The 64,629-nt window shown below is 48.2% G+C and overlaps 2 protein-coding genes and 1 long non-coding RNA gene across 4 annotated transcripts; 2 read left to right on the forward strand and 1 right to left on the reverse strand.

Annotated features, from left to right (window-relative positions):
* The first annotated feature begins 3,517 nt into the window (after window positions 1-3,517).
* Window positions 3,518-7,358, forward strand: igfbp1a (insulin-like growth factor binding protein 1a). Its single transcript, XM_064333867.1, has 4 exons — window positions 3,518-4,040; window positions 4,365-4,531; window positions 5,389-5,517; window positions 6,043-7,358. Exons 1-4 carry the CDS (start codon window positions 3,578-3,580, stop codon window positions 6,166-6,168), a joined length of 885 nt encoding a protein of 294 aa, XP_064189937.1. The 5' UTR covers window positions 3,518-3,577; the 3' UTR covers window positions 6,169-7,358.
* Window positions 7,359-12,310: 4,952 nt separating this feature from the next.
* On the reverse strand, window positions 12,311-28,257 carry igfbp3 (insulin-like growth factor binding protein 3). The gene is made up of 4 exons (XM_064333868.1): window positions 27,789-28,257; window positions 23,700-23,932; window positions 21,088-21,207; window positions 12,311-12,479 (listed from the first exon to the last, which is right to left on the reverse strand). Exons 1-4 carry the CDS (start codon window positions 28,153-28,155, stop codon window positions 12,354-12,356), a joined length of 846 nt encoding a protein of 281 aa, XP_064189938.1. The 5' UTR covers window positions 28,156-28,257; the 3' UTR covers window positions 12,311-12,353.
* Window positions 28,258-38,571: 10,314 nt separating this feature from the next.
* LOC135253967 (uncharacterized) lies at window positions 38,572-48,307 on the forward strand. Of its 2 annotated transcripts, XR_010329724.1 has the most exons (4): window positions 38,572-39,275; window positions 39,588-39,651; window positions 47,292-47,385; window positions 47,602-48,307. It is a non-coding gene; the product is annotated as an uncharacterized LOC135253967 (long non-coding RNA). The 2 variants fall into 2 exon arrangements; XR_010329725.1 differs by lacking the exons at window positions 47,292-47,385; window positions 47,602-48,307 and adding an exon at window positions 40,084-42,623.
* Window positions 48,308-64,629: the final 16,322 nt, after the last annotated feature.

Raw genomic sequence — 64,629 nt, forward strand, 5'->3', positions numbered from 1 at the left:
TTGTGTGAGTGAGTAAGTGTGTGTGTGTGCATTTGTGTGTGTGTGTGTGTGTGTGAGTGTGTGTGTGTGTGCGTGAGTGTGTGTGTGTGTGTGTGTGTGTGTGTATTTGTGTGAGCGAGTAAGTGTGTGTGTGTATGTATGTGTGACTGTGTGTGAGTGAGTGTGTGTGTGTCTGCGTGTGTGCATTTGTGAGTAAGTGTGTGCATATGTGTGTGTGTATTTGAGCGAGTGAGTAAGTGTGTGTGCATTTGTGAGTAAGTGTGTGTATGTGTGTGTGTATTTGTGTAAGCGAGTAGGTGTGTGTGTGTGCATGTGTATGAGTGATATTGAGACAGAGATATTTTTACCTCATCCCCAATTGCACAACTCCCACCTGTCAAATTTTCAAACGATGGATAGTGTTGTTGCAGGCCACATACATTAAGCTCTTCTCATTGGCTGGTTGTTGATGTGCCCCGCCCCCCACTATGACAGTTGATATGATGACAGTGACGTGGGCCAGACAGTAGAATCAGAGCCAGTCCAGACGAGATGGATTACATCATCTCTATTTTTCCTCCCCGGTGAGCTCACCTGTCACCTGTACAGCATGTGGCTCAGGAGGCAGAGAGGAATCAGCAAAAAAAAAAAAACCCCCAAAACCCGGTCAACGAGGGAGCAAATATAAGGTGACCTTAAATGGGCATGTTGCCCTTGACCCTGTACAGCCGCAGGAGTCCATGACCCAGCCCACACTGTGAGGCCAGAGTTACAATGGGGGTCTTCTTCGGTCGTAAACAGGAGGACGTGGGTTCGACTTTTGATCCAGGCATGTGATCGTAGACCAAATGAGAAAAAAATGTAGGCCCTTTACCCTCACCGTGCCTCTCCGACACCCCCGCATAAACTCCCCCGCCCCCCGCCCCCCGTCCGCCCCCCAAGTGCTTCTTCTATTACAGCATGAACCGTAAATTTAAACAACTGTCCAAAACAACTTCCTTTTTCCCCTTTGATCTTTCTCAACTTTCAGTCCATCTGCAGACAATGATACGATGTCAGCGGCAACTTATGGGACACAGTCTGGAACCTTTTTTAAAATTCATTTAACTCCCTTTCCCCCTTAGGGGGACTTAAAATGATTAAAATTAGACACCAGTATCTAATTTAAATGTCCATTGGGGTTATAAAAACTTTTTTTTTTTTTAAATAAACAAAATCGCTGACTCTACCCCATACATTTAAGGGCAGGGGGAAAAAAATTTTTATCTACGGCGTGTCTTAAAAACGAACATTATGACCTGACATGCCCTTAAAAACCATCCGGGGCGAACGCTCCAATTAAGATCTAATATCCCCCCGTTCCTCGCTGACGGGAGGAACTCGTTAAACCGGGGGCAAATCGAGCGCACGTCGTCAGGGAGCGTCATCACGGAGCGCCGAACCAGGACGTCTGCAGAGGCGTCGGCGGGGGGGATCTTTTCGGAGAGCGCCTCGTTATCCGTCAGTCCCCCTGCAGCAGCTTAGCGCCTTCGTGCTAATCCTGGAGGAGGTTTCTGCGCGTCGAGTCACCTCAGGTCAGGGCAGGGGAGCAACTGTCGTCGCGGGTCTTCCTCAAAAACGCGTAACTGCGCTTCGCATGTGAACACGCACCGGTACATGTGAATGTGACGGGATTAGGGGTCTTTCAATCAGCATACCGTGACCGTGGGTTTTTTTCCTTTCTTTGCCTTTGCTATTAAAAACCTCTAATCTTGCTCTCACTTTAATCCTATTATGATTTCTTGTCACTTTTCATCTGTAGCGTAGGATGGGGGGGGGGGAATGCATGTCTGCTGGTGAATGCTTTGAACTTAATAGACCTGCGACAGACTACGCCTGTCAAACTTCATCATAATCCGGTCCTTCAATCAAACGCGTAAGCGTCGGTGAACTGATGGTGTTCGATTACGCCGCTGCCTTGGATGTCCCGGCAGATGCCATTCCTACCTCCTCCCGCCCAGATATGCAACGCTGGGGGCTAAATAAAAAAAAACTAGCGCTCGGAAAGCTCTATGGAAAAAAAAAAGTGTTTTTGGCTTGCCTCCATAGTGGAACACTTTTTTTTAGTTCTGCATGGAACACCCTTTGATCAGTGTTAAAAGTTTGAAAAGCTCCCAGATTTAACCTTTTTTTTTTTTTTTTGCCTGGCAAAGAACCCTTGGACTAGAGAGGGTTCCTCTATGGAGACAGAGAGGTGCTTTTAGGAGAACCTTTTCATTCTGAGAGTGTACGAAAACTGAGGTAAATGCACCTCGAACCGACCGGGTCAGAACCGCAGGGTCAAGCTGATGGACGCAATCTGCTCCTCTCAGCCTTTCTTGTCTCCGGGGTGAGAGAGAGAGAGAGGGGAGCACGCCTCGGGAAGCACACCCGAGCAGGCACAGGGACAGGACGGGACAGGCCGGGACGGGACAGGGCGGGACAGGCCGGGACGGGACGGGACAGGGCAGGGCAGGACCGGACGAGCCAGTGAGCGAGAACGTGCCCGTCTTCATGCCAGCGTTGACTTCTGGGTAACGCTGAGAACCCCAATGACAGCTGACACAGGAAATGAGTAATTAAGGGGGGGGGGGGGGGGGGCGTGGGGGGGGGGGTCACCCAGAACTGAATCTGGCACTGTTCTGCTGAGAAAGGTCAGGCACAGCCTGAGAGGGAAACTGCAACATGACTCAGTGGAATGTGTGCTGACCCCCCCTCTTAATGCAGCTGGCACAGGATCTGCATCAACCACCATCAGCCCAAAAAATAATAATAATAATAATAATAATAAGCTTTGAAAAGCTTGAACAACGGCAGGCACAGTGGAGTGTTGCAGTAGATAACTGAGGACAGTGGAGAACGTAATTTGGCAACGTAAATGGTTGCATGTGTTTGGAAAGTTTGCGGGGAAGAAGGGAGTTGCTATGAATAGCAGCCATTGTTCTTATCAATCGACTGAGCGGATAATCTGTGCACTCAGCAAGGCATCACAAAACAAATAAAATACATTTACTAACCGAGCGACGCATCATTAAGATTTTATTCAATCTTAATCCTTTAGAAATTCAAGTTTTGTATTTACTGGGAAAAAAAGTGAATGATAAATGATGGAACATGCAACAACAACAAAAAAAAACAGTAGAGTGTAGAAGAGCAGAACATCCTGGTTTGAGTCCAAGAGAAAAGAAAATGACTACAGGATGACCAGAGGCCACCCCCAAGAAACACACACACATACACAAGAGAGAGAGAGAGAGAGAGACCCCTTCCCCGCCCCTCACCCCGCCCCCTCACCCCCAGCCCCTCGCCCCCTTTTTTATTTTTTTGGGAAACAGTGTTGTCGTCACTTACCAATGTTGTGTTTTCCCACAAAGCAAAGTGCCGGTACTGTCTGTTCCAACGTAAACACTGACGTCGTTTACATGCTCGTTCAAATAAGCCCCTGACCGGATCTACGCAAACCAATCAGAAGACATCGAATCATGACACCTTCTTTTAAGAAATCATTTATATTACCAATGCGTCAAACATTAACATACATTGGAGGTCAAGCCACGGTATAAATACCGCTGCGCGCTGAATGAAGTTAGTCATCCTCCAACAAGAGAAACTTAGCGAGATACCAAGAAACAACTTCTCACTTGATTTTTTAAACAGCTATTCGTTTGTGATGAGTGGATTATTTATGAATTACTTCTGGGTGGCGGCAGCCTTCTCTGTCCTTCTGACGCCGGCACTGAGTTCGCCCTTGCTGGCACAGGAGCCAATCCGCTGCGCCCCGTGCACGCCGGAGAGGCAGTTGGAATGCCCGGCGGTCGCGCCGGAATGTGAGGAGGTTCTCCGGGAGCCGGGCTGCGGGTGCTGCCTTGCTTGCGCTCTGAAGAAGGGCGACTTTTGCGGAATCTACACGGCGCACTGTGGCTCCGGCTTGCGCTGCACGCCAAGACCCGGGGACACCCGACCCCTCCATTCACTCACGCGGGGGCAAGCCGTCTGCGTGGAGATCTCCGAAGCTCAGCGAAGCCAAGCAACTGCAAGTGCAGGTAGGCGTACGAACCGTCAAACCACCGTCAAAAAATGAACGAAAAGGAAACGTTTACATTAAATCGTAATAGTACTATTTTAAATGGTTAGTTTTAAAAATGTCGTTTGGTGATTCGCGTTTGATTGCATTCAAGAAATCGGTTATTAACTTCATGCATTTAGATACGTTGTATAAAAGCCGGCATTTATTCTGCATGGATTGAAACTATTTTTTAAAATATTTTTTTAACTGGAGCTACACTGGCGAATTACCTGATATAAATATCAAGTAGACTTCGTTGACTCCGCTCATTTTTAACATTCTTTCTCCCTCGCCCATGCAGATCAGAGTGAGTTAGAAGCAGAAACCAGAAACGGCGCCGCCACACCTGACCAAGTACCAATCTACCTCTCCGGAAATAACAAGCCCTTTGATCCGAAGGCTGTTGCGGATGCTCAGGAAAGCATGAAAGCCAAGTTCAACGCCATCCGAAAGAAACTCGTGGAACCGGTAAGCGCTCAAAAAAAAGACACTCAATGTCATCGCTCCGCTGCCTTTATAACGTTAAAGCAACTGTATTCCCACCTCGCCAGGGAAGGGTAAAGACGGTGCTACAAAAAAAAAAAAAGATTGAAGAGAAAAGCAGGAAAGCTGCTAATATTTGAGTGTGAGATTAAGCGCAAACCACAGGGGGGAGCCCCCGTGCTTCCAAATATAAACGAACTCGATCGGAATTGAGGAAAGCCGCATTCGACAAATCTATTTGTTCTGCTCCAGACCGCCATTTAGCGCGAACGCGTGCTGCCTTTTGGTCCCCTTCATTATTAATGATCAACCATTGAAGGTGATTTTTTGTTTTATAGTCAACGCGTGTTATGAAAAAGAAATGGACGGCATAGATTGAATATTTCCCAAAGAAACTGCACCGTATCTTGCTATGACAACCGTAAGGGTCTGTATGTTGGTCCAATGCAGGCCATTATTCGAAGTGGTTGCGTTACGCACTGTACAAATAATCCAGATCTGTCATGCTACTTGTACTTTTATTTATTTTATTTTCATAGATTGCGTTGTTGCGTTCTCGTGTAGTGTTAATCAGTTTAACCATCAGGTCCAAGTTGAACTATGCGGTTGTTCCCGTACTTGGACGGTACTTCTCTCTAGGTTCGTCATACTTGTTCCTGGTTATGGTTATACACTTTGTTGTACGTCGCTCTGGATAAGAGCGTCTGCCAAATGCCTGTAATGTAATGTAATGTAATGCCATGCCAGTGGTGGTTTTTCATCGTGGCCCATTTGCTGGAATGTGAAATCAGTCAGGTAAATCAGGTGCTAACTCCTTCTGTGCGGGACCTGTTTGTCCACAGGGCCCCTGTCACATCGAGCTGCAGCGAGCCCTGGAGAAGATAGCCAAATCGCAGCAGAAGCCGGGCGACAAGCTGACCAAATTCTACCTGCCCAACTGCGACAAGCACGGCTTCTACAAGGCCAAGCAGGTGAGTCGCCCCGGCGACCGTAACTCGACTCGGCAGTGCCGTCACCGCGAAAGAATCTCACCTGCGCTCACCTGCGCTCACCTGCGCTCGCCCTAATCACCAAGCGTAACCTCCCCCATCCGCATCCCCACCCTATCCCTATCCCCACCCACACCACCACCCCATCCCCATCCCCATCCCCACCCCCATTCCCACCCGTCTAATCCAGATCTGTGTAACTCTAGCTGTGCTTACACATTTGAGTGCACCCTGCTTGCCCCGCCCTGATGTCCCCCCCCCCCCCCCCCGTGGGGTGACTGTGTTTGGGTTGGGGGGGGGGGGTGAGGGGGCGTATTTTAAATGGATAATAAATCCTGCTGGGGGGAACGGAATGGACACTATGAAGAGGGTAGTGGCAGTGTGTGGAGTGGCTACAGCATTCTCAACAGTCTCTCTCTCTCTATCTCTCCCCTCCTCTCTCTCTCTACCCCCCTTTCTCTCTCTCTCTCTCTCTCTCTCCATCCCTCTACCCCTCTCTCTCTGCAGTGCGAGTCTTCACTGGATGGCCAGAGGGGCCGGTGTTGGTGCGTGTCTTCCTGGAATGGGAAGAGGATCCTCGGGTCCAGCGATCTCACGGGGGATTCGGAGTGCCAACAAGAACTCACACACTGACATCACTCATCCATCCTACAACACACACACACACACACACACACACGCTCACCTGCAGGCACCGACACGCACAGGCACACTCTCCTTCGCGTGCACCGATGGATCTTCTTTTGATACCTTTCTTATTTATTTAATGTTCATCTTTGATTCAGGTACACTGTCTTTTGATTGTTAACACTGTGGTTCCCAGAAATTAAATAAGAAAACTATTTTTCTGAAAGGAAACAAAATAATCAAAATGTATTTACATGAACTATATGGCCATATTTATTTTAAACGTAATGTAAACATTCTAGTATTTAATATTTGTAATTATTTTAAGGATATTTATATATACATGTTTGCTTTATTACTTTTTTGTATGGATGTATATAGGAGAAGTGTTTATTTCTGGGTTCTGACTACGTAACTCCGTGAGTGGGCATACCTCATGCTGTCCTATCTCAAGGTCTTTTCAGTTTTATTCTTGAATGAATGATTACAGAGCCAAGCAACTGCAAGGCAACAAACTCGGGTTTCGATGGAGTGGAGTGTCTTTGTTATGCTGTACTGATGTGCTGAAAGAACTGAGAATTTCTCAGTACTGTATGAATACACCATTGAAAAAAAAAATATATATATACACATATATAATTTTTAATTATAATAATTTTTTTTTTTTTTTGCGAACGAACTTGCCATCGTCCGATCGAACCTGTGGCGCAGACTAGCTGATCCTAGGCCTGGACGTTAACTCTCGAGCGGGTATTGACTTTTACCTACCTCTGTTTTACGTTGTATTTTATACTTTTTTTTTTTCTTCCTTGCAGGCCATTTTAAAAACTCTTTTTTTTCCCCCCTAGCTGTATGAAGAAAAAGCACTCGATCGGTTTGCTAGCGTTAGCATGTCACTTTGACGTTCAGAAGTAGCTTGATTCTGGTTGCTATTGAAACGTCTGTGCAAAGTGAGCGCGCGCGCCCCCCCCACCTGACCCCACCCCCGCACTGTATTACACAGATTTCTCCTTGTTACTGAATGCTTCACAGAGTGCTGCTATTTTGTTGTTGTTGTTGTTGTTGTTGTATTCCAAAAGCAACTATCCAATCACCTGTATGTATACTTTTGTAATTACAACATTCTGTAAATATATATATACTGTAGATATATATATATGCATATATATATATATTTAATAAATCTGTAAACCTCAGTACAGTTGTGTGTTCTTTCTCTTTGCCTTCTCTGAAAAAGCGAATGTGTTCGTGTTTTTCTGTGTGTGTGTGTGTGTGTGTGTGCGCGTGCGTACGCGTGTGTGTCTGTGTGTGTGTGGGTGTGTATGTGTGTGCGTGCGTGCGTGCGTGTGTGTAGTTCTATGGGCTGGGGAGAGGCACACAGATAGACGAGGAAGTGTTCTCAGAGAAATCTCTAATGAGCCGCACACCTGCAGGGAGCACACCTGGCTTTTTTGGGGCACCTGGCTCTGCTCTCCACACCCTCTGCCCGCCCGCCTGGCCCCATTCAGGCTTCACAGAGCCACCTGGTGGCAGTGTAATATAATTGGGAAGGAGCTGGTCTCGTAACCTGAAGGTCACGGGTTTGATTCCCAGGTAGGACACTGCCGTTGTACCCTTGAGCAGGCACTGCCAGCAGCCATACCACCACGCACTCTGCTCCTGCCGACTGGCTGAAGCTAAGCAAGTGTGGGCTTGGTTTGTACTTGGACGGGAGACCACCAGGGAATACTGAGTTGCTGCTGGAAGTGGTGTTGGTGGGCCAGCAGGTGGCAATCTTCCCTCTGGTCAAATAAACCCCAATGCCCCAGTGCAGTGATGGGGACACTGTGCTGTAGGAGATGCCGTCTTTCGGATGAGACGTTAAACCGAGGTCCTGACTCACTGTGGTCATTAAAGATCCCATGACACTATTCGCAAAGAGTAGGGGTTTCCCCGGTGTCCTGGCTAAAATCCCAGATCTGGCTTGTGCAAAAACTTGCCACCTAATCATCCCCTGATTTAATTTGCTAAAAATGTTCTCTCCCTCCAGTGGAGCTGCTCAGTGGTCAACAATAGAGGATTGTGGTTGTACTGGGCAACTCCCAGGTGTGAATGTGTATGAGTGTGAAGCAGGGCATTCTTGCAAAAGAGGATCCGTGCTCAGCTAACCTACCCTGGGTAAATAAAGGTTAAATAAAAATAAATGGATAAAAAAAACTTAACCTGCATTGCTCCAGTGTAAATCCAGCTGTGTAAATGGATGCAATGTTAATGCTATGTAAAAAAAAAAATATATTTTTTTAAAGTTGTGTAAGTCTTGTGTAAGTGTGATGTAATGCACAACTTGCCACCAATAAGTCACTTATTTCTAGTATGCGGTTTCTGACTACACTATACGTTTTTTTTGTTGAGGAAACGCAAGTTTCATTTGAAAACCCGATGAATGTAAATCTACACCTCAGTTTCAACCCCGACCCTAACTTCTGGATGTGGATTAAATTTTTGAACAATATTGATTTTTGGAATTCCTTTTTATTAAAATGGGGAAAAAAACTAGATCACTGTATTCTCCGCTGTATTCATGATGTTTCATCCATGCTGTAGAGATGTCATAGGTCATAGGTCAGAGGTCAGAAAAATCCGAAAAGTCTATTAAAGAGTCCCTGAGCTGGGATACAATTGTTAAATTATTATTATTATTATTATTATTTATTTTTTTTTTTTACAAAAGTGGGTTTATAATCAAGAATAAAGAATACTTCAACTTCAATAGTAAATTAAAATAGTGTTTATTCTTTATTTTTTTTTAAAAAAGAACATTAAATACAAATTATACTTTAACAGAATCATTTCCTTTCTCAAAGAAAAGAACAGCTGTGATTTCTAGTTTAGTAACATGAAAGCTTCAAGAATCAAAATTCTTTAAAATGATACCTTTAAAAAAAAAATACACACACAGACACACACGCACGCAGACACGCACACGCACACACACACAATTACCCGTGAAAAGAGATATCTTTACCAGACCAGCAGAAAAGTGACTTAATTAATTACATTGTTCAGATGCACTGCTACACATAGACGTGACTTAAACGCTGCACAACAGGAGGCGGGGTTACAGAGAAACGAGAAACAAATCTACAGGTGTTCTGTGAAACGAGTGCAGGTCATGCCACAAATCTACACGACTGTCCGCAAGTGAACCTTTGTTCTGCCGTACTGCTGAAAAATAAATGAAGTATTAAATATCTATTAGTGATTATATTCCCAAAATTTGCTGCTGTTGTCGTTTTATTTTTCTTTCTTTCTTTCTTTCTTTCTTTATTTCATTTTGTTTGAATTTGTTCCGTTGTGCAATTAATAAGTCACGGTACCGTTCTTAAGAAAATGAATAGTTTGGATCAGCTTATATGTCTTCTGAGATAAATATATGTTTAAGTACTGTATATATGTCCATCCAGACACACAGCTGGCCAAGGAAAAAAAAAAAAAATACAAATAAAAATAAAATACAGGAGGGCCACCAGTTCGACAGATATGTCATCATCTTCCCCAACAGTCAAGTCAACGAAACTAGACAGAAATGGCAATAGCACCAGCATTTTTAGAGCAAGCGTGCAGCCAATTATATGCTACCAAGCTACTGGGAAAGCTTTCCAGATCAGTACCCTCCACTTTTCAAGTCATTACACAGGATGTGGCAGAAGAGGTCTCAACCAGAAACCACTACTGACGATAATGAATGTCCTTTCCAAAAAAAAATTATAATAATGATTAATATCACTGTTGTTTGTTTTTTTTTGTTTTTGTTTTGTTGTTGTAACATTTTAACTTTTGCATTTTTGTGAATCCACATCATCTTTAGTATCCCCGTGGAGCGTGTTTGCGTGAAGCCACACAGGCGTGTGTGTGTGTGTGTGTGTGTGTGTGTGTGTGTGATGAAAGGCTCAGCCTCAGCTGCATCGCTGCAGGTCGTGGGGGTGGGGTGGGGGCATGGAGGGGGGTGGGTGGCGGCTCTGAGGCTACAACAGGGGGCCGACAGGAGAGAAGCCGGTTTGGAGGAGAGACAACCAAGCTGCTACTCGGCAGGTCGAGACCACCCACAGACACTGACTCACTAGCGCTCTCTCTCTCTCTCAGACACACACACACACACGCACACACACACGCAGCAGGCACACACTCACATGTGCACAGCGACTGTATGCATACGGTATGCATGTACAGACACACAGACACACACACACACACACACACTTCCTGTGGCTGTAGATATCTGAGCACTGTAGATGTGTAAAGGTATAAAAGGCAAAAAAGAGCGCATTTAAAATAAGGCACTGATATTAATGGCCCTTAAGCTTTTGAGCTTACACTTCCATTCCTGCCACACAGGCCGGGATATAAAAACCAGGATATCTCCCCCCCCCTCTTCTTTTATGATAAAGCACCATGACACCGCCTGTGTGCTGTCACCATGACAACTCCTGTGTGCTGTCACCATGACACCGCCTGTGTGCTGTCACCATGACAACTCCTGTGTGCTGTCACCATGACAACTCCTGTGCGCTGTCACCGTGACACCGCCTGTGCGCTGTCACCATGACACCGCCTGTGCGCTGTCACCATGACACCGCCTGTGTGCTGTCACCATGACAACTCCTGTGTGCTGTCACCGTGACACCGCCTGTGCGCTGTCACCATGACAACTCCTGTGTGCTGTTGCTGTGATACTGCCTTTGTGCTGTCACTGGTGAGTCACACCTTTTTTGAGCGGGATTTGTGAAAACCTGTTTAATTAGATGATGGACTGCACACGGTGTGTTTGTGTGTAAGAGTATGGGGAGGGGGGGTTAACAGGCTCTCTACAGCAGCCCCTATCCCCGACCCCCACCCCCCCCCCCACTGAAGCCACTGCTTGCACTGCTGGGCCATGATTCAAAAGCACCATTCTCTGTCTCTTTTTTCACCGCCTAAAAAATAGCATATATATGGTTGAACGTACATGCTCTCTCATTCACACACACACACGAACTCACAGACACACACACACACGCACTAGCTTAACGCACACAGTAACGCACAGATAAAAAAATCCACCTGCTGGTTTGTATGTTTCTATGCGCACTGCGTGGATTTCGATGCTGAGCATTTAGCCCCCCTGGATCAAGTGGGTCGCATGCAGCTCTTATAAAAGCGAGTGGAAAATCCCTCCTTCTGTTTCAGAAGTGAAGTGCCTTCTCTCTCCCTAAAGAATAGTGCAGATCATATATATATTTATATATATGTGTATAAATATATACATATATATATTTATATATATACATATATTTATTCAAATCATCGTCATCTCTCTCTCTCTCTCTCTCTCTCTCTCTCTCTCTCTCTCTCACACACACCTCTCGTTCTGTCTGGGAATTCGAAGCTCCCTGTGCGCGGTACAGAAAGCCGTTAGAATCGAACGGCTTGGCCGAGCGGCGATGTCCGGACTCCGCTGGACTCCGCGGCGCTCTCCTCGCAGGTCACACGGCTCGATCGCCCGGACGACGACTGACTCCGCCCGGTGGTGGGCGTGGCCACGGAGAACCGGCACCTTCAATGTCTTTGTGCACTCAGTCCTGTGCGCACGATCCGCAGAGCTCAAGGCAACACAGTCTCTCTCCCTCCCCCTCTCTCTCTCTTTCTCCCTCCCTCCCTCCTCTCCCCCTCTCTCTCTCTTTCCCTTCCTCCCTCCCACTCTCGCTCCCTCTCCCTCCCCCTCCCTCTCCTCTCCCTCCCTCTCCCCATCTCTCTCTCTCTTTCTCTCTCTCCCTCCCCCTCCCCATCTCTCTCTCTCTTTCTATCTCCCTCCCTCCCTATCTCTCCCTCCCTCTCTCCATCGCTCTCTCTTTCTCTCCTCTCCTCCTTCTCTTGCTCCCACTCCCTCCCTCCTCTCTTGCACTCTTGCTCTCCCCCTCCCCATCTCTCTCTCCATCCTCCTTCCCTCTCTCTCTCCATCCCTCCTCCCTCCCTCCCTCTCCCTCCCTCTCTCTCTCTCTCTCTCCCTCCCTCCCTCTCCCTCTCCCTCTCTCTCTCTCCATCCCTCCCTCCCTCCCTCCCTCTCCCTCTCTCTCTCTCCATCCCTCCCTCCCTCCCTCCTCCTCTCTCTCTCTCTCTCTCCATCCTCCCTCCTTCCCTCCCTCCCTCTCTCTCTCTCTCTCTCTCGCTCTGCCTCACTTGCTCTCCAGGTTGTAGCACTGGGCCTCGCCCCTCTCCTTGCCGTCGTAGCCGGGCATAGGCTGGCCGTACTTGTCCACGCACCAGCAGTACCCGCGCTTCCTCCCCTTGGACGGGCGACACTGCGGAAGAAGGAAAGGAGGGGGGGGAAGGAAGAAAGGAGAGAAACGGCAGGAGAGGAAGAGAGAGATAGACGAAGAGAACAAGGACAGAGAGAGAGAGAGAGTGAGACAGAGAAAAAGAGTTGAGAGGAAGAGAGGAAATGGACAGAATGAGCAAGGGAAGAAGAGCAAAGAGAGAGACTTTTATGTTAATATGTTAAGTAACAGAAAAAAAAACCCATTCTGTTTTCACACTGCCACACCAAATCCCCCCCCCCCACCCGAAAGCAAACCTGATCCTTTCAGGAAATGTTTCACACTGTTCATTTGCAACGGCAGAAGCTTCTGGAAACTTTCTCTCGCAGCCTCAGAAAAAACGGGCTCTTCGGCTAGCCTCCACACGGGGCACCCGTTTTAGGACTTTACGGAACCCCCCCCCACGCTAAGTGTCAAAAGCGCGAAAGCTCCCGGACTGGACCATTCACCGTTCTGCGGGACGTGACCCAGACGGGGGTTCCTCCGTGGAGACACAGAGGGTGGAGCGGTGGACCTAAGGGTGCTTAAACCCTGGCTGGCAGGCTGGCAGGGTCCCGGACGATGTGTGTGTCGGTCCAAGCGCCAGGCATACCTCCCCGTCACAATAACACCGCGCCCGAAACATGCCAAAGGGGTATGCCCCCCCCCTGGATGTCACCGTGAGGGACAGGGTTAAATTCTAAATGGGGGGGGGGTGCGGGGGGTATTTCCTCCCTCCTGGGAATGCTCCCAAGCAGACGCCAGTCATACCTAAGTGCGGCTAAACATAGCGGGGGGGGTTCGGGACGTTTTGGGGGGGGTGGGGGGGGGCGCAGAGAATCAGGCCGCGCCGTCCCTGATGCGATCTCCAGATGAGCGCACCCGAGCAGCCAAAATAAATCTATCTACCCTGACGTGCTTTAACCCAACCTCCCCCCCCCCAAAATGATCCGATTCGGTTCCGTCCGGAAGGAGGCCGTCGGACCGCAGACCCATAGCTCACGGCATCGCCAAAGGACTGTGGTTTTTGCGTCCCCTTCTCCTCTGCCAGCGAGCGAGAGCGGGACAGGACAGGACAGGACGGGACGGGTGCGGCCGCGGAGCCCGAGAGAGCAGGGCGCCAGCAACCAAAACCCCCAAACTTCTGTTCCCGGGGCCTGGCTCCCACGCCCTGAGGCACACACACACCGTTAAACGTCCCGCATGGAACCTTCTGGAAGAGCCGCGTGCTCCAGGCGTGGATACCAGTCCGTTTGGGTTTCCGATTCTGGGATAGAACGGCCATTGGGGGGCGGGGGGGGACCGGGGGTTTGTTTTGTGTGAGAACAACTCCCTTCACAGAACACAAAAAAAGTATGAATGTATCCAAAAAAGCAAACAAACAGACAAAATAAAATAAAATAAAAAATAAAAAAACCCGGATAAAATATTTGTGCAGCCCCATCCGAAAGAGCACTTATACCAGAGTTCTATTTTTAGAAGCTGGCACACAGTCAAAATCATCTGCTACTGATTATACTCCAAAATTGGAGCTCCAAATTATGGGAACAACAAATGATTTACAGACTGACTGGGGCGAGGGGGGGGATTTTATTAAACCCACCCTCCATGTTATTTTTGTATTCATTTAAAAATCTGACCCCCCCCCCGCCCATTATCGATCCTGGCCATCCAAGAACAGATAAGCACCAAGAAGGCGGTGATGGAAGGGGGTACGGGGTACAGGGGTGGGGGGGGGGGGTGAGGGTGGCACATATGGACACCCCCTGTATAAGGAGTTTGACATCCAGAAACCAGCGTCAGTATTTCGGTTCAAAAGAAGCTTTCAAGAGAGGAAGCCATGGCTAAAATAAATACAGCCTGCCGCAAACCCCCCGCCCCCCCCGACCCATCCCTCCCCCCCACAGGACCGCCATCTCCGCGCTTGTCGTTCGCATCCTTCCTCCATGCCTTCATTCCAACCTGCAGTCGTTCTATCTCCTCCTCTTTAACGCTGACTGCCATCGCCGCGACCGGCTATTTCTGTCTCATCGGACCAGTTCACTTCGCAGAGGAGAGAATAACATTGCGTTCCAGTGAGGCTCTGAGCTGGAAGACTGTCCACTCTGTGCGCGTGCTCGAGTGTGTGTGTGTGTGTGTGTGTGTGTGTGTATGTATGGGTTTGTGCTTGTGTGTGTGTGTGTGTGTGTGTGCGGGTGTGTATCTGTGTGCGTGCATGTGTGCATGTGCATGTGTTTGTGTGTATCTGTGTGTGTGTGCATGTGTGTGTGTGTGTGTGTGTGTGTGTGTGTGTAACTTGGCAGTGTATCATAATGCCTGGGGACACCTGGGCTCAGGGCTCCACAGTGAGAGGTTTGGTAGGTGGGGCGCTGCTGCTACGCCCTCGAGCGAGGCACTTAACTCAAACTGCTTCGGCGAATATCCAGAGATCCCTTTCGTGCATGAAGAACCGTTCGTCTTTCCCTGTCCATCCCTAGCGACGGCGCCCAAACAGCACGTTCCGCAAAACATTCCCCCATCTCGAATCTGCTGTTCTAACTGCCCGGGCTGATCTGTTCCTCCACAGCACCGTGCGCACAAACAGAAAATCCGAAAAGCTTTTCCCACAGGAGGTATCTTAACACGTTCTAATTCAGATAGCGACTGCCGATTAGCCCTGCCACAAAAATCAACACTCCCAACTTGGTGACAGGACTCTCCATTACATTTAGCATAACATTTCTCTGTTATTGTTTTTCTTTCAAATTCCTCGGCAAAAACGTCGTTTTTTAAGTCTTCGTCAGCAGCTTGTCCCCGCTATGTTTATGGACAGCTAATGTTCACAAACCTTCTGGCCCCCAAATGTGCCAAGTCCTGAGAGAAATCTCTCCACTGACGAAAGGTTACTTGGGAAAAAAACAAAAAAGTACAAAATCGTGATTCCTAGGAAGGCATCATCCCTTCATCCCTTCCTCTTTAAAAAGCTTGTTAAACTATGTCAAGGGCCAAGGGGCAATAAACACAAAATCAAGTTTTTTGAGTTTCGAAGCCGAGTATCCCGTCTCCAATTGACACATCGCATTAGTAAAGAAAAACAAAAACCTAATTAAGCTGTGACATACGGAAGCCCTAAGAGGCCATGCAACATTATTATTTTGGGTTCTGTTATCTCGAGATCACGACGTTTGGCTGCCTCAGTATTAAGAAGAAAGCGCGAGAGAAAGCGTGGAACTAAGAGTTTAAGAGGTGAGCCGTACAGGTGAAGGAGCCTTTTCTCCTCAGCCAGACGGAGGATATCGCCCTCCTAAACCATAGCTGGAGGAGAACATGAGGTAATACGAGCTTGCGCATCGGTTAACAAAAATGATTGCAGGTCACGAGAACTCACATTAAACACAGAGGGCTGCGGAGTATAAATATTACTCTGGTAATTCTACACCACAGGAAAATGAGTACATACACATGTACAGTATGTTATATACATATGCACAACACTGACGCAGCTACAACCACCGCGCATCACACCCCACCACACTCGCACACGCACACAGCACACTGCGCGTACACAAACCACACTGCGCTGCATACACACACCCACACACATCGCACGCGCGTGCACACCAACCACGCACTGCATACACACACACACACGCGCACACACACACACACACTCGCACGCGCGTGCATACACACACACACACACACACATGCACACACGCACACACACACATCATGCACACACACACAACACGCCGCCACCACGCACCACACACACCACACACGCCTACACACAACACAGCCACGCACCACGCACCACACACACCATACACACACACACACCAACACACACACACAACTACACACGCACACAAACACCCCACACAACAACCCAGAATAACTGACTGTGCTTCTTTGGCCTGCCGTTTATTATAAACCAATTGTGGGGAAGCGTATGATTTTGAAAAATGCCCTCAGATTTATTTTTGCACGGCTTTTTCAAATGAGCTGAGCAATTACAGGAGTGACCACCCCAACGTTTGTTCTTTCTGGGGGGGCCGGGGAGTGAGGGAGGAGGGAATCATGTGTGTTGGGGGGGGCGGGGGGAGGGGGGGTTTAGGTAGTTAGTCTTCTTGGCCCTTCCTCAGGCCTACACTCTACTCGCCCTGGGCAGCCGGCATAGACTCCACTTGCCAAAAAATCCAGCCCGCCTCCCTCCCCCCCATTTTACAGTTTTATTCTTGCTTTCTTAATAAGGTCACCCTTTCTCCGTTTACTCAGAACTGCCAAACCCCCCCCCTGTGCCGCACAGCACAATGCACAAACATTTGGAAGGAAAAAAACGTCTCGGCAGGCTCGGGCGGGCGGGCGGGGCAGACAGTGAGGAACAGGGCCCTGGGACTGGCAGGGACTGGCACTGCCAACGGCCACCGCGCCGATTCATATAATTACGGCTATAATTAGCCCTCGCTGCGACCTCGACAGGTACGGCCGGCCCGGATCAGGCGCCCGCCCCGCCGCGGTCCTGTTTCACAGCTTATTTTGGGACGAGAGGACGCCCCCGGCCCAATCAGCCCGCTCTCCGGACACCGTTCTCTGTCAGCGCCCTGACCCCAAAAAACTCGCCAAGCTCCACCCTTGTTTTTGGGGGTTTTTTTTTTTTCTTCCTGGTCGGTTTGTTTGCTGTTTGTCATGTAAGCATGAATTAGTAGCTGTTCCTTCTGCGCACAGACAGAACCCTGTGTCCCAGGGTTGTTTTCAGCTGAAATTCTACCGAGCCGCTATGCTTTATGTGTCTGTGCACCTATGCATTTGTGTGTGTGTGTGTGTGTGTGTGTGTGTGTGCATATTAAATATCTACCTCTCTTGCTGTCTATACGCACGTATGTGTGCGTGTGTATCTTTATCTCTCGCTGCCTAAATGCATGTATATGAGCGCGCACGTGCACGAGAATAAAACATTGAAATAAACTGCGGGTTATATTTAGACGTGTAAAAATACGTCTTAAAAATATATTTCAACACCAACGTATAAGAGGCCCCACCTAGGCTTCGGAGCCCCTGGAGCAGCGGGTGCTCGGCACGCTCCTGCGAAGCCTACACTCATGTCCTTAAGCAGGAAAGCCACCCTGAATGACGCGCAGTGATCTAAACAAATGACTTGCGCTCGCTGACTCTCTTTCAAAGCCAGCTGGATGCGGAGGAGTCAGGCGAGGGGGGGTGGGGGGAGAGGGGTAGGAGGAGGGGGGTTAATTATTCGGTGAGCTTGCCAGCAATCAAGCATTCGACTCCGGCCAGAGGTGCCGCCTGGAGCCTTTGGCATACGTTAGCGTTTAGCATACGTTAGCATTTAGCATATGTTAGCATTTAGCGTCCTTTAGCATTTTATCATACGTTAGCATTTAGCAGATATTAGCATTTCGTTTCCTCTCTTCCTCTCGAGACTCAACCCGCAAGCGGCCGCTCGTTCGCTCCCTCAAAGCCATTCTCCAGCGGATGTCTCCCAAAACAGAGCTCGGTTCTGAACCGCCCCATCGTTGAGTCACAGCATTTTTATTTATTTTTTTGCGGCTGCACGTGATGAGACGGTGCGTCTGAGTCAAAAAAAACAAAAAAACCCCTGACTTTCAGAAGTGACCTCGGTATGCCAACTTTGCCACTTTTTATCTCCTTGTCTTGCAGCCCAATAGCTGAATAAAAAATATCCAAAGATAAATATTACTAAAAGTAGTGGCCTAAAATAAAACATTGCACGCTACAGTGTAACAAGCAGCAGAAATCTTTCCGTTAACGGCATACACAGACAGTGGAATGCGTGCCTTGATTTGACACATCGAAGACGCTCAGCGCTCGAGGGCCAATGAGGAGCAGCGGAGTCGCACGCGCGTGGCTCGCCTGCAAGTCCGGGCTTCCCGCGGTGACGTTCTCCCCCCTCGCACCCCCGTCGCAGCGCACCGAGCGTACACATGGGCCCATGAGTTACATCACGTTCTCCGGATCCAGGACGAACTGAAACGACGGGAGGGTTTCATAGCTTTCTTTCTTTTTTTTTTTGGGAGGCTTCGGCGATAGTGTGTGACGGCACCACGCGAACAAACGGACCAATTAAACTGAGTTTTACAGCAAACGGACCAATCAAACTGAGTTTTACAGCAAACGGACCAATCAAGCACTGCTCCGGTGCTGAAAGGTCCACAAGCCATGCAGTCTACTTGCATGCGTCCCATTCCTACATACATCCATCCATCCATTATCTATATCTGCTTATCCTGGGCAGGGTACATCCATTATCTATATCCACTTATCCTGAGCAGGGTCCATCCATTATCTATACCCGCTTATCCTGAGCAGGGTCCATCCATTATCTATACCCGCTTATCCTGGGCAGGGTCCATCCATTATCTATACCTGCTTATCCTGGGCAGGGTCCATCCATTATCTGTATCCGCTTATCCTGAGCAGGGTCCATCCATTATCTATACCCACTTATCCTGGTCAGGGTCCGTCCATTATCTATACCCGCTTATCCTGGGCAGGGTCCATCCATTATCTATACCTGCTTATCCTGGGCAGGGTCCATCCATTATCTATACCTGCTTATCCTGGGCAGGGTCCATTCATTATCTATACCTGCTTATCCTGGGCAGGGTCCATCCATTATCTATACCCGCTTATCCTGAGCAGGGTCCATCCATTATCTATACCCGCTTATCCTGGGCAGGGTCCATCCATTATCTATACCCGCTTATCCTGGGCAGGGTCCATCCATTATCTATACCCGCTTATCCTGAGCAGGGTCCATTCATTATCTATATCCGCTTATCCTGGGCAGGGTCCATCCATTATCTATACCTGCTTATCCTGGGCAGGGTCCATCCATTATCTATACCTGCTTATCCTGGGCAGGGTCCATCCATTATCTATACCTGCTTATCCTGGGCAGGGTCCATTCATTATCTATACCTGCTTATCCTGGGCATGGTCCATCCATTATCTATACCTGCTTATCCTGGGCAGGGTCCATCCATTATCTATTTTTGCTTATCCTGTGCAGGGTCCATCCATTATCTATACCTGCTTATCCTGGGCAGGGTCGCGGGGTGCTGGAGCCTATCCCAGCGTGCATTGGGCGAGAGGCTGGACATATTTTTATTGAAATAATCCAAAAACCACGTTCAAGGGTACAACGGCAGTGACAACGCCCGGGAATGGAACCAACAACCTTAAAATCCCAGTTACCTACCCATTATACTACAATGCCGTCCACGACCGACGCCATCAAACTATCTGTGTGAGAGGTCACATCAGATCCCAGGAAAAAAAAAAAAGACTCCATGCTTTTCACAAAAAAAAAAAAAAAAAAAGCCCCTAAGGGTTTGGTTTTATTTCTTTTTCTTCTTTTACCCGTTTTTCCAGGAATCCTGCGAGCAAGTTGTTTGGCGAGTCACCTTTCTTCTCAGAAGCGCGACAGGAACACCGGCGGCCGCGTCACGGTATTTCTGAGAAGTCTGCTGCCGGCGCTTTATCTGGGGTGAGTCACGCTTTTTTTCTTTTTCGCGCAATTACACAACGGCAGGTTCCAGGGAGGGCGAGAGGAGGGGGGCGGCCTCCGGGGGGCGCCAGTGAGCCACAGGGCGGGGCGGGGCAGGGCGGGGCGGGGCGTTGGCGGTAACGCGTTCAGCACCTCGGACAGCTCTCGTTAGGCGGAGGGCCGCGCCTTTGTTTTCGTGCCCCGCCCCGTCCTGTCACTCTGCGGTCTGTAGACTGATCCTCTCTCCCTCCCTCTCTGCCAGCGGGTCCAATCGAATCGGCCAAACCCCTAACTCAAAGAAGTTAATGTAAGCTGTGTGCGTGTGTGTGTGTGTGTGTGTGTGTGTGTGTGTGTGAGTATGTGTGAGTATGTGTGTGTGTATGTGTGAGTATGTAATTTACATTGTGAGTTACTCTTGCTAAGACAATCTGCTAAATGAATGTAGTGTACAGCACCATAAATATATTTACCATTCCCATTATTCTGCTGCTATTCTTCTGTGATGCGCCATACAGGCTACATATTTAGCACTAGCATTTTGTTAAGAGAACTTCCAGAGCAGTGCCAGCATCACCACCCTCCCAAACCCTGCAGCATGGCGTCTCCTCTCCTGGGGCCTGCAGAGCCGTGCATGCAGTACAGCACTTCTCCTTTCAGACGCCAGCAGCTGCCGGCTTTTCCCAGCATGCATCAGGAGCGGGAAGAGCCGATAATGTGGGCGGAGCCCGGCCACAGTCTCCAAAAACACAAAAACAAACAACCGGGGAGATCGCGGGGGAGTTTCTCTTTTCAAGGCCAGGCAGAGGAATGCTTCCTTTAAATAAAAATAACCGCCCCCCCCACCCGCCCCCTGCCCCCCCCCCCACCACCACCTCCTTCTTCTAATCTGTGGTTCATTTCAGGAGAAGAGGAAAAAATAATAAAAACGTTAGCGCGGGAGACAATAGATGAGACGGACCTCAGAACTGCGACGGCGTCCCCGGCTTCCTCCGAGGCGCCGAGAGATCGAGCGGACTACGCGTCCCGCGCGCTCGCTTGTTCCTCGCGGGGGAGGGGACGGAGGAGGGAGGAGGGGGGGGGGTGAGGGGAAGAAAGGCATTTCCTTACCTGCTTTTTCTTGTAGAAGCCCTTTTTGTCGCAGTTGGGTATGCGGAAACCCCGGGGATTCAGGACGTTCGTGATCTTGAGGCTGTTCAGGATGCTCTCCATCTCTCTCCGGCAGGGGCCCTGCGCAAAGCGGAAACCAGAAGGCCCGATTTTTTATAAAGCGGCGGGCATCGCCATGGGAATCTTGGAGTGGTGGTGGGGCGGGGTGGGGTGAGGGAGGGGGGGGGGGGTAAGGGGTGCAGGGGAGGAAGGGGGTGGCGTGGTTGTGATTTCTCATGCCGCCTAAAGCCGAGGTCGGGAATGTGTGTGAGTGCGAGAGAGGAGGAGGAACGCGAAAGGAAACTTCCACGCACAGCAGGAGAGCAGTGCGGTACCTTCTCTACGCTGCCCCCTGGTGGACAGATGTTGGCACGCACGTTTAAAGGAGACGAGCTTTACAATGCAGGACCATCGCCCGAACTACACCCTAATCCCTCACCCCTATTTCCCCACACACACCCCCCCCCACCCTGCCCCGGCCCACAATTCCCGAATGTTCCTCCCCTCACTAACAACCTCGCTAAAGCGAATTTGTGCCCCGTGGACTTAATAGCACAGTTTTACAGCTCTCTTTCAACCCCCTCTCAAAACTGACAAAAAAAACCAAAATTACCTGTGGTTAAACCCAAACTGATTTATGCTTTACGGCAACATGTAATTATTCTTTTCTTTTTATTGCATGACAACAACAAAAAATGAAATAATTACATTTTCTTAAGAAAAAATAAAAAATAAAAAATAAAAAATCACCCACAGGCACAGTGCTGACTCAGCAAAAAAAAAACCCGTGGTTCTTTTTGGAAACGGAACAGGAACTAACCACCAATGCTACCACTTGGAACTCGGAGATACATTCAGAAAGTCCCGCGCTGCTGCTTTCACGGGCACCCCGGGTGGGGGGAGGGGGGGTTCACGGAGGACTCAGGGGCCACCTCCTCCAGCAGCCACGGTGATCAACAGGAGCCCTCACTGCCGTCTCCACGGAGACGACTCGCGGACGGCGGTGTTGGGGGATCGGGGGCGGGAAGGCCCAACACGGCCAGCACACTCCAGCCGCCCCAGAAAAAGGGGGAGGGGGGCGGGGCATACGGGAGGCAGTTAGTGTTTACACAGGGCGGGGCGCTGATGTGAATTTCATTACCAACACAAGGAGGCTTCCCATAATTCATCAGCAAGGGTTGGGGGCGAGGAGGGGAGGGGAGGGGTTGGGGGGGGTGGGGGCGTGAGCTTAACCGCAAAGTCACATCAAACAGACGGGCCCTGCGGTTAATACATTAGACGAAACATGTGTTTCGCTTCCAGGAAGGCCGACGATAAATACGATTAACCCTTTAGTTACTGGCACTCGGTTAGCGCCGTAAAACACCGACTGCACAGACGCAAGGAGGAAACATTACACTGATATTTGAAGTGCCATGTGCCACAAACACATATACAATACACACACACACACACACACACGCATATACGCGCACACACGCTCTCTCACACACATACACAGTGCACACGTACACACAAACACACACACATACGTTTCACGCATATCTGTTTTATGAATATCATACAAACAGGAGAAAGCAGATATGGGTATAGGGTTATATACACAGATGGGATTGCAGTATAGAAATGTGGCAGGGTGGGGAATTGAGCCCTGGGGGGTGAGGGTGGCGTGTGGGGGGGGTGGGGGCAGCGGGTGAGTCTGCCTACGGGTGGGAAGACTGCCAAACACACACTGCACGGCATGGACGGTCTCCCATGTGTGTATATTCTGCTCCTTCTGTAGCGTGGATCCGACAGCGGACCACACAACACCGGGAGCGCCGGTGGCTTCACATCTGTTGCGGCGGGGGGGGGGAACCCTGATGCATTGTGGGTCCATGCAGAATCACGGAAGCCTGCGCTGCTGTTTGCACAACGGGCGTGATGGTTCGGGTAGACGGCAGGCACACATGCACGCACGCACGCTCACGCTCACACGCACGCACACACGCTCACACGCACGCGCACACGCACGCTCACGCTCACACGCACGCACGCACGCGCACACGCACGCTCACGCTCACACGCACGCACACACGCACGCACGCATGCTCACACGCACACACACACACACACACACACGCACGCATGCACGTTTCATCTTACAGCGCAGGCACACGCTACCTTAAGGCACAGACAAAAGAACAGAGAAGGTCAGGGCGTGCCACATTCTCTGCAAATCCTGCTCTGAGCTGCAGCTCTGGGTTTCCTATCCAAGCTGGTTTTACAGCACAGGGCTTCTGTGTACTCCTCTAATCTGGCCAAAAAGCAAGGGGGGGGGCGAGGGTTATGGTGGGGTGTGAGGGGTGGGGGGGTGGGGGGGGGATTGGGGGGGGGGTGCCACGGCGCACATAATTCATCGTTTGTGCGGCACAAGCAGGCGGAACGACCTTGCAGAAATATGACGGGAATCTGTGGAGGCTGCTCACCCGTCCATTCCACCCCCTCCACACTCCACACGCCACACTCCACTCCCCCCCCCCCAAAACCTTTCAACAGCTCCCAGAATCCCCGGCGTGACTGTCGATACTCACATACTCCGTCTCGCGCTTGGACTCCAGGGAGAAGTTGTGCATGTCCGCGCTGAGGCCGCTCGACACCGACTCCACCCTGTGGCTCTGCGACTTTCGGGACAGCTCCTTCAGGATCACGTCCCCTTTGGCGTGATGGGGGGGGCCCTTGGTTTCGGGGACCCTGTGGGCGCTCTCCAGGCCTTGAGACCCCGTGCCGTTGGTGCCCCTGTCCTCCTCCGAGCCCCTGCTGTTCTCTAGGCCGACACAAGAGGAGCGCCTGTGTTATTTTTGCTTCTTCTTCTTCTTCTTTTTTTTTTTTAAACAAATCTTCTGCTTCACGAACGTTTTCTCACCGCCAGTTTAAACTTCAGCATAAATTAAAGGTGGGTTATTATTTTGTTATCTCTCTCTCTCCCTCTCCTACTTCCTGCTGCAGTTCTCATTGAGATCTACATACACTGCGTGCCTATACTTATATGATTTATTATATATACCGTGTATATATATATATATATATATATATATATATATATATAAACAGTCACACCCCACTGGAGTCTTTTCAAACCAGAGAAGCAAAGTACTCTGAGTCACCCAGCCAACTAATAAACAGTAACATAACTATTTAACATCAACAAATCCTCCGTTCCAGAAGGCACCTTTCCAAGTGTACTGAAAGAAATGAGGAAAGTTATTTATAGGCCACTGGCAAAGGGTTCTTGACAAATCGTTAAAGACAGGGCATCGACCACCTGACCGGACAGTCGCAAATACGGTGCCTAAAAATAGGAAAGAAGCAGAACCGAGAAATTACAGACCCATTAGCCTTACGTCTATACCATACAAAATTATACAGCCAGGTCTATATGGTCCCCTTGTGAATGCCACTCGGGTAGAGATATTTCTAAGTACGGTCTCTAAACTTTAGAATAAGAAAAAAAGAAGGACAGACGCACGGCAAGGTGAATGAGTTTGCAGAAGACGTTGCTGTATCTGAATGCGAACGGAAGCCCGGCGGGGTCAGAACGACGGGCCAGCCCGGGAACGCGCACTACCCGTGAGCTAACTCAACTCAGCCGCCTGAACTCACAGCGCGGGCCAACCGGTGCCTCAGCTGCAGTTGCTGTCCTTAACCGACTTCAGTGAGCGACTCTGCCCGCGGCACTCCGCTCAAAACAAAGGAGGAAGAAAAATAATTAAGATGACTTTCTGCGCACGGAGGTAAAAAAAAAAAAAAAGGTTGTTGCCAAACAACACCTGTCATGACACTCAACCGCATATGATAAATTTTCATTATTTATTTTATTGAAGATTGATGTCGAAGAAAAACCATCAATCAGGCCTGCTCCACAGTGGGGAGGAACTGTCTGTGACATTTATGAGCGAACACCTGGAACACTGTGCAAGTGCACTGCGGTCCGGGGTGACCACCTCTGCCCGTCCTTCGCAACGCAGGACAGAGCAAAAATGCAGGGGTTTGCACGGAGGACCCAAAAAAGGACCCCCTCCTCGGCCAATTGGCGGCACCTGATTTTCACGAAAGAAAAGAGAAGACGGCACAGACACAAAGACTCATGGGAGATGAGACATGTGACCTGGGCCCGGGACGGTGGGGGGGGGGGGGGGAACCTGGTACAGCCAAAGCTGCTGCTGCCTCCAAATTAGCCCAGAGATCAAGACGGGGGATTTTTCTGAATAAGTAGAACCAGATTTCAGACAAACAAGCCGACGGGGGAGAGGCAAGGCTGTGGGACATGTGGCCAGCAGTGCAGCTCTGCACTCCAGCTCCGTCAATTAGTATCCAGGCAACGGACCAGCCCACTAGGGTCAAACACCCTTCGATTGTCACCCTTACCGCTCCCCACTTGAAATAAAACTACATCGAAAAACAACAACAACAACAACAACAGTGTAAACGCATGGCTGTTCCTCTTACTTTGAAAACGTAAACGAGCAGCGCGAATAGACAGAGGTCCACAGAATTGGATGTATTTGGATGCCTCGATGGTATCAATGTTTATTTGCAATGTAAACTTTTTACATGTCTGCTTTGCCATTTAAAGGTTTTTAACGTCTTACTTCATTTGTTTGTATAATATGCGCCAAGTAAACAATTTGAAATTCAGCGGGCAAACTCATTAAAAAAGACGGGAGTAAGTAGAGGCCTCTGCTTGTTGGCAAGAAGTCTTGAAACCACTTGAGGTGCAATTATCTACTTCCACCAGAGGGGGGAGAACACTTGAGCGCTCTGTGGTGAAGGTCTGACAGTTTCAATCATCAATCTATTCGTTGGTTCATTCATCTAGCCTCCCAGCTATAAAGCAGGAGGCCGTAACGCTGATCTCAGCGGGGGATGACTTTGTTTATGTAACTTTTCCAACAACCATTACAGAGACAATTTATAGACAAGACTATGCGCATACTACATAGGATACGATTATCAGGAGATACGCCATAAATAGATATTACACGTCACACGAGTAAAAAATAAAATAAAATGATTTAAATATAATGCAGCCCACGATCCCAGACTGCGGATGAAAACCAGTGGAAATGATGCACACACCAAAATAAAATAAAAAATCAACAAGTGGTCTAAGAGCAATATAAATTACTAGGTTTGCGAAAATGCTTTTTAAAAAAGGACGCTGCTCGCTGACAATAGCCACCGTCACAGACCTGCATTCAGCTACTTCGGCTCATTATTGTGGCTACTCTAAATTGCTAGGGGACAAGTCGGTGTTGACGTCACTGACATCTGAAAACACAGTGGGACCGAGTCGCTGATTCCCCCCCGGTGCCGCCATAAGATCGCATGATCACGGCCCTGCTAAGGCCCTTAAGCCTAAAGCATCCTCGTGCACATTTCCACCGCTCTGTCATCCTGGATCGCAGCGCACGCTCTCACAGACACGCGCTCCTCGAACCCTCGCCTGACAGCCATCCCACGCGCAGCAGCCAGAAGATACGGCTTTTAAAAGGCACGCTTGTTCTTTTCTCTTTTTTTTTTATAGAGGAAATGTTATGGCACAAAACCACAAGCACACTGTGTCAATGATGCAATTTTTGTTCTTCGCTTGCACCTCTGCCTGCCTGCTTGCACAGGGAACGTAAATTGTTTGTTAATAATTCATCTTCTGGCGAGAAATGGGCTAGAGAAACGCAATTCAGAAATACGAATCTTCATGCGTCTGCCCCCTGCTATATTTAACTGAATGTGGCACACACTAACGATTGGTTAGACAAAGCCAAAATTCAGTGCACACCACACATTCAATAGCGTGTGTACGCTGGTGTGTGTCCATGCACTATATATATATATATATATATATACACACACACACACACACACACATATATATATATATATATATATATAAACGGACTAGTGTAGTGGCTGAAAACACTGACATAACTATCATATCATTTTCCCACGCCATTTTGCACATTTTTTATTGTTGCAAGTTGTGTTTAAAATGGCACGTTCAATTATGCCAACTTTTATGTACAACAGGCGCCCTGCTAGAAAGTCAATGTAATTACTGCAATATATATATATATATTTTTTTTTTTAATAACCCGCCTAGATTCGCTGGGTGCTATATTGTCCAAGAACCTTTATTTTCAAGACATTCCTATTTTGCACTGCTTCTATGAAGGTCTCTCTCTCGTTGGCACATAAGAATTTGAGGATAGCAAAACGTTGCCATTCAAGTTCTATATATGCTGTTTCTTTCTATTTAATTCAACAGCGCACAGCACTGCTAGAGACACTTCGCCGGAGGCACAAATCGCAAGGCAATTATCTTCCTCATAAAGTCTGTTCATAACTGACACGCTTCCAACTTGTAGCTATATATTAATCTCTTTTTCTGGCCTGTCTAATTAATATGCATCAAGCCATTAATTTCACATGAGTAATTCCCATGAAAACAAAAGCAACATTCTTATTCTAGTGACGCAGCACAGTGCCTCGCGCATGCAAGATCAGCTACAGCTAACTTGGGTGTCAGCACGCACGAGCTAGCGCATTGACTCTATTTCTTAGAAAACCACTGTATACAAATATTAGCTGTAACACTATGACCGTAGCGAATATGAGCCGCCTACCTTGTTTATGAACTGGCAGCAAAATGCCGCTGAGTTTTTTGGAAACTGCGCTGGAGCACACTCCCCGTCCGTCCAGTAAAGCTTGCAATGGCTTGATCTCACCCGGCTGGTGTTGGCAAGTCAAACCAGAGCCGCACCTCCCCGTGTACACTCCACAAGGCTGTCCCTCGGTAAGTGCGCAAGTCATGCAGCAGCCGCAGCCGGGCTCGCGGACGATCTCGGTACAATCTTTGGGCAACGGTTTGCACTGTCCCAGTGCTCCCGCGTTACAAGGTTCACATCGCACCACCGGACCAACTGCCTCCGCCAGCCGGGAGAGTATTGCCAACGCGGCCGTCAGACAAAGAACGCACAGCCTGGATATCATGGTGACAGGTTAAACACAAAGGGAATAGTATGCGAGTTGTCACGCGGGCTTAAGTGGACTTTTTCTACCACAGAGCGCAGGCGAGCCTTCTCCATCTGTATTTTCTTGCGCTCGAACTTCTCGTTATATACAGCCAGAAAAAAAAGCGGCCGCAAGTCACACCCCTCCGTATGAATAATGTAAATCGAAGGCTCCGGTTTAGGGAGCACTTGCATCTTCCGATAGTTTGTGAAATGTGAACAAATTAATGTAATTTATCGTTTTGGAGTGCGTCAACTCTGCACCTGGTGTCTTTTTACAGGCTGTTGTTTCGGGAACTTAGAAATGGGAGATGTCTGCAATATTGTAGTTTTATAATCAGTTGAAATTTCTCGCCATTGGAACAAATAAGTGATTTGCAACTTTTGATTTCGCAGGATGTTTATAATTATGAGCATGTTTCCAAGATACAATGCAACATTTAGATGCAAATACATGACGTGTAGCAATCAAGCCAAATTATATTATTTAATTCATTTCCATATTTACTTCGACAAAGCTAAAACAAACAAACAAAAACGTAAAGTACATTTATGAGTGATTAACCTCGATATTATCATTATGTGCGAACATAGTGTGAGCCGCACGTTTGGATAAAACCACGATTTATAAAAGGTGCAGTTTTTTTTTGCGTTGCAAGAAGGCAGGTGGAAATTAGAAACGACCCCCTGCGTATACTACCGGTGAACAAGCTCGTTTTAATAAAATGCAAACAGCATCTGTCATCTCGGGACAGAAGAAACGGAGGTTTCCCACGTGGTTCTTGCAAGTCATTGCTTCAGAAATGTTACCATGGAATTCAGTTTCACATCATATTATTATTATTATTATTATTATTATTATTATTATTTTTATAACAATGCGATTAATTTATGTGTTGTCCTTTATGAATCTCAACAGTTCTGATAATATAAAAAATCACAGAGTTTGGTTTGTCAGGCGCTAGTCTCTGATTTGTTGCAACCTGTAGTGGACCAACCCCAGTAGAAAGGTGAAAACTGTAAGAAAGGCACAGGTAACGGAGGTGGCCTGGCTCTGGATCGGATTGGTTCGGTCTGGCTCATGGGATAGCGCAGTCCTTGTCATCATTTTTGGGCTGAACCAGGTCAACGCTGAACAGATTGATTCCGATTTCCAAGTGTGCCAAGTGCGAGAGGAGAACGAGGCCCGATACTCTTGAAATACATTTTTCTATTACAATGACGAGGTGCCAGGGGAGTCGTTTCATTTTAAAGTCTTTCTGAAAGAGATACTGTTTATTTATTTATTTATTTTTATTCCCCCCAAAGCACTGGAATCGTGCAAGATCATAGACGTGGATTCCCAACCAGTGCAACCTATTACCCAAAATGCCAGCCGGCTTATACAACCCCCCAAGCCCCCGCCCCCCACCCCCCGGGTCAGGAGATGCTGCAGGAAGCTGCTGACCTTACTTACCTGTTCCTGACTGCTGGCCGGCACTAGCCGGGTTGAACAGAACCCTCACATTTCAAACTATTAGCAAAGTACGCCAATAGATTTCTGCAAACCCCAGCAACAGTCTGTCCTGCAAAGGTAGCCTACCCCGTACCACCTTCCCCCCAACCCACCCACCCACCCAACCCCGCACCCCACTGCAATAACAAGCACAAGCGGGGTTATAAATTGAAAAAACAAGGCAATCAGTGTTCGCCATTGTGCGATTTCCACCGGTGTGGCGGAAAAGTGTTGAGACTGCGAGATGAATAACAAGCGGTGAGGTGAGGGAGGCATCACCTCAGGGCAGCGATGGAAAATGGCTGCCGTCGATATTAGCTTTCCTGTTACTCTGCAAATTCTTTTTCGTTCAAACATAGCAAGTCGTGTTATGTCTTCGTCCGAAAAAGAAACACATTCTGTCTTTTTTTCTGGGTCCCTAAAACAACTTTCCAGCGAAGCTGCACTTTTCTTTTTTCTTTTCTGCCTTTAAGAATAAATACTCTATATCTGGCAATCTAATCATCGCAATGCTCATTTCCTTGCTCCGCAGTCAGACGCACAATGAATTTTTTATTCTAGAACCACAGTCGCTAAATGGACAGTTATGTTTTTCCAGCTGTAGAATGAGCTGAACGAGAGCTGGCCAAAGCAGGATGTTTATGGGAGAGAGAGAGAAAAAAAAGAATAGAAATGTAGAAAAACAATCTAAATTACATGCCAACTTCTCCCTCCAAGCCTCAGATAGAACTCAGTTGTCCATTCTCATCCACTTTTTCATAAAGGAGCAAATTTTCACTCAATTTTTCTATTTTTCTTTTGTTAATCATCAATTCGAAATGCAAATTCTGCAAAGTAATGCCTTTTTGTTTTTTATAAGCGAACAGGAGCTTCACCAACATTCACATAATACAAGTTTTTTTTTTTTGTTGTTAATATGCGGTTTCTGGCGAGTGTAAGGGACGTAGTGTACTGTTGCGGAAAGCTGCATTGTGGAGACGGGCAGGCAAGCCAGACGCCACGCACGCGTCCCCCCCCCCTCCCCGTCCCCGTCCTGTCCCCGTCCCCCAGTGGCACGTCACACCGTTCGGCACGCGTTCCAAATCCGCACACACCCCCGCACACCCCTCCCCCCCCCCCCCCCCCCCCGTGTCATCGCATCAGCCTTGACCTCGTTGCGCAACCTCTGCTTGGCGCGGGCCACGGTAACCTCCCTCTTGATGAATAGTTTTAATTTTATCTTCCGGCATAATCCAAGGAGCCTTTTTTTTTTTTTTTTTTTTTTTATTAAAATAAAAAAAAAGACATTAAAAAAAAAAAAAAGAAAAACGTAACACAACCGCCAACAGGCAGCTGCGGTCGCGGCTGCAGGGAGACGGATGGGCCAGCGCTGGCGGCTTTTCCCGCTGGTGCTGCTGCCTTCTCCGGGGCGGCCTGCAGGAGCCCAGGTCAGCCGCGAGGGGCGGTTAAAGTGCCCCCCCCCCCTCCTTTTCGGCGACCGGGGCGGGGGGACCCCATAATGGCCTGGCTCTTGGGTACATTAGTACGGGTTGGCAGAGCGCCCCCCCTCCCCCTCGCCCACTGGGTGTGTACCTGGCGTGGGGGGGGGGGTAGCTTGTGATGATGAAAGTCTGGAAAGAGGTCACCCTGGGCACCCTGACATTTACAGGAGACAGGAAACAGGACAAGATGACAGTCGGGGGTAGGGGGAGGGGTGGATATCATGATTTTGAAGATTCAGGAAGATGCAATGCAGGGCTCTGGTCTGTTGGTTTTCAACGGTGCCCAGCACTTGATTAATTGATTTTTTTTTTTTAACTCGATTACACAGCTAACTCACCTAGCCTGGGTTCTTGGGTTCGAAAAACAGTAAGTTGCCACAGAGCAGCAGACTCTGTGGCAAATGTGGTTGGCAGGCCCCTGGTACAACAGTTGTCACAGTTGTGGGGCAGCAGTGTAGTATAATGGCTAAGGATTTGGTCTTGTAACCTAAAGGTCACAGGTTCGATTCCCCGGTACCCTTGTACCCCGTTGTACCCTTGAGCACGGTACTTAACCTGCATTGCTCCAGTATATATATCCAGCTGTATAATTGGATACAAGGTAAGTCGCTCTGGATAAGAGCGTCTGCTAAATGTAATGCGATGTAGTTGATGTGGGGTGTGTGCTATCAGGAAACCAAGGGGTGTGTGACGGAATTATGTTGTCAGTGGCACAGTCGTTGTGAATTTGGGGGTGAGGGAACCTCTCTGGTCGTCGCCGTTGGTGAAGATGTACTGTACAGCAGGGGGTTCCAGGCTGAGACTCAGGAGACCCGCAGATACTTCGCATTTTTTGTTGTTTTCTTTCTTTCAAACTGGCAGCCAGTTCAGCTGGTCCAGGGAAACAAGATTGTGTGGATAACCAATCATTGACTTCAACCCTCGTGTTGTCCTTAGGGTCAAAAATGACCCTGTTCTGAGTTTAACGGCAGAGAAGCTCCTGAAATTTAATTTTTTTCATCATGAAATTTGATTACTTTCCCTGCAGTTGACCCTGCCATTAGAGAAACGTAAAAATTTTTGTTCATATTTTTTATAAAAGCGGTACTCTATCAGGGAACATAGATTGTCTTATGAGTCTTTTTTTTAGCCTGCAGTTATAAAATCAGAAGCCATAACAAAAGTTAAGCACCACAGATCTATTACAGCAAAAAATCAATAATGATGTGTGTTTTCTAGTAAAAACAAGTGGTGTGGACTGAAGAATGTCTCTCCAGACTGTGAAGTAGGAAAACAGTTATTCATGGATTTATTGATGAGTGACAGGTTGTTTCTGCATGAAAAATATTGATTTAGGGTTTTTTTGCCTTGTGGACAAGGGGTGCATGCATAGTATGAAGACAACACAAGAGTTCAATGCATAGTTACTGAAACACACCAAAAGCCCAGAAGAGCGGAGGTTGTTACAGCAGCAAACTCCATATTAATGCCCGTAATTTTGGATGAGATGTTGATATGTCAGGTGTCCACGTACTTTTGGCCACGTAGAGTAGTTTGGTCTCATCACCAGGCAAACTTTGTGTTTAAATAAATCGACCACGGTTGCCTTTGGTCGGCACTGCATTAGTTCAAAATCTAACAAGAATTGATCTCAAATTGATCTTATTGACAACATATTGACAACTGAATTAGCAGGTTAAGGTCCCCTACAAATCGTGACACCGGCCCGTCTCGGCGAAGAGAGCGATGAGGTCTTTCGGCCGGGGACCGTGGCATTTTCGCTCGGGTTTGTGAACTGTGCTTCTCGCAGTTCGGAAAGAGGCACCTGCTCAGGCTCACCCGCGTTGCCGTGGCCACCCCGACCCAGGTCACGTGACCGATTCCCACGCGTCGGCCGGACGAGAGTGTCTCAGGACTCAGGCCGCATGCCTGACGCGCTCCGGAGTGTGATGACACGTCGGGAGAAAGCAATAAGAGTGTTATTACTGTGCGCATATTTGCGTCTATTTCTGTTCCGGATGCATCCGGCCAGGGAGGGCCATGAAACCATGCAGCAGACCTCCACCCCCCCCACCCCACCCCACAGTATAGAGTTGCCTATAACCACCAGCTCTAGATGGTTTATGAACATTAGAAATTCACGCAGAGACAGACGCGGCTGCGTTCTCATCAAAGTACGTGGAGTGGAGAAGAAGTGCAGTGGAGAGGTGGTTTGTCATTCGTTCATTCGATTTTAAAAAATGTTATTTTTTAACGCCGGTGCCGCGTTAACGGCGACCGTAAAACCGTGGAAACACGAGGGCTGTCCTTCTGGCCTTTTGACCCGAGATGTTTGCCTCAGTGTGAACAGGAGCTGTTTTTATTTTTTTTTGACGTTATCTCTGACCTCCTTCCCGTGAGCTGAGGCCACAGCGCAGCCTCTGATTGGCTCGTTTTCTGTTTCTCCTGCACAGTGACGCCAGGAGAGGCCGTCTACCGTGCAGTCTGTAAGTATTTGGACAGTGACACGGGTGTTGTTGTTTTGGTAATCAAACGGGCCGTAATTCCTGTACGTTTCACCCAGAATGAGTCTGAAGACCTTCAAATTGAAACTGGCCGTGTGCACTTTAACCTCGTATTCATTGTTTAATTCCAAATCCAACGTGCTGGAGTACAGAGCCAAAAAATAAAAATAATCACTGTGCAAATACTAATGGACTGTGCTGTGTATGCATTGTGTTGTTATTGGTCTTTATTGGCCTTTATGGTCAAAGCCAGCGAGACATAATATACTGTATACCTGTGTCTATGCCTACATATTGTATATGTGTGTGTGCATGTGTGTGTGTTCGTGCGTGCATGCACGCATGTGTGCATGTGTGTGTGAGTGCGTGTCTGTTCATGCATGCTTGCATGTGTGCAGTATGTGTGCATGTGTGTGTGAGTGTGTGTCCGTGCGTGCACGCTTGCATGTGTAGAGTATGTGTGCATGTTAGTGTCTGTGCGTGCATGCTTGCATGTGTACAAAATGTGTGCGTGTATGTGTGTGTCCTTGCGTGCATGCTTGCATGAGTACAGCATGTGTGTGTCCTTGCGTGCATGCTTGCATGAGTACAGTATGTGTGTGTGTGTGTTTGTGTGCATGCTTGCATTTGCACAGTATGCACAAGGAGGAAGATATTGGCTCTTCTCTTTACCTGCTGAGGTTTTGCGATTACATCACAGGGCTTGGAAAGCACGACCGAGCCCTCTGACACGAGAGCGAGCATTAAAATCGGGGATTAAAAAACTGGATTCTGGCAGCCAACTGCCTCACACCTCTCGGCAATCCACCAGCTCAGTTGCAAAATCGTTCTGCGGGAGGAGCGCTGTTCGTTGCACGGACACCACAGGGCAGCGCGCAGGTGACTGCTGACTGCGGTTGGGTGGGAGAGACGCTCACCTGTCTTACAGGTAACGCTGTCGGCGGCTCAGCCTCTGAGGCTCCAGGCCTCTGCCGAGCGCTGCTGCTGTGACCCAATTTCAGGTTTTTTGGGTGGCGGGGGGGCGCTGAAGACTGCTGGCCACCTAGGGGGGTCCCCACATAATGCTGATGTGCGTGCGTTTGCACCGAGAACTTGTCACGACACAACGCGGGTCGCGTTTCCCCTCCTCTTTCGCGCGGAAAGGCAGCAGACCAAGGATCCTCTCCTTCTCCTCCTGATCTATTAACGTTCACTTAAAGACAGTCGGGATTCATTCTGTTTTTTCGTCGTTTGTGGGAGGTCTTTTTAAATTTATTTTGGCCGGTTCCCACAGCTTAGAGTCACAGGTTCCACTCTCGGCTACGCTATGTCGTTTGTCTGTTATAACCTGGACATTTGCATTAAATAGAGCAGATTTAAGATCGCGTCCATTCTGCACCTTCCTGACTATGGATTGCATTTGAAAAGTCGTCTTCATTTCTTCTCTGAAGTCCAGACAATGTGCTTGAAATGTATTTTTAAAAATTAAATAGTTAACTAGCAAAAATAGTTTTCTTTATAGCGCAACCATACTTGGTCATGGATCATTGTGTCATGGCATTAGCGTTTAATTTATAATTAGGCCTACAATAAATATTATCTTTTGTTTTTGTGGAACTAGATTGTGATAACTCGTGTTGCATTACATTCAGTTGTGCCATTAGAAGATTGCCTTGTTCATTGAGGCACTAAATTTCACAATGTAAAAAAAACCTCTTGCACAGATGCTGTGAATCTGGCACTGCTTTTCATGCAAGTTTTCATAGTGATTTATTGGTTGAGCACTCAATGAGAACGGCGTCAGGTTGAATAACCTCCCCCCTCCCCCCCCTCCATTAAATATAGATAATCACAATGCTTTCATTAAAATTATTGAAGGCCTTGTGCCTGCCTTTCAAGCAAAGCCATTAATTATTGATTTTCGGCAACCCCCCTGCTTTTTAGGAAAGTGATATCTGCTTTCGCCAAAATCGATTTTGGCGGCGAACACGTCCTCCGGGGCTTCTTTCCATCGCACGACACCGTTAACAAAACATCTGGAAGGATGTTCCCCGAAAAACCGCCAAACATCCTTTAAGCCGGCCCGAGTCAGGGGGGGGGTGGCGAGCACCCGCTTGCAGCTCCTCTTTTGCTCCGGTGCTCATGTGTTTTGTCTTACAAGGGATCGCCCGAAACATCTGTCCCGAGCTCCCGGCCTGGAGGGGGGAGCGGGGGGGGGGGGCGGGGGGGGGGGGGGGTTGACCAGAACAGGAAGACGGAAATGAAGAAAGGATGCGGACAGACACCGAATGGAAAAAGAACAGACGACGTACAGTATGGAGGGAGAGGATAGAGGGAGAGGCAGAAGAGAGGAAGTAAGCATGAGAGCGTGAGGGAAAACAGGAGGAGGAAAAGATGAATTGAGGGAAAGAGAGTGAGCAAAGCTGAAAGTGAGAGGGGTGGGTGAGACGGGGATAGGAAAAAGAGAGTGAGAAGTACGGTAGAAAAAGGAGAGGAGAGGAAACAAATGTTTGGAGTGGTTGCAGACACAGCAGAAGAGGAGGAGAGGAGGGAGAGAGAGGGGGATGGGGAAGAGGCAGAGAGAAAGGAGGCACACGGAGAGAAAGATGGTGCCGGTTGTTTATTTTGTGTTCTGGGAGGAGCTTGCACACGAAGAATACAGATAACAGCTAATCTCGGGGAGGTGGGGTGAGGGGCAAGAACAGCCTGTGCAGCCAACACGAACTCTAATTGGTCAAATATTCAGTGGAGTGATACAAGTTGGGTCCCAGTTTGGTCCTGGGCAGGCATGCGTCTATGTGTGTGTCTATGTGTGTATGTGTGTGTGTCTATGTGTGTCTTGGTGTGTTGTGTTTGTGTGTGCATGTGTCTGTGTTTATGTGTGTCTGTGTGCATGTGTGTCTAAGTATGTCTGTATGTGTGTGCGTGTGTGTCTAGGTGTGTCTGTGTTTGTGTGTGTGTGTCTGTGTGTGTGCATGTGTGTGCACTGTAAATGTGTGCGTGAGTGTGTGTGTGTGTGTGCATGAGTGCGTGTGTGTGTGTTTGTGTGCATGTGTTTGTGTATCTGTGTGTGTTTGTGTGCGGTGTGTGTGCACTGTAAATGTGTGCGTGTGTGTGTGTTTGTGTGCACGTGTTTGTGTACTGTAAATGTGTGCGTGAGTGTGTGTTTGTGTGCACGTGTTTGTGTATCTGTGTGTGTTTGTGTGCGGTGTGTGTGCACTGTAAATGTGTGCGTGTGTGTGTGTTTGTGTGCACGTGTTTGTGTACTGTAAATGTGTGCGTGAGTGCAGACTGTGGGTATTTCTCACATATAAACGTGTACTCCCCAGGACTGTGGGCATTTCTCACATATAAACGTGTGCTCCCCAGGTGTACTCCCCAGGTGGCTCGCCATGTCAGCGCCTGGAGGCCAACAGGTAACACCGTCACCCAGGGAAACGCTTTCAGGCCCGCTGACACTTCCTTGGGCCCGCGCCAGCCCCAATCTGTCAACGGGAGCTCTCCGGGACACACGCACAGGCTGCCACAGAGTCGGGCTGGGAGCAGCTCCTGCAGGCTGGGTCCCACGTGATCGGCGGGAACCGAATCCAAGCACATTCCATCCCGGAAGGCGGGTGGGAGGGAGCTGTGGAAGCCGCTCGTGTGATTGACGGACACAGCCTAGAACGAGGGGGGGGGGGGGGGGTCCTTCAGCCCTGGTGTTGGAAGGTCACTGGGTGTGCTGGTGCTGGTGTTCTTCACTGTTAATCAGCCCTTGCTTGAATCAATTAAAGCAGTCAGTTACACTGGTTTAACTCACCTCACCAGGTTTCACCAGCCCTTAACCCATTTTAGGAATGTTATTTCAAAGTTTTTACGATGTTCTAGGAGCTCCACTGCTTTCAGTTACCAGCAGCGATTGTTACATCACCATTAGAATGTTCAGTTAAGAACATTCTAGTCGCATATTTGTGACCTCTCACACTTCAAAGGGTTAATCGGTTGTTGACTCTTAAAGTGATTAATTACAAAAATCAGTGGATTTCTCAGCCCTCCATAACCTGGGCTGGGGACCCCTGGTCCAGAATCAGCTCAGTTCCAGCAGCCCTCTAGGAACACGGTTAGTGGCCCCTAGAACGGACCACTGGCCCAAATCCCTGAGTTCATCGCCCAATACGCACGGCGGTGAGAGCGTGTTGCCGGCTTCTGCCGCGAGTCGCCGGTAATGCCACCCTGCGTTTTTCTCCCCCGTGCGGCTGCTCTCGAGACTCGGTGGCGGAGCGAGAGCGTGTTTTTATTGCGTGCAACAAGGCCGACCGCAATAATCCCTGTGTGAAACAGGATTGGATAGCCACGAGCCAGAAAGGAGGCGAACGGACCGTTTTTGGGTGATGTCACCCCGCTGGGGACTTGTTAAGTGCTTGCGTCTTTTTTATTGTTTTTTTTTTTTTTTTCAAATTGCATGGGTCTGTGCAAATCCCCTGGAGACATTCCCTAAGAGGAACATTCTTGCGAAAGGTGGAGAACAGTTGGAGCGTTTGTGCCAGAGGTTTAGGGCATTGAAGTTCTAATCAATTTGCTTCACACGCACACGCGCCAGCACTCCCCAGCGCCTGCCGCGGCTGAGGCACTACCGCAGTGCTCTGCATTCAACGGTAAAATTTAGGGAAAATTACAAACGATGCTTTGCACGTATTTTTTCTTTCCAGACAGTAATTCTTTTGCAAACACGTGTCCTCTAACAGTACATTTTCATAGCCTAAATTAGTTATTTGTCAGCAGATATTTTAAAAGACAATTAAAAAACTGTAATATGCTGCTTGCATGGGTAATCAAACTCCACATATTAATCGATGGCAGAGCCACCTTTTTCTGCAATAACAGCTTTAACAGAGGTAAGTATCTACCAGCTGTTCCAGTGCACACTGTCTGGGAGTGATTCACTGCAGGGAAGACGTTTCTAGAGGCTGGACTAATAACGCACGGGCCCAATACTCGCTGTGAGATGGAGAACAAGGAGACAGAGCAAATAACTTGCTTGTTGAGTGGAGTCTCAGTCCCAAAACGCAAAATAAAAATAAAAATGACATTAAAAAAAAAACCAAAACAAAAAAAAAAACATCAACGACCGTACACAATAATAGTTTGTAACTGAATACAAAATTTGATTTGGTTCTTGGTGAGAGATTTGAAGTGGCCAATCAATGAAGGCGTTACCTGCAGGTGGCAAGCGCGTGCAAGTGACCACAAGGATCGATTTATCCTGAACTCCGTTTGCCTAGTCTAGCTATGGATTGACCAAGTGGAGCTGCTAAACGCAAATTATTGAACGAAAAGGACGTGAGGGAAGTCGCCATTCTTAAAAATGTGCCTTCAATCCATGACCTTTTTAAAGCACAGTCACACTCACTGGATAACACCAGCGTTGAAGAGGCTAAGGTAGCCGTTAGCCAAAGCACCACTCCCGCAGCAGAACAACAACAGCAGGTTAACAGTAGCAGCAGCAGCTACACCACAGCGACTTGCACACCATAGCCTGTTACCCCACCAATATCGGCTGGCGAGGATGAGGATTATTATCCTCGTTATGCCGGTGCACCGTAGCACCCTAACCAGTCATGGACGATCTGTAGGCTGGCTAGTCTGCTAACTAGCCCAGCTGAATTTCCAGTGCGACGTGCAAGTAAGAACTTTAGTGTTTGGATAAGTTGCATATTTAAATAAAATTGGCTATATAATTTATTGTACCCCCTCTAATTAACTTATTGTATGATACTATACTGTAATACGCACGTTATTTGCTCTGTTTTCTTCCTCTCAATCTCACCTCAAGTTTCCAAAGAACTAGCTAGCTGTAGGTAATGTTGCTACTGACTTGTTAGCTGTGGTTTCAGTAGCCAAAAGGCAGCATGTAGGCTAAAACTAGTTTAGCTAGTGACTTTTATTTATTTATTTATTTATTTAGTCGCTGATAACGTTTTTGCATTTTTACTAGGCTGACCAGACGTCATCTTTCCCCCGGACATTTCTACTTTTTGCGACCGAAAATATCCGTCCAGGTGAGATTTCTAAATTCCTAAAATGTTCGGTTAGGTTTTGCTTGTCCCAAAGACCGTATTTATACGAACATATAGCCTAATTTTATTTTCATGATGCTCGCCCGCCCTTGTCCTCTTTTTTTAAAGTCCAATATTTGTAGAAGTAGAAAAGGTCATAGTGTTTGACAGAATTCGGAATGCCGTTGCCCAGCGTCTGAGGAGGCCATGTTTTGCTATTGGAAGCATGGGCAGTGTCAGGTTTGTAACACGAATAGCGCTTAGAATTTTGGCCAAAAAAAAAAAAAACTCTATCTTGGTCTCATCTGGCCACAAAACCTTTCCCTATATCTTCGCTGGATCGCTCACGCTTTCTGGCAAACTTCAGACGTGCTCTGTGTTAGCTTGTAGCTTCGTACTGAGTAATGGCTTCTCTCTTGCCGCCCTCGCACACAGGCCGGTTTTATGCAGAGCTCTTGACGTCCTTGACTGGGGCACCTTTATTCCACGGAACTAGAGTGATTGATGGCCTCGCCATGGCTGTACTCACAAGTCTCCTTCTTGCTTGAATGCTGAGCTTTAAAGGACTTACATTTTCCATGCAGTGCCTGGGTGGTGTAATGCTGCTCCCACTTCCTGATTATTGATCCAACAGTGCTCATTGGGATATATAATCCCAACACTTGGGATACTCTTTTCCTAATTTGGGCACTTGCATTACTCCATCTCTAACTTACACTGAATGCTCTTTCGTCTTCATTTTCACACGTTCCCTTTGGATTCACAGACTGGCCAGTGGCACTGAAACAGAGTTTTTGGTTTTGGTTCAGAAAAATGTGACTGTAACTTCAAAGGTTTTGCAGGTCGCTTGTGGCTTGTGGGGTCTGGAGGAAAGGAGGCAAGCTTTTTTCTATCAGTTTTTGTTTTAGCAGTGGTCCTGTGTAGGTACGTGCATAACCAAGGCGGCACTAAGTACGACCTCATTTTACTCCTATCCCATGGTATACGTCACCCCAAAATCCAAAACATTTTTGTGTGAAATTCTTTGGAAACCCAGAGTTTCCACACACACTGAAACCCAATAAATGACGTGATTTTAAGAGCGGATTTTCTCCCAATTCTCCTGCCACACTGTCACACCGCCTGACGCCAGGCTCAGTGTGCTGGCCAAATAACACACATGAGACACCAGCGTTAGCCTCGTAGCCAGATGTGAGTGTTCATAGTGCTAGGCTACTGCTGCCACCCCCAAGGAAAAATCTGAAATGGGGCATGCTACCAACCAGGCCTGCATTATCGACTATCATGGTGCCTGACAGTAGATAATGCTACTAGGCTGGCCATCTAGCCATCTAATTTTAGAAAAGCAAGGTTGCCCAACCCTGATTGAAAATGCATCAAAAATTGGCTAGCCAACTAGCAAACGTTAGCTAGTAACTTAAATTTTTTTATTTAGCATGCTCACCCATTTTAACTTTTGGTATGTTGATCTTAATAAATAAAAACAAATTACTTGATCTAAAATGTGTTCTTTTAGGCACTACCTAAATACAAAGAAATGTTGAATTGAAATGGCACAATATTTATTATTTATTTATTATAAATTTTAAATGTAATACATTTTTTGCTGCAGCTTACCTGAGCTCACCTCACTCATCGCTGATTTCTCAGTTGGAACTGCTTAACATTAGAAAGAAGGGACTTGCATATTTAATTGACAGCGCTGTTGTTCGGTCTACCGTGAGTCATGGCGTGACTGTTATTTTTGGCATCTGTGATTGGGCCAAAGCCAAGCAGCTAAAAAACGGGCTACGTTTTTGAAGTTCGCTCCCTGTTGTTGTCGTCGGGCGGCGTTGCTCATTACGGCGAGTGCGGTTGGCTCCGGTGCAGGTCTCTCAGCCACCCGCGTCAGTGTAAGTCAGCGGTACCAATACGGTAAAAATATCAAGTCGGTAATTTTTTTCCCCCCCACAGGAACATGTAATCAAAATAGGCGTTTTTTTTTTTTTGGCTGGACCGCAACAGCGGGGCCAGCCCTACGAACGCGAATGTCTGTGACTGAGTGAGTGGTGAAGTTACACCATTGGTCGGCCGAGTTATGAAGTCAAACCATTGGTCGGCCGGTCCAGCCATGCACTAGGTTTTGACCTGGTCTTGTTTTTTTTTAGTCTAATGTCTCCCCATATGTCAATTTGTTAAATTGTTGTGTTATTTGGAAAATAATTTCAATGTTTTGTGGAAGAATCAGTGACGGTTCACGTCACTGCCGAAATACACCGGGTCCCTGTATCTCAGGTGCATTGTGGGGCGACCCGAACCCTGCCAGGACTTCACGACCATATAAGGCCCCCCCCCCCCATTTCCCTGGTGCGAGGTCTCTGCCTCCATTTTCTACAAAGTGGCGAGATGGCACTTCCGCCATTTCAAAACACGTGTGAAAATCAAGCCCATGGAAAGTCAATGGGCGAAATGACCCATTCATTTTGTCCATGTTTTTTTTTTTTAATTAAAAATTTTTTTTTAACACAGTCTATGGCTGAAGTGCTGCTTCTTCTCACGTGATTAACATTACTACTGAACTCAAAAACCAGGAGCCTCTGATCTTTAACTCAAACCTGTAATGGCCGACTAGCTCCTAGCGTGGCAAGTTTGCCCCTGCGGAGAGAGTTTTTATGCTGTTACCCTTTTGGGCCAATAGAGGTCACTGTTTCCACCACAATTTATTGCTAAAAAATATGATGCAATACAATAACCACTTCTCTCAAATTGTATTTGTTTTTATTCATTTGATTGGTTATGCTTAATTAGGTGTTTTTTTTTTAATGTATTTTTTTATTTTGAGGAGGCAGTGCCTCCTTTGCATACCTGGAACAGTAGGTGAAGGCCACAGGTAGCAGCTAACGGTAATGCTACTGCATCTTTGCTACTGCATCAATTATTTTCATCTGTGTGAACTGACAGTGGAGTTTTACTCACCAACTCTAAGCTGAAATCAGCCCCTGTCCCCCCCTACCCCCCCCCCCCCCCAATTTATCCCCCACATTCTGATCGATTGCAGACTCTTTTGTTGCATGTTGTTGTGAAGCGATGGACTTGACAGCTGTTTAGAGTCACATGTAAAGATTTTGGTCTCAGTGCCACTGTCTGTGACAGAACCACATGTAAAAAAATAAAATTAAAAAAAATCAGTGCCACATGTTTAATAAGTGTTACTCGACAGAGATGGAAAATGTCCTTAAGGTAAAAAACATTTTACCTTAAGGACTAAAAAACTTTTAGTTTTTTTTTTTGCAAGCAGTTCTGAGAGAGAGAGAGAGATGAGGAGAAGAAGGAAGAACGGGGAAGAAGTATCGGAGAAAGCAAAAAATACAGGGCGTGCCCGTATCTGCCTTTTTCACAGAAGGGCATAACCAGATTAAAACGTTTGCCCTGGCCTGCAATAAAGACTTAAAAAACCCCACGCGTCAGCAGAACAGAAAAAAAACGTGAACAATTGACTTAAGAACTACGCTGCGGGCCCTGTCTGAATGCTGCACATCAACCTAACACTGCACCCTAACACTGCACTGCACCCTAACACACTGCCCATCAACCTAACACTGTACTACACCCTAGCACAACACATCAGCCAAACACTGCACTGCACCCTAGCACACACTGCACATCAACCAAACACTACACCCTAACAAACGGCACATCAACCTAACACTGTACCCTAACACTGCGCTGCACCCTAACACACTGCCCATCAACCTAACACTGCGCCCTAACACACTGAACATCAACCTAACACTGCACCCTAACACACTGCCCATCAACCTAACACTGCACCCTAACACACTGAACATCAACCTAGCACTGCACTACACCCTAACACATTCCACTGAGCTCTAACACTGCGCCCCAACACACTGAACATCAACCTAACACTGCACTGCACCCTAACACACTCCACTACGCTCTAACACTGCATACCAGTCTTACACCTCATTGCAGCTTAAGCACTACACTGCAACCCGCACAGGCGCAAAAATGCAAGAGGGCTCCAGAAAGAGGTGTGTGTGTGTGTGTGAGTAAGTGTGTGTGTGTGTGTGTGTGTGTGTGCGTGTGTGAGAGTGTGTGTGTGTGTGTGTGTGTGTGTGTGAGAGTGTGTGTGAGTGTGTGTGTGTGTGTGTGTGTGTGAGAGTGAGTGTGAGTGTGAGTGTGAGTGTGTGTGTGTGTGTGTGTGTGTGTGTGTGAGAGAGAGTGTGTGTGTGTGTGTTTGAGTGTGAGTGTGAGTGTGTGTGTGTGTGTGTTTCCATAGCCCCCGAATGCATTATTTTGACACGTGTTTACGTTCGGAGCTGCAGATGACACGTTGGGGTTGTTTGCAGCCTGCGACGTGTTCCTCGCGCCTCGGCCTGAGCGGCTGTCGGGTCTGACTGCGGCCTCGCCCGGGCCCGTGATTTATGGCCTTTTCACGCCCCCCCCCCCCCCAACCCAAAAAAAGACGTGACTCCTTGTATAGGAAAGCCGAGGCAGAGTTATATGTTGATGTACATATATGTGGCGTTGCCCCCCCACGCCCCCCTCCCTCCAAGGCCGAAAGTCTATCAAAGGTCCCCTCTGACAGGCGGTTGGGGAGCGCCTCGCACACTGCCCTCTCTGTCGGGGGGGGGGTTTACTTTAAGGCAGCCCCGGGGCCATGGCGTGTTTGACTCAGTGAGGTGACACAGAGCCGTCTGTGTCCAACCGGCCCCCTCGCGCCCGCCCCATAATGGTCAGCCGTGTAAACATGACTCTCTCTCTCTCTCTCTCGCTACCTCTCTATTTCTCTCTACCTCTATCTCTCCCACTATCCCTCTTTTAATCTCTCTCTCCCTCCCTCTACCTCTCTCTCTCCATCTCTCTCTCCCTCTACCTCTCTCTCTCTCTCTCTCTCTACCTCTACCTCTACCTCCTATCTACCCTACTATCCCTCTTCCAATCTCTCTCTCTCCCTATCCCTCTCTCTACCTCTACCTCTACCTCCTATCTACCCCACTATCCTTCTTCCAATCTCTCTCTCTCCCTACCCCTCTCTCTCTACCTCTATCTCCCCCACTATCCTTCTTCCAATCTCTCTCTCTCTACCTCTATCTCCCCCACTCTTTTAATCTCTCTCTCCCTCCCTCTACCTCTCTCTCTCTCTATCTCTCTCTCTCCCCCTCTATCTTTCTCTCACTCTCAGACACACTCCCCTCAGTCTTATCTCCTACCATTGTACTCCATTCAAAATAAGAAAAAATCTCCTGTTTAAAGGGTCCATGTCTATTTGACAGACTGGGAACGCCATGTCTCTGATCCAAACTGTGAATTATCTCACAAGACTTTAACTCGTAGGGCTAGGCCCCCCCCATCTACCGTCTGCCGTGGTTTTTTTTTCTCCACTGGGGGTAACGAGAGCGAAGGCACAAAAAAAAAAAAGATGACATGCTGCTCTGCCCTAGGTGGTGAGGGTAGGTCCAGAGGCAAGGCAAAAACGAAATCCTGCACAGGCCCCATTCACCACTATGCTCTGTAGAGGCCCCATTCCCCACTGTGTTCTGTAGAGGCCCCATTCACCACTATGCTCTGTAGAGGCCCCATTCACCACTGAGTGCTGTAGAGGCCCCATTCACCACTATGCTCTGTAGAGGCCCCATTCACCACTGAGTGCTGTAGAGGCCCCATTCACCACTGTGTGCTGTAGAGGCCCCATTCACCACTGTGTGCTGTAGAGGCCCCATTCCCCACTGTGTTCTGTAGAGGCCCCATTCACCACTGTGTGCTGTAGAGGCCCCATTCACCACTGTGTGCTGTAGAGGCCCCATTCACCACTGTGTGCTGTAGAGGCCCCATTCACCACTGTGTGCTGTAGAGGCCCCATTCACCACTATGTGCTGTAGAGGCCCCATTCTCTGCTATGTGTGACTTCCTTCTCCCTGAGAGCAGTGCCATGCTGGGTTAGAGGCTTTTTTCCTGTACCCGTGTGCCTGACAAAATGGAATTTCAAGCATTTGTTTCTCATGAGGAGGAAGAAGACGCCCCCCCCCCCCCCAACCCCAACCACCCCCCTCCCCACCCTCCCGCTCTTCAGGAAGTCTCCTAACAACCTGCACATTTTCTGGATAGGGATCCATTTGTTCGGAATGAGGAAAACAGGGCAGCGAGCGCTGCAGCCCTGCGGTGCGCCCCGCTCAATAAAAGCAGCCGTTTTTTTTTTTGGGGGGGGGGTGGAGGGGGGTTTTTTTCTGGTCGCAGGAGAAAGAATGTTATATACAGTACATATTCTTGCGCGTTCACCGCTGTGGAACCATATCCAGTGACCTCAAGAAGGTGTGACATTCCTCACAACGCAGGTCATTTCTGACTCACTCGAGTATTTGGAAACTTTTCGATATAATCAAGGGGGGAAAAAAAAACACGAAGCTGTATTTTTTTTTCTTTCTTGTAAAACCACAAGTTTCTAATTATATCCATGGCCCCGAATTCTAGGCATTCACAGTCGGTTGGGCCTGCAGTAACGCCATTCCTTTCCTGACGGGGGGTGGCGGGGCGAACCGCTCCTCTCCTGAAGGGAATAAATTGTTCATTATCTTTACTGCTAGCGACAGTGATTCATTCTGCATCATACCTCCCCACACAAAGAAATATATCCCCCCCCCGCCCCTTTCCCCGCACCCTCCCACAGCTGAGGTCTCTGATGTGTGATTTATCAGACTCCTCGTGACATGAGGCGACTGGTGTGCAGAACAAAAAGAAAAAAGCGATTATGCCTCCTCTCCGGGCACCGTACGAAAAACAGACACTTCTGCGTAAACAGCGTCGGTTTTCCCAGAAGTTCTGTGTCTTCGCGGTTTCGGACGTTATTTTTCCGAACCCTCGAGCGCCGCTCTCGTTTTTTTTTTCTTTTCTTCCTCAAATGCGGCGAAAAACACGCCGGGTCCTGAAGACCACCCCGGTGGGCACGCCGCCCGCCAGTATGGACGCCAGCTGAAGGGGGGGGGGGGTTTGTTAACGGGAGGTCGGCGAGCTGGCTAACATCTGCCGCGCCGCGCCGCGGTTGCCGTTGGAAACCGGGTCGGACCTGTGGCGGCCCGCGGTCCGGTGAGGACAAGGCCGCCCCGGCTTATCGAAGCGGGCGGCGGGAAAAGTCCTTCGGGCGGCAGCAGGAATTCCGCATCGAAAAAACCAGCCGGGTCGGCGGCGGAACCTGATGACCCGGCGACGGGGCATGTCCCGTGGCTGTTCGCCCCACGCGGATTCCGCGCTCGGGAGAAGGAACAGAGTCGGTCTCTGGTGGGCCGGAGGAGGAGGAGGTAGGCCTCGTCCAGCCTCAAACCGGTGCGCTGGAATTTCCCACGCGGGCCTAATCCCTCGGCCCGCCGCCGACAGGCCGTAATCCTGCGCACACTGTAATCTGGCTAACTCCTGTAATCTCGTTTTGCACGGTAGTCGCAGAAAGTTGAGCAGTAAAGTACTTACACTCAGTACTGCAAAATGCAGCGTGGAGGAGGAGGCGCTAGACACCGTGACCTGGATCGAAAGGTTCTAACCTTCTAACCATTTCAACGCGTTTCTAGTTACTTGCCCGTTGGTTTCTTTAGAAGCCTCGTTTCACTGTCGTGCTTGTTAAAGTTGCCTCTTTTTTTTTTTTTTTTGAGGTGCTGAGCTGGGCCCTGGCAGCCCTTCAGAAGCTGTACAGTCATAAGACCGCGCGAGCTGGCTCGTCTGTGGAAGTCCCCTCCAGCAATGCTGGTAAAAGCCTTGATTCATACCCTGTGCTTCACACGCAAAGACGTATACCTAGATGAGAGGAGATAGTAGACTATTCCTTAACAAAGAACACAAAGGACTGTGTGCAACTGACATCTGTATCTATGACGATCTTGGCAGCCCGTAGTCCAGTGCACTGTATATTCTCCGCCTGCTCTGTTTCCAATCAGCAAGTTTTTTTTCTTTTCACCCCGCTAGAAAATGTCATCACTCCGCTTGCCAGCTGACTTCAACAGACAGTGAATCGTCCTGCTGTTCATGCTTTATCTTTCAATCTTACTGTAATGTGCTGCTTCACATGCACAGCTGCAGAAAAGTCTTCATTTCACTGCTAGCTTTGACAGAAATCTTTTTTTTTTTTTTGAATAACTGACAATGAAATTTTTTCTTGTTTAAATCAGTTGACCCGCACTGCTTGACACTGCAGAACCACACTGCTTGACACTGCAGAAACACACTGCTCGACACTGCAGAACCACACTGCTCGACACTGCAGAACCACACTGCTCAACACTGCAGAACCACACTGCTCGACACTGCAGAACCACACTGCAGAACCGCACTGCTCGACACTGCAGAACCACACTGCTTGACACTGCAGAACCACACTGCTCAACACTGCAGAACCACACTGCTCGACACTGCAGAACCACACTGCTTGACGCTGCCGACCCACTGCATCCACGGATCCAGAACCGTTCCTTTTCTCTTGTAAAAACTTGGGGCAACTTGCTCGTTTCAGCAAGCCTTGTGCTAACGTAGTTGCTGACCAGGCAATGTGTGATAACTATCCATCACCATCCCCTGGATTCGGCTTAACGACGTGAAAGAAAATGAACCATTGGCGATGTTGGGAATGTGTGCACAGTTGGGAATGTACACATTTCACAAGGTCTACGTGGTGAGGGTATGTCCCTGTGTGTGCTGTCGGGAAATGAATGTGGTTCTGGGAGAGTCCATTGAATGACAGCCAAACAGAGATGCATAACCACATTCACAAGGCATACAAGTGCTTGCTTTAGTCCACTGGGCATTTTAATTAATGACAAATGAACACACGGGGCTGTTGTATATGAAAACAAGGGAGGCTTAAAATGCATAAAAAGTAACAAAATATCCAAGTTTGGTTGCTTGCAAGCGGTTCTCATGACTGGGACTAGCCGCATCCAATTCACATTGTCATTAGGGCCAGTTTGACTAAGTAACTGGCCATATCACTTGACCAGTCAGTCAAAGACCTTAGTTGTGCATTTGCCACTTAGGGATAACTTGCCAATTAGGAACGTATATTGATGCAGGGGAAGGCATTCCAGATATATTGTGAGTAAGCTTATTAATTTCAATTGTGATGGGAAAACCTGTCTTCAACTGTTGAACACTCTCCAGGGTGTAGGCATAGATTTGTCAAAGACTACCTGAACGAGAAGCACCAGCATAACCTCACCGTAGGGGGTTCACCGCAAGACGCAACATACACTGATGATTTATAAAATAATAGTAATTAATAACTAACAATAATTCTGGCATAACCTGAAAACCTAACTATACAGGAAATGCCTCCCCCCCCCTTTCTCCACCCTCATTCCCATTCCCCTCTTCCACATCTTGTTCCATCTATCTTATTTCACCAACCCACCCCCTGCCCCCGCCCCCCTCGCCAAAAAAATCTACATTCCTTTCCACATGTTAATTGTAGTAACAAAGGATTAGCTATCACCACTGTGTTATGGCCCTATTATTGCACTGAATAATTACTACTTACAGTACAGGCGATTCACAAATTTCTTTGTGCAGTAATTTGTAAAAAAAATAGTCGCTCTGGATAAGAGTGCCAGCTACATGCCTAAAGTGTAATTTAAAATGTAAATATGATTATATATTAAAAGGTCCTCTCAGAAGAGAGTAGCATTGGACTTCCATTTTTATCAAAATAACTATAACCACATGGAAATTTTTTGTTATTACAATCAAAGTGTCTCTGTTCAGTTCTGTGCTATGAAGACCTGCTGGTACAGCACATTCGTACAGCGAATTCATTATAAAGTTCTCAGACAGCACACTGAGTAATTATACCTTATAACGGCAATGGACCACAAAGAATGCTTGCATATACAATAAAATGTCCGGTGTTAATTCCTCTCTAACAGACTACATATGAGTCCAATTGGGTTTTGGGTCTTGGGACATAACACTGAACAGTTCACTGTGCGTGAATGAGAGCACTGAAATGGAGACTGCAATTTGCATGTGTGTTTTTAAAAGAACTGATCCCACTTGGTACATTTCTCAGTGTTAAATCAATTATGACAGAGTATGTTTTTTTCTCAGAAAGGGTATATTCGTATATACTCTCGGACTCATGGAAACTCTTAATAGGGTTAACGCTGAGCCTTTTGCTGTGCTGCCTCCTTTGATGTGTTCCAACAAAAAAAAGAAAAGGGAAACAAACAAGCCAAGGGTCCCAACATCAGCGATGAAGGAAGCAGTCTTTTTCACAGTTCTGTCCGAGCCCTGAAGCTAATCGAGTTGCTCAATGGATGTTTTTGAAACTTTTAGGCAAATATTGCAGTCGTGGCACTTAGTTCCCTGCCACAGGGATTACGATAATGACTCTGAGGTTGAAGGGCTGGCACGGGAGGGGAATCTAAAGCACTACCATGCCTTGGATGGTGCTGTGTCCAGATGTCGTCGTTGGAACTCAAATTTGCCCACAGGGTCTTCGAAGGGGTGCTCGGTGGAGACGAGGGAAAGCGTGTACACACGCAAGCGCACGCTTGTAGTTTTATGACGATGTTTATCCATAAAACCCATATTTCCCAGATAGAATTTTGAGCCTGTTTTGGTGGAAGGCAGGTTAATGTTTACCCTACTACAAGGCTTGCCCGATGACCTTATCAAGCTTGCGGCATCAAATGCCGAATATGTTGTTAAACATTAGCTCCCTTGGTACTGTGTAGCTACTATGAAGACATGAACAACCTGCATGGTAACATGCCACTCCAGGAGATCATCATGTCCCAGCAGAAGATTAAAAAAGAAATGGATCATTGCAAGCTTATCTGGGATGTTTTCTCTCTCTGGTATGGACTTGATAGGATCAGCTTGTCCTGGTCTCTGGGGTCTTTGGCTTTGGAATGAAATAATCCCCCAAAATAATATACCCAGAAGTCAATGGAGGTGAACCATCACAGGCACAATGGGCCAGTTGGGTTCACCGCTCTACCGGCGTCGCCCTTCTCTCATTGGCCCGAGGCTTTGTGATGTCACAGCAGGGCCACTCGGTCCAAGCACGCGGCCTCCTCTCCCGTAGCCCCGTCCTCAGGCCTCCTGTGGGAACGGGCCCGTGTTTTTCAGGGGGTCTGTGATGTTTGCCGGAGCTTTTCCAGAACAGCGAGGTGAACGGAATGGAAAGGAATGCGGGCGGGGCCCGCGGGTCATCTCTGGATGCGTACGGCCGGGCTTCACGGACCACCTCTCTCTCTCTCTCTCTCTCTCTCTCTCTCTCTTCCCGGTGGCTGCCCGTGTCACCGTGGATACCGGCGTAGAGCCAGATATCTGAGGCTTCCTTGTTTCCCAGCTTTCGTAACGTCGAGTGAGTCAAACCTGACAGACCCAGTCACCCGGGCGCAGGACAGCCCCCTCCCGTCAAGGATTACTACACAGGGTAATTTTCCACGTTTGGAAAATTTTATTTCGTAAGATTTCTACCAAGGGGCCTTGACTCACTTGTGAGGTGTTGCCCCTCAGTCCGCAAATTGAATTATGTCGTTGGAACCGCTTCAAATGTTGGTCAGTTTAGTGCTCACACGGGCAGCACAGTGGTGCAGTGAATAGCGCTGTCGCCTCACAGCAAAAAAAAAAGGTCCTGAGTTTGAATTACATTACATTACATTACAGGCATTTAGCAGACGCTCTTATCCAGAGCGACGTACAACAAGTGCAAGTTTGAACCGAGATGGATGACCTATCTGTGTGGAGTTTGCATGACGCTCACGTGGGTTTCCACGAGGTACTCCGGCTTCCTCCCACAGTCCAAAGACATGCAGGTTAGTTTAAATTGGAGGGTTGAAAATTCCCATTAGTTATGAGTGTGTGAGTGAATGGTGTGTGTGTGTGTGTGTGCCCTGCGATGGATTGGAGGGTGTATTCCTGCCTTTTTCTCCTGCTGCATGCTGGGACAGGCATGTTGCCGTCTCCTTCTTTAATCCGTGAAATGCTTATCAAATAAGTCACTGTAACGAGCGCGGTAAGTCTGAAATCTCCTGTTCCCATCAGCATGTTGCTGATAAATACAGAAGGGGGTGGTGGGGGGGGGCAGGATATGCAAGAACCAGGCAGGTGGGAGCCTTCCATTAAAGTGTGACACAGTAACTACATGGTAGTTAACATGCAATGCGCATGTAATTAACACAATGCACAGGTAATTAACATGCAGTGTGCAGGTAGCGTAAGGTAATAATGGGGCGACATAGCTCCGGAGGTAAGAGCGGTTGTCTGGTGGTCGGAGGGTTGCCGGTTCGATCCCCCGCCCTGGGCGTGTTGAAGTGTCCCTGAGCAAGACACCTAACCCCTAATTGCTCCCCGATGAGCTGATTGGTACCTTGCATGGCAGCCTTTCACCGTTGGCGTGTGAGTGTGTGTGTGAATTCGTGAATGAGAGGATAAAAGCGCTGTATAAATGCAGTCCATTTACCATTTAATAGTTCTTCACGCCGCATGTGTTAGCTATTTCTTGTACTTTTCCTGAGTTGGGAATACTGTCCACTCAGCTCTGTACTCCCGACATTGATGGAGACCTTCGTGAAAGCTAAATATCCAAGACCTAAGACTTGGTCCGGGAGTCTGCGAAAGCATATTAATCAGCAGGAAAGCTTCAGCGATACCTTGGCAGAGAGAGGGAGCTCCGGTCTCTTCTGGAAAAAGGCTCAGTCGGACTGACGGGAGGCATTCGATCCACGGGAGGAAACGGGGAAGGGCGGGAGGAAACGGGGAAGGGCGTGTCACTGCCAGATGGGGAAAAGAGAAGGAGAAGCCAGGTACTGTGCGTTGGCGTGAAGGCAGGCCCAGCCTGGGCCTGAAGCTGAGGTTAGTCCACCTCATTCCCTGCCATTTGGATCCTGGAAGGACTGGAAGACTTGGGTCTGGTTTCTTTTTTACCGGTACATCCTCCATGTGAGCGCTCGACCTCGCTCGCTTTGGCAGCCGGACCCGGACGGCACGGAGTTACCCCTTCTTTCGGGTCTGAGGGGGGAGAGGCTAGTGACGGCGTGTCAACACCGGAGACAAAGTTTAGGGCGAGAGAGGAGAGTGAACAAGGGGTCGCTGAACCTGAGCTTCCCGGGTCGCGACCCAGAGTGGGACGCCGGCTGGCACCAGTGAAAGCGCTGCTATATGACGGGGGTCACAAGTAAGTCCACGAGGGCATGTGCTGTGTGCAAAAACAGGCTTTGTAACAGGATTACTGGCCCTGGACTCAGCTGTATAAACACGGCAAGGGATTGCATCAGTATGTGAAACAATGTCTGTCCTCACGATACCTCGGTAATCTGTGTTTCACAACTGATGCAGTATAAACCCCCCTCACGCACCACTCGCAAGAAAGTCTCCTTTTGTTGGCGTCTGCTCGGTCACTGGAGGGAGATAACAAAGTCAGGAACCTAACACACAACCCCCCCTCCCACCCCCCACAACTCCCCAACACGAAAATAAGTGCAGTGCAGTGTACCTCCGAAAAAATGTCTTTCACTGTCTTTTACGATGTTTGCGTATCTGAGGGGGGGGGGGGGCAGGGGGGGTTGCGATTTGCCACCTGCTGCCTGAGGAATAATGGCAGTGACAGTTCCATGTAATAATAGCCACAGGGTGTAGTGTACCATGCAAAGTTAATCTGTGAGTCCCTGGCAGTATTTTTTTTTTTTTTTTTGGGAACATTTTTTGGACTTCCTCCAGGATTCGTTCAGACAAGGGCACCAGTCAAGGTGTTTTTTTTGGGGGGGGATGTGTCTGCTGGCGGGGATGCATGGACAGTGATTCACACCAGTCTGGTGCTTTGATGCAGGTATCATTAAAAAAAAAAAAAAGCGGAGTGGCATTAATGCGTAAGACAGCACTGATGAGACGCCATCAAACTTTTACAGGTCCGCAGCAGTAAAACATTCATTCTCGTCGAGCGGTGGCCACCTCGTCGGACTTTTTATTTTCTCTTGTTGTGCCACATCTTCACCTGTTGCATCTCCGCAATAGTCCTTTCTGGCTCGTTGTTTTGATGACCTTGCCCTTTTTCCCCTCCTCTAACTGACGTGGAATGTGGCTGCCCTTCCTGTTCACATTTTTCAGTCTCCCGATGGCTTCTGTTGGCACCGAGAGGAACGTTATTCAAGACTGGAGTAATCCACTTTTTTTTTTAAGCTTTTAGCTGCCAAGAGTTCAAGTCCTTTAATTTATTTAAGGTTGGAGAGTCTGCCCACCTTTCATATTTTTTGAGAAAGCAGAGAGGGTTGCAGATTGAGATTAGGATCGCAGCACAGAAAGGGTTGCGGTAAGGGAGCTTATGGTAGATGGCTTGAATTCAACCCCCTATTGACTACGCCACATTTGTCATTACCTCACATGCCCCTTCTGAAACGCAAACGTTGCCATCCTGCCTACTGGTTCTTCTCCAGCAGATAATAATAGTTACAAATATAATGAATAACAATAGATTGCATTAATATATTGTGTCTTTCGTCTCAAGATTGTAAGTCTCATTTCAGTGTCTCACCGCTGTCTCTTTCCTTTTAAAGAAATATGATGATCAGTTGTTCTAAATCACTAGTAGCTAAATTCTGCTGTGATACCCAAAGGTGCGTGTGAAACTGCAGTTTGAGTACATTTTTCAGGGTAGGAGTTAGGTAAATGCTGACAAAGTATTTCCAATGGTCCCCCAGTAAACACATGCATAATTTGAATGTCATTCCTGATGTATTGAGTAGCACTAATTCTTTCTCATTAGAAATTCAGATATGAATCCATACCCTGTATGTGTGAGTTATTCATGCACTGCAAAACGTCCAGTGTCAATTCAACTGCAACGGTGTTAATTTAACTCTTAACAGATGACATTTGGGCCCCACTCTGAAATATGGGACCAAAAAATGTCATCTGTTGAGTGTTGAATTAACACTGGACATTTTACGATCTGCCTAGGCCTCAGAAGAAGCATTATGTAAAGTGTAGATTTTATGAAAATGCACGAATGCAACGAAAAACATGCATACGTGCATTATGCATTTATTGCACACACTGCATGCATTTATTAAACCACTGAAATGTCTATAGTAGTAATATGGGTGCCTCCCGTCCGCAGAATGCAATTGGTCTGCAATGCTAACTTGGTTGTTGAGGGTCCGGAGCCTACAGCAAGCAGTTGCATATGCTGATAAATCCGTTTCAAATAGATCATGGATACTGAAATCTGGACCGCGAATCCAAATCCAGCCCTGGTTTCTTTTCCCCCCTTGGTAATTAACGAAGCAATTAGTGCTACTGATTGGCCAGACTCTATTCACACCTGACTTCCAGGTAAAGGGAGGGTGGAAAAACCAGCAGTTCTTGGACCTCGAGGGTCGTGATTTGAGTAACAGGGAAATAGATGATTCACTGTTGCAACTTCTTTGGCTTGTGACATGATGATGACTCAGCTTGCTTTTCAGAATACATTTTGGAGATTACTGTACAACAGCAAAATCACAGCGTATCAAATGATGATGTTCTTCTGACACACTCCTTTATCCTCTGCCACTATGAATAATGGACTTTGGCTCAAGAAAGCTTGCCCTGGGCGGCTGTGTTTGATCATGATTGATACATAGTTGTCCTGAGCCCAGAGACAAGCCTTCTAAGCATAACGATAACCATCTTCAAATGCCATCGCTTCAAGCTATGCAAGGGTTTTATTTCAATCCTGTTATTGTAATTCATGTTCTGAATGAGACAGGACAAATGTAAGTTGCATAACATCTGATGAAGTTTATCTCGTATGAAAAAAAAAAATATTGTGTATGAATATAAATGATTATAAATACAAATAATAAATACAGATGGGCGCGGGTGAGCTCAGCAACTGGTAGGCCCTGGAAGACCATTGTTGTGGATGACCAAAAAATACTTTCAGTTGTGAAGAAAAGCCCATTTTCAACGGTGGAACAGATTAATGAAACTCTCCAGGACGTAGGCGTAGATGTGTCAAAGGCTACCATAAAGTGAAGACTACACCAGAATATTGTAAGATGGTTCAGTGCAACATGCTCACCAGTGGTAAGCCTCAAGAACATAATGGCCAAGTTAGAGTTTTTTTTAAACCGTTGAGTACTGGAACAAAGTCTTATGGACAGATTAAATTAATATTATCCTTTATGAAATGAATATAATCCTTTATTATCCAAGGAAATGGAAAAGGTCTGGAGAAAGAAAAGGACTGCTCATGATCTAATGCATGCTACTTCATCAGTGAAACGTGGTGGTAGTGTTATGGCTTGGACATGTATGGCTGACACTGGCACTGGCTCACTTGACTTCATTGATGATGCGCCTGCTGGCGGCAGCAACAGGATGAATACTGACATGTACAAGCATCTTGTCTGTTCAGATCCAACCAGATACCTCAGGACTCATTGGAGAGTGCTTCAACTTGCAGTAGGACAGTGACCCCCAAACATATAGCTACCAAGGAGCCTTTCAAAGCCAAAGAGTGGAAGGTTCTTGATTAGCCAAGTCAATCACATGACCTGGATCAAACTGAGTTTCCTTTTGATTTGATGAAGGCATGAGTTTGGGCAAAAAGCCCCCCAGACAAACAGGAACTGCAGATTGTGGCAGTACAGACTGGGAAAAACATCACCAGGGAAGATATCCAGTGTCTGGTGATGTCTGTGGTTTTCAAACTTCATGCAGTCATCCAATGCAATGGATTTGCTACCAAGTACTAAATATGATGACTTTTTTAAGATTATGATCATTTGGCATAATCTTAAAACCAACATAGGTCACCTAATATGGATATAAATACCCTCAAATGAAGTTTACCATCTGGACTTTAACCTCATATTAACTGTTTTATTTCAAATCCAGTGTGCTGGAGTACAGAGCCAAAACGACAAAAAATGTGTTACGGTTCACATACTTAACGTCTGCCCTGTGCATTTATAACACCTATTTAATATAAGGCTTCAGACACACAGGGGAGGGGCAGGGGATTGATGGCTGTCTATCCTGTGAAATAGATCTGCCTTCCTCTTGTTAATAGCCAGAGGTGGGACCCATAGCTACCCTTTCCCAAAACAGGTTCCTTCAAGACCACCCCGGTCTCATAATAACATTGATGTAAGTTAAGATGTGTTTTTGTTGGTACTCGAAACGAATGTGTTGTTCTTTGTAATTTGAACATTTCGCAAGCCACGTTCGTGTTTATTTAAATTTGAAAAAATGTAGTATTCCAGCTCAACCCTTTTGGGGGAGACCGTCCAAACCATACTGCTAAGGGGTACTGTTGCTTCTAGAGATCCTTCTAAGAAATTCTGCCTGTATTTTCCAAATGCACAAGAACAGAAGTGAAGTGTAAACACAAATGTGTTTGGAAAAATAGAAGTGTGAAAGCAAAGCACCTTCCTTCATACCCTTCTGATATGTTCTCCCGCCGCCTGTGACTCAGGACTTTGTGGTCTCTCAATTCTCAAGGCTTTTATTTGTTCAGGCTCTGAAAGCCTCTCAGTCTGATTGGTCAGTTTCACAGCAGGGGGAGGAGACTGCCTCTGTGCCAGATTCCAGAAGGGTACATAGCCCTGGAACCCAAACACCCTCCTGCCTGCTTCTCTCTGTATACTAGGTTAGACACACCACCTGTCAACTAAACCTAATCCGTCCCCAACCTGCCCCCCTTCCCACACCCCACCCCCCCCCCCCCCGCCATCCACGCTTAACAGACCACCTCTCTCCTCAGGATCTATGGGGTGCAAATAATCCATACTCACAGTTGTGAAAGGAAGTTAAATGTCAAATGTCCATGTAACACGAGAGAATACTGCCATGTCATGCTTGCCACCGCTGCGTGGCATCTTTAACAATGACTCTCCCCACCCCCCCAAAAAAATAAAAATAAAAAGATTGATCATTATTGCAGTGCTAATGGTCACTGTGTACTGAGAATTGAACTTTTTGGATTTGCCTTTACTTTTTGTTCACTGGAGTGCCAACAACACACATTACAGTAGTTGGATTTATTATTCTTCATAATGCGAGGCTGAACGTTATCTGTGGGCTTGAGTGTAGATTCCCCGCGCGCAAGCATTTCCGTCAGCAAAGAGAACCTTATAGCTCCCAGTGCAACTCCTGTGAAAGCAGGGGGTCGCATTGCATCACCTTGGATTATGGAGTCTTGAATTTGAATTCTGTTTGGGAAATTGCAACCAGGGGGGAAGACTCTTGGCTGAACTTGACTCATCAAATACACATCCGTTGACCGAGGTTTAGTCAACATGCAGCTGCGATGTCTGAACAAAGGCTTTTGCTCTGTCTGCAGTGGCTCAAAAATTGACTCTGATGTACCTTTAATCTTCAAACCCTGCTAGGTTGTCTCAATCTGTTTCTGAGTGAAACTAGCCAAAAGTTATCTTCAGGACAAATGCTGAAAAACGAATACATTTTGAACCCACTTTAAGAGAGCAGAGATAATGATCCTGTCAGTGTGCTAGCTATCGGACAAGTAGTTATTATGCCCTATTGTATGGTAGCTGTGGCCGGTATTTTTTGAATCCCGTGAAAACTTCCAACCTGTGTTATCCTACAATAATAATAAGCATGGTAGCACGAACCCTATGAAACACTCATCAGGGGAACATTTTCGCAGATGACGAGATGCATGAGGAAACGTCTTCTTCTTAGTCTTTTTATTTTTCTTCTTCTTCTTCCTCCTTTGTTGTTTTGTGTTGTTGAGCTGCGTGGAAGAAGCCGGGGCCATCTCCGACAGTCACCTTCACTGGGACCTGTGAAGTGGTGTGCACGTCTTCAAGTGATGTGAAGCGGGGAAATAAAATAAAAAAAAACAAAAAAAAACAGACAGCGTCCAAACAAGCTCTGGAATTTGAAATGTGTGCCAAGCCTCACAGAGAGATTGAAAGAGAGAGAGGGAAAGAGGGAGAGGGAGAGAGAGAGAGGAACAGAGTCAAAATCAGCATGGAGGCCAGCTGCTAATGTATGCCAAGGAGTTAACCCTGGAACAGGTTCTAGGAAAGAGCCCGAACATCAGATGATGACAGCGCTGTAAAAGTCAGTGCCATTTTAAGTGTGGCCCCCGGCCTGTCTCATAAACTTCTGATTATTCTGGAAAACTGAAAATAGATGGCCAGTGCCTCTGCAAAAAAAAAAAAAAGGCCTAATCCCCCCCCCCCCCCCGCCTTTTAAATTCATTTCAAAATCGCAGAAAAGACGCATAACATGCCACATTAACTCGACAGAAAGGGCCGACAAAGAGTTCCGTCCGCCATTCAGAGGCGCGGATTCTTATGTGCCCGGAGGAAGAGCCGCCGCTCTGCCAAGACCTGAGCGGCCGGCATTCCGCTCCTCGGCTCTGCAACCCGACCCCTGGGAAAGTCGGGGTTTTAATTAGAACGGTTGTAGAACAAATCGGAGGACGGGACACCAGCAAGCCCCAGTCAGCGGCGGGCAGGGTGACTGATTGCAGATGGGCGGAAGGAGGGTGGATGCAACGCTGCTAAGCTGGGACAAAGATCCCCTTTAAGCACACACACCCCCCCCCCTCCCCCCCCCCCACACACCTCCTGCCTCCCACCCTCCTGAACTCTGCCGCTCCACCGGACAATGACTGCTCCCCTCTGGCGGCACCAGCGCCTTCTCAGTGCTCGAAGGCTAAGGCTCGCGCGTTTCATTTCATTTTATTTTATTTTGTTTTATTTTTTTAAATGCGCGTTATATTTTTGTGTTTCTGTTCCCCCTTCTCGGAAGGGGAACAGACGGTCTAAGTTTAGGCGATCCCGCGCGGGGGCGCGCTGCCGCCGGGCTCGGGTGAAAGAGACGTCCCCGTGCCCCGCGGAAGAATCCGGAGAGGGCTCTGGGGGGCTGCTCTTGTCAGACGAGCGAGAGTCATAAGAGCCGTTGGCGGGCTGTCGAGCGTCAGCTGACCCGCCCTCCCCGGAGGATTCCATCCTCGGCAGCTCAGGGCTATTTTAAATGTGCCACCATTCCCCACTTTTATTTCCTCTCCCCTTTCCCCTTCCTCTTGGGTCGGAAGCCTCCTTGCGGCCGCTCTGAGCTGATAGACATTTTTCACCAGTGAAATGCCCCCCCCACCCCCCAAAATATATGAGGCCTGCAAGCCATTTTCCCTCAACACCATAAATTCAAAATGTACTGATGTGTTTCTATGGTGAGGTTACGCCACCAGGTTTGCTACTCAAATCCGCACCTAGGATTTCATCTGTTTATGAGATCCAAAGGCAAAGGCTTGTTTATCTTCATGTGCCCCTCTCTCCTTCCCCGTGTCAGTTTGAGAACTGAAGGGGGTGCCTTTATATGAATCAGCTTGTGGGTAGTTCTGGGGTCTTCAACCCTGGTCCTGGAGAGCTGTATGGTCCACTTGGCCCCTGTCATCCGCCACGCAGTACGGGCACGATGAGAGGTATATGACATGGAAGACCAAGAACAGATTCCGGAATGATCGTGCTTGCATACGATTGGATGATCGCAGTGTTGTTGACCAGTGATGATGCCTGCATTTGGACCTGGCCCGTGAACCGATGAGGAAGCTTAAGGTAGGTAGGAGCCAGGTGCTCGTTCCTCTGGGGGACCCTTATCTCCTGCTGGACTCCCTCCTCTCCCCGTCAGTTGCTCCCTTCCCTTCCCAAGCACCCCGAAGTGTGAGCGCTGTGCCGGTCTGGGGAGCGAGTAGGACCAGGCCGCTCGGCACCGACAACCACAGACAGATAACCCGCGGAGGATGGAGCACTTCCATCAAGTTCCGTTCCCAGTCAGTCCCATAACTAATGCGCAAATATGCTGCAAAAATCCTGCTCCATTGTTCCCCCCCAAAACCCAGTCGCCAGGCCTTTCCTCAAGCCATCTGTACCAGGCCCCCCCTCAGCTGAGGGCATGGCAGTCATTATACACACTCATGCACACACACACACACACTGCTACATGCCTCCCATTCCTGGAATCGCCATCCTATGGCGGGACCCCTCTTCTGTTTCTTTAGGACAGCAGATCCAGGGACAGCGTGGTCTGATAGATCATGTGACTGTGTGATCATGTGAAAGCATGTGTAAACCTTCCTACCACTCCTGCCCGCTGCCAACCACCCCCCCCCCCCCCCACCACCACAGACCGCTGCACATCTGCCCAAACATGCCCATGCGTACTCAGGTCTCACCATGGGAGACAAGGCTGCCTCAATAGCTTCTGCATGGGTGAACAAAAACACTAAAATTGATCTTCGTACAAAAAAAAACAAAAAACAACCGAACTCACAAATTTCTACCAACTAAGCATGGATAAAAAAATATTAGGTGGAAGAGTGCTCTTTGGAAAGAGAAGGAGATGCAAATACATCACAAAAAGAGGTTCAGCTGTACTTGCATACAATGGTGGAGCTGCCCTGCGGTATAACCATACAAAGAAAGAGGAGAGCCACCGAGTTCGCGTATGGAATGTATGAATGTAGATGCGTCTTTTTCAGATGCGTGTACGCGAAGCGCTGACCTCGTCCGTATGCCTTACAACACTAATGCCCACCCTGGGACGGCCCGAGTGGCAATAAAAGTGAGATGAGACTGGCACGCATTGTCTGTGATGTGAATCAGATGATATCACCTTACTCTGATAGAAAGCATGGGAGACACGCCAGTCGCGGAGTACATTAGTTACGACCAATCAGGGCGACCGCTCCGGCTACTTCCTGCTAATTCCCACAGACGATAAAACCAGGCCTCAGACAGACATATCATCATCATCGCATAGAAAAACCAGACAACAGATAGAATGAATATTACCAGAAACCTGTTCTGTTTCTTATCGCGCACGTTCTCCGTGATTGGTGGGCTCTGGTGTCTTTTTTTGCGAAACGGGACTAAGAGTCCTGCCTCGTCCCTGTCCTGTTACACTTAGCAATTCCCACAGGGTCACGGGGACGTACAGCCGGAGAGAATCCATTAGTCACACTCAGCATTGTTCATCCACTCAGTAGGCTGCTTACTCCTGGTCAGGGTCACTGGGGGTGTGTGTAAGGGGAGGTGGGGGTGGATCGGAAGGGGAGGGGGGGGGATGGAGCATATCCCAACAGACAGCGGGTGAGAAGCAGGAATACACCCTGGTCAGGTCACCAATTCATTGCAGATCATCCTGATTGCACTAACAGCCTCTTGTTAGCTGACTGGAAGATGGGAGCCTTTTGGTATTTGTACCGACGGCCTTGTGTTCGAAAGCCAAAGTGACTTCCAGAACGTTCTGTCGGTTGTTGCCAATGTGGGATTAGTCGAGTGCTTCTCGTTTTATATCGGTAAGGTCGACATCATGACTGTCTAGTCCCAATTTTATTATCCCTGAGACAGTCCTAAGAGATGGACCGGACATGGGAGGCTGGAGCAGTCCTTCAGCATTGCTCCCCACCGCCACCAGACCTCTCAATTACTTACTGTTCCTCCACTCTTACCCATGCCACACTGCTCCATATCTGCCCCATATCTGCCTACCCTATCCCGCCGAATTTGCTGTCAGGACAGACGGGAGCGTTCGCATGCGTGTGTACTTTAAGGCAGGCTGGATGCCGACAATGAAAACAACAGAAAAGCAAGAATTCCTTCCCTCCTTTGAAATAAGAGAGGGGAGGAAAAAGAGGAAATGAACTGGCTTCTTCACAAGCCGTTACTTTTGGAAGTGGACTCCCATCGGCATGTAAAAAGAAGGGGACTGCAGCTTTAAAAAAAGCATGTGCAAGTGATTATGAAACGCACGCATACGCACACGCACTTGTACGTACGCACACACACACACACACACACACTCGCACGAACACTTACGCACTCACACGCTTGCACGCACACACGCACGCTCACGTACGCATTTACATGCACACACACACACTCGCACGCACACATACGCACTCACACACTCGCACGCACACATACGCGCACACAATCACGTGCATACATGCATGCTCACATGCAGGCATGCACACACACACACACACACCCTACACACACACACACACACACACGCTCACACACTACACACACACACACACACACACACACACACTCTCTCACACACACACACACACACAGCTGAGACGACTCGTAGGTTAATCCAACACAATCACTTCATCCCCCCCCCCAACCCCGTCTCTCTCTTTCTCTCTCTCTCCCTCTCTGTTTTTCCATGTGCAGGACACGCCACGGAGGTAGCATCTCTGCCCCCCACCCCCACCCCCACCCATCCCTGTTGAATGAGCTGATTGTTAGGCTCGCCGTTTCCCATCCCGAAACCTGACACCGTCCCGGAGCAGCCAGCTGAGGGCCCTTTCCACAAAGGAGCGAGAATCCGGTTAAAAAATCAGCACATTTCGGCGTCCCCCCGCCGTGTCGATCTGATTGCCCCCGATGCCGGGGCGGACCGTCTCAATGGGGGACGCTGAAAAGCTAGACCTTAATGGCTCTGGGCGCTACACCCCCGGCGATAACGCGCGGGACGCCTTCCTCCCGAGGCGTCCCGGAGATGGGGGCGCTCCGATAAGGGCGTCCCATTCAGCCGGCCGCTGCCGCTCCCGTAAAATGGGTCGCCTCTCCCTTCCAGCACAATCGCCGCGGCGACAATGCGGCTCGAAGCGCGCCGCCTCACCTGGTCTGCGGCACCACCGCGCTCACCGCCGCTTCTTTCTTTCTTTCCTTCCTTCCTTCCTTTCTTTCGTTCTTCCTTTCTTCCTTTCTTTTGTGGGCGCAGATATTTATTTATTTATTGTTCATTTATTTATATCGACTCTTTTCACCCCCTGTGCATTGACAGATTTCCACGGTTTAGAAACCCGGGCGTAACGTGATTCGCTCACGATGTGCACGTCGTCATGTTCTGCCCCCCCCCCCCCTTCAGTTGATGCCTGAAGGGCTCCCGCTTTTCCGCAGGTTTTCGCGATCGACTCCCGGGCTGGGCCTGGGCACCAGGCAAACTGTCCGTCCAGAGGAGGACTCCCGCGTTCAGCGCCCGGGCGAACATCACAATGAAATTCGGCCCTGAATGAAATGTCATTATTTTTCCCAAAAAAAAAAGAGGCAGGTGCGTTCCTCTAACTCCCGTCTACAAAGCCCTTTGTGAATTCCATTTACCACCAATTCAAATGAAATGGCAATTGATTTCCACTTTTTTTTTTCTTCTTTTTTTTTTTCCACCAAGAAACCAATTAGTGACAATATAAGTAGGTTAGACTTCCCCATTCAGGCTGGGTATTGTTGAACACAATAATGGGCAAGTATTGTAAGCTGACAATTAGTGACAACAGGGCAGTCTAAAGTGTCACAGACATTGTTGGGTTCTGCTCAAGGATGGTTTTGTTCGCCGGAGGATGTAGACTCCTGGGTTCGGAAAGGGGCGGGGCGCGTCATGGCACCGCTCTGCACCCTGGGGGGACGCAGGGCGGGCACGGGATACCTCTGCCTGGCATGGCATGGCAGCCTGATGGGCACAGAGAGGCGACCCATGCACCCCCCCCTCCCAAAAAAAAATAAAAGAAAAAATGTGGAGCTGGAGATTTTTTGGGGGCTACCGGAGTCTAATCTGTGTTTATCACAGATTTTAGAAGTTTAAAAAATCGGGGAACTCCAGTGCTGGTTTTTTGGTATTTTTCCTTTTCAGCCAGGACTGAATTTAAGCTCTTTGAGAATTAAGGTGTGTGGACAACTGTGTTATTGACATGGTGATGAAGCCATTCAAGCTCGAATCCTGAATGTTTAACTTAATTAATCCCTTTAAAATAAGGGCGCAAACTGGCTGAGAGCCCAGCAGACAATACGGCCCTCCAGAGTTCCCCACCCTGGGCATTCAGCCCCCCCCCCCCCCAGCCTCTTGGAGACAGCGTTCTTACATCACCCAACAGCTGGTCTGCTGAGATTCGGGGGTTCCATTGAGCGCATTATTGAGTGTATGCTGACTCAGCGTCGCCCTGTCCTCAGTTCAGGGTCGTCTCAAAGA

Source organism: Anguilla rostrata, chromosome 4 (assembly GCF_018555375.3).
Source record: "Anguilla rostrata isolate EN2019 chromosome 4, ASM1855537v3, whole genome shotgun sequence".
NCBI classification, from domain to species: Eukaryota; Metazoa; Chordata; class Actinopteri; order Anguilliformes; family Anguillidae; genus Anguilla; species Anguilla rostrata.

Bases quoted from the DNA above. Each gene is read 5' to 3' on its own strand.
- igfbp1a (XM_064333867.1), top strand. From the start codon at position 3,578: ATGAAGTTAGTCATCCTCCAACAAGAGAAACTTAGCGAGATACCAAGA. The intron at 4,532-5,388 runs GTAAGCGCTCAA...GTTTGTCCACAG, and splicing joins GAAAGAAACTCGTGGAACCG to GGCCCCTGTCACATCGAGCT. The intron at 5,518-6,042 runs GTGAGTCGCCCC...CTCTCTCTGCAG, and splicing joins GCTTCTACAAGGCCAAGCAG to TGCGAGTCTTCACTGGATGG.
- igfbp3 (XM_064333868.1), bottom strand. From the start codon at position 28,155: ATGATATCCAGGCTGTGCGTTCTTTGTCTGACGGCCGCGTTGGCAATA. The intron at 23,933-27,788 runs GTAGGCGGCTCA...GTGTCGGCCTAG, and splicing joins GCTGCCAGTTCATAAACAAG to AGAACAGCAGGGGCTCGGAG. The intron at 21,208-23,699 runs GTGAGTATCGAC...CGCTTTGCGCAG, and splicing joins CCAAGCGCGAGACGGAGTAT to GGCCCCTGCCGGAGAGAGAT.